Source organism: Babylonia areolata, chromosome 9, assembly GCF_041734735.1.
Source record: "Babylonia areolata isolate BAREFJ2019XMU chromosome 9, ASM4173473v1, whole genome shotgun sequence".
NCBI lineage: Eukaryota > Metazoa > Mollusca > Gastropoda > Neogastropoda > Buccinidae > Babylonia > Babylonia areolata.
Genome location: NC_134884.1, coordinates 14221783 through 14293871, shown reverse-complemented (window position 1 = coordinate 14293871; position 72089 = coordinate 14221783). Strand labels below are relative to the sequence as shown.

At 41.1% G+C, this 72089-nt stretch overlaps 4 protein-coding genes across 6 annotated transcripts; 2 read left to right on the top strand and 2 right to left on the bottom strand.

Annotated features, from left to right (window-relative positions):
• Positions 1-3990: 3990 nt before the first annotated feature.
• LOC143286077 (CCAAT/enhancer-binding protein gamma-like) lies at positions 3991-10158 on the bottom strand. Of its 3 annotated transcripts, none has more exons than XM_076593647.1 (3): positions 10020-10158; positions 9368-9441; positions 3991-6825 (listed from the first exon to the last, which is right to left on the bottom strand). In XM_076593647.1, exon 3 carries the CDS (start codon positions 6666-6668, stop codon positions 6327-6329), a length of 342 nt encoding a protein of 113 aa, XP_076449762.1. In that variant the 5' UTR covers positions 6669-6825; positions 9368-9441; positions 10020-10158; the 3' UTR covers positions 3991-6326. The 3 variants fall into 3 exon arrangements, with proteins under 3 accessions (XP_076449762.1, XP_076449761.1, XP_076449760.1); XM_076593646.1 differs by having other exon boundaries at positions 10005-10153; XM_076593645.1 differs by lacking the exon at positions 10020-10158 and having other exon boundaries at positions 9368-9782.
• Positions 10159-10632: 474 nt separating this feature from the next.
• On the top strand, positions 10633-13234 carry LOC143286076 (uncharacterized). The gene has a single exon (XM_076593644.1). It carries the CDS (start codon positions 10877-10879, stop codon positions 11894-11896), a length of 1020 nt encoding a protein of 339 aa, XP_076449759.1. The 5' UTR covers positions 10633-10876; the 3' UTR covers positions 11897-13234.
• Positions 13235-39705: 26471 nt separating this feature from the next.
• Positions 39706-49218, bottom strand: LOC143285731 (large ribosomal subunit protein mL38-like). The gene is made up of 8 exons (XM_076593139.1): positions 49026-49218; positions 48001-48150; positions 47233-47441; positions 44398-44516; positions 43814-43972; positions 42401-42537; positions 41575-41662; positions 39706-40224 (listed from the first exon to the last, which is right to left on the bottom strand). The coding sequence occupies exons 1-8, from the start codon at positions 49186-49188 to the stop codon at positions 40011-40013; spliced, it is 1239 nt and encodes a 412-aa protein (XP_076449254.1). The 5' UTR covers positions 49189-49218; the 3' UTR covers positions 39706-40010.
• Positions 49219-49482: 264 nt separating this feature from the next.
• Positions 49483-70580, top strand: LOC143286074 (FAST kinase domain-containing protein 1, mitochondrial-like). The gene is made up of 13 exons (XM_076593640.1): positions 49483-49531; positions 50144-51541; positions 53937-54113; positions 54694-54975; positions 55846-55935; positions 56575-56736; positions 58215-58346; positions 61383-61530; positions 62436-62576; positions 63927-64040; positions 66086-66173; positions 67508-67622; positions 69301-70580. Exons 2-13 carry the CDS (start codon positions 50318-50320, stop codon positions 69445-69447), a joined length of 2820 nt encoding a protein of 939 aa, XP_076449755.1. The 5' UTR covers positions 49483-49531; positions 50144-50317; the 3' UTR covers positions 69448-70580.
• Positions 70581-72089: the final 1509 nt, after the last annotated feature.

Genomic DNA, 72089 nt, shown 5'->3' with positions numbered 1-72089 from the left:
TGTCTTGTGTGTGCCATGGGGCGGAAGGTCTATCAGGGAGCATGCAGGTAGTGGGTGGTGCATGTTCATCCAGTAGTTGAGAGAGGACAGTGTTGTAATATGCAGAGACGTCGGTGCGGGAAGAAATTTTGGAAAGGCGTTCATCAGCTTAAGAACAAAAAGTGTTAATGTTGATGGATTTCAGGTTGCGACGAGTAACGGATTTTTTGGTTCTGGTAGGTTTTGAAATATTAACTGAGCAAGACTATGACAGCAGAATGGTCGGAAGAGTTCGTCAGTTACAGTCACTGACGCAATCATGGCATCAGAGTCACGTGTGATGAGCCAGTCCAACGTATGGCTAGATCTGTGTGTTGGTTCTGTAACGAGCTGGGAGAGAGAATCACTGGACAGAGATAGACATAGGCGTTTGACATCAGTGGAAGTTTGGTTGTCGAAATGAAAATTGAAGTCTCCGAGGATGATAAGTTTGCCAGAACGAAGGTTGTAGTAATCAAGTAATGTTCGGAACTCATCGTGAAACAGAGAAGACGTTAGGTTGTTCTTACGACGAGAAGGAGGACGATAGAGACTACAGAAGATGATTGAGTGGCCGGGAACATTGAGAGTGACTTCGAGCATTTCAAAAGTGTAATGTGGAAAGGCGTGGTTATGGGAGAAGGAAAGGGAAGACTCCAAGATGTCTCTATAGACCGAATGGCGATGCCACCTCGATCACGAGACAGTCGAAGAAGTGACTTGGTTTTGTATCCATGGGGGGTTCAGTTGTTTAAGTTTGGGTTCGTGACCTTGTAATTTTAACCAGGTGCGTGTGTATGTGTTGTTTTTAAACGTTCAGACTTCAGTTATAACTGACGAGAATGTACGATTTTATTTCACTTTTTTCTCCCCTTCCCGCACCCCCACCCCCTTTTCCATCCGAGTCCATTAACTGATTATTTTTCGCCGGGTTTGAAGGCTGTAACTACAGAAAGGAAATACGTTTCGTGAGTGCAGTATTGTAAGTTACCTCAGTACATGGGCCTACAAGCATTTACGCAGCTGGTTCGTTGTAAACAAGCTGCTACAATTAGACCGGGTCACACAAATGCCACAAACAAATGACGCACATATTACACACAACGGCCTCCTGTCACTAAAAGTGAAACAAGAAACGAACACAAGGCAGGCGCACGCGCGCGCGCACACACACACACACACACACACACACCGACACACACACACCGTGACACGCACACGCGCACACACTCACACTGGCACACACACGAGCGTGCCCGCGGCGCACGCACATGCACACACACACACTGAGTTGAGGAGGGAGATGGGTGGCAGTAGGAGCCAGTTTGTGTGTTTTTTTGTTTACTACAGCCAGTGATTTTTCAACTGATCATCAGGTCAAAAATTAGATGGGATAGCCATTGATAAAGAATCGTACGCTTGCGCATGGCAAACAAATAAACTTTTCATCTAATGTTTTCGTTCTTTTTTGTGTGTAGAATTAACGGACAAGAGCTCAATAATCATGATGATTAAAATAATCACAACATCATTTCATTTTTCAAAATGACATTTTGGAATTTCAAGGTGAAAGTTTATACAACGCCTTTTGCTGCGAGAATTCGAACATTCTTGTTGTTTGTAAGCTGGGTGTAGGTTTGTGTGGTGATGGTCACCGACTGGGCATTTGGATTGACCGACATTTTGCAGCTGACTTGACCTCTCGGTAACGAGAGGCGAGCACTACCAAACTGAATAACCCTAACCAGATAAAGTCAGTCTCCGGTCAGAAACAAGCACAAATATATGTTTTGATATTATTTGATAATCCAGCCTTTTTCTTGTTTAGTCCATTCATCAGTGAACATTCGTTACATTCAGACACACACACACGCGCGCGCGCGCGCGCGCACACACACACTGTTACCGGCACACAAAACCGTGGCACAACTTGACACCCACCCCACACAAGTATTCACACACCACATTCGCACGCGCACATCTCTTCATCTCACACACACACATGTACTATACAACACACCAGCGCGCGCGCGCGCGCGCGCGCACACACACACACACACACACACACACACACACACACAGCACCACACACAAAAGAACACTCAGTGGTTATTTATGTCTGTGGTGCCAACAAAGTCGACACCACTGGCAAAAGACATTTGCAACGTACACAACGTATAACTGATGAGTACAAATAATGCCGAGTCATATTCAGTGTGAGTGTACAATGTCACTGTCAAAGCTCTCTCTCACTAATGTAAGCAGTCACAAATATCAAGTTTTGTGAACCAAATCGGCAACGATCTGAGCCGTTTATCATAATAATGACAATATTACACAGAGAGAGAGAGAGAGAGAGAGAGAGAGAGAGAGAGGGAGATTTATAGGTACAACTGTACCTTTACATCTCTGTTTGGGTACACGGTACCCTGTAACTTGATCTTATCGATCGATGACGTCGGTGACACGAGCAAGGTCTCCCGCGGCTTGAAAGCCTCTTTTGTTGGCTCGGAAAGCTGTCCCAACCCAGACAGGGCCTCTTCTATGACTGAGAGTCACAAGATGAGTGACGTCAATGAAATTCCTGACTGCGTGCCAAGTTCTATTTTGGAGCTCAGGGGCACCCCTTCGGTTTGCATTGGATTTCGCTTGGTCGATTCGATTGACATGCGAGTATAGGATTTACGAGTTGCATTCATGCACAAACAATACACATTTTGCCGGTTGTACAGTTTTGAATCAGCGGGCAAGTGAATGAGATCCCGAAGAACTTCTATATGTAGGCCTGTGGTTTTGTTTGAGAACGAGTGAACTGAAGCTGTTCTCAGACTGGAAGGTCTTTGCCGAAGTTGAAAACGTGCCCCTTTGTGTGTTTTTTTAGGTCTTCAGCAAGGACACCCCATCCTCCATCCTCCGCTTTTTTTTTCTTCTCTCTCTCTCTCTTTATTTGGGGGAGGGGGTTGTGGGGGGCAAGGGGGATGGCGGCTTTAAGGAGCAGAAAACCAAATGTGGAGATTTACTGACTGAGCAGAGAACTGACCCCCCAAACATATGTCTTTGCTTCTTATTGAACTGAGACAGACTCAAAACTTTTTCTAACTTAAACGATTATGAATTTAGGCATGGCCTATTCTTCCAATCTGTCCTTGAAAGAGAGAGATGTGAAACACTGACTGATGGATGACCTTTTACGTCAAGAATAAGCATTATTAAACAAATTTGATGCTTTTGGAGAGCAAGTGGGTGTTTGCGAGAGAGGGAGGTAGTGGTGGTGGTGGTGTGTGTGTGCTTCTCCAGAATGTCCTGTGTGGATCTGGGTTCAATTCCCACTCTCGCCCTTTTTAACAATGTTGACTGGAGCATCAAACTGACTGAGAGTCTAGTCATTCGGATGAGATGATAAACTGAGATCCTACGTGCAGCATGTACTTGGCACACTTAAATAGGGCCCATGGCAACAAAACTGAGGTCCTCTGGCACAATTCTAAGAAAGAAAACCACTCTGTTAGGTACACAAATATAAATGCACGCATTCAAGGCCTGACTAATATGATAAATACTGTCAGGCAGCTGCCTTGCAGACGTGGTGTAGCATATACAGATTTGTCTGAATGCAGATGTTGCCTCCTTGAGAAAACTGAAACTCCTGAATGTTCCAATACATTCCATCAGCATTTAAAAAAAAGAAAGGAACGTGTTTAAAAAAAAAAAAAAATCTGTAATGGAAGAATGGACAAGTACATGGGTGTGTGTGACTGGGAGAGCTGGATGAAGGGAATTACACAATGTGTGTGTTGATCTGGGTGATGGGGATTATATGTGTGTGTGTGTGTGTGCAGGTGCATGTGCATATCAATGTGTGCTTGAATGTACATACGTGTATACATTTTGTGACACTGAAATCCAAACTGCATTTGCTGGAAGAATGTCACAGATTTCCATTTGAATCATCACATCCAGGACCACCCAAAATTAAAGAATTTCATGGCTCACATTTATTTAAAACAAATAAACAAATACAGTTTGAACTGCTGAGAGCAAAAACATTAGAATATAAATAATACAAACAGTTAATGTTTTTGTTTTTTTTAAATAATACACACCCTTATTCACTATCAAAGGTACTGGCTTTTCAAGACATCTAAACTATGTAACACCTTAATAGTGTTTCTGTACATTGTTATTTATGTTTACTGCAATTATATTTTTTGTTGGTATCAAACGATTCTGCTGACACTGAAGTCACAATCACTCCTTTAGAAATGACACAGAAGACAAACCAGGGACAATGGCACTGCCAACCATAAGCAGAATAAATAAGCAGAATTCTGCTTGTAAGTAGAAAGGAACAGGAAAACAGTACAGTCTATAACCCGACTGACTGAGCACAGACAGTAAACATCATGCCGTGTAACCCACAAAAAGTAGCACATTGACATTTTTTCAAACCACGAGTCAAGATCTTCACACACACACACACACACACACACAGCTGCACCACAGAATTCAAGAACAGTTTAGCTGCCTTAAAAACTGACAGTTTCAGTCATCAAAGAGAAAATTGAATAATTTACTGTCAAACACAAATAATCTTACATTTCACATTTACCACTACAGCCACTGTACTCTGCGTGCAGAGTTAGTGTTGCTACTCTCTTCATGTTATTGACAAACTGAGAATGTGAGATCAATGGTTTTTCATGCTGAAAATAAACTGTTAGAAAATGATGATGTACTTCTACAGCATAATTTCATGTGTAACAAAAAAATAAAATAATAAAATAAATAATTTTTAAAACCCTAATAAGAAAGTGATGGGTATTATTTTTCATAAGTGTAACTATAATGACAGGAAATTTTATATATTTATTTGACACCCATGAGACCAATAAAGATTGAAGAAGCAGTGCAATGAATGTCTCGCATTTCAAAAAGCGCCAAAACCTACAATGGAGGCTCAATATATACGGGGCTGCGATGCATGCTGGGAGGTCGGACACTCAATGACACAGGCTGGACATTGGTTACTTGGCCACCAGCACCGTGTGAGCAGCGATCCTCGCTCGTGGGCAGCCTATCGCAAAGTTTTCCCTTGTTATACAAAGCTCGACAGAAGAGAGAGTATTGCAAATACCCATATGGGTAAGCCATTGCACAATAGTGCAGAAATTATAATTTTATGTCGTTACACTTTAAAATTTTTCAATTATCAGAAACATGAAACATGTACGAAGATAATTAAGGCAACAACAAATCAGCTGAGGCTAACATCTCCCTAACAAAATGTAACAGATCATTAGCATTATTTGTTTTCATGAAGTAGTATTAAAGGCAATGATTATGTTTTCTTTTTACTTTTTGAACTAATTTGATATAGACAGTAATCCTATTATCAGTTTACATAAAGATTCAAATAACTGTCCTGACACTCATAATACTAACAGTTCTTATTTCATCTGGTCACCAATGTTATTTTGTGAAAATGATCCATGACATAATTTTCAATCAGATCTAAGTTCAATTCAATGAATAGCCTCTAACCCTGTATCCAGACATGTCATTCTGCATAAATCTGCAATATCATACATCAGTCCAACCATTAAAGAAATGGCAAATGGTGAAATATCTTCAGGATAGTTCATCAGTTTATGGCAGTTATAACTCCCCTGACTGGATATGAATTGTTGTATTCTGATTATATTATTGTGACTAGACCGAAAATGTTATCATGTGAAATGAAATGTATCTAATATGTAATGATATGGACAAAATTCTCTTATGTGCAGTGACAGCTAAAAAAAAAGAAAAAAGTCCAAAACTAAAATGCCAATGTGTTAGATGACAAAATCTTCAAAAAATGAATGACATCAACAGTCTGTTGGAATATCAAACAATTGCTGCACAAATCATCAAAACCAACCTTTTTCTCACTTCATCGTTTTCTTTATTTTTCATGTAGGAGACTGAATATTGAAATGATACAAGAGATGTGAGTGTGTGTATATGCATCAATGTGTGTGTGAGTGTGTGTGTGTGTGAGAGAGTGTGTGTGCATGAGTGAAGGAGAGAGAGTGCAAGGAGGAAGACGATACAGGTAGACTTTAGAACTTTCTCATAAAAAATATGCAATTTAAAATTTAATTTACAACTGAATCAGATGAACTTTCCTCCAACTTCTCAATTTTTATTCATTACATCCTCCTGCATACAGAATGACAATAATCTGATGCACTCCCACCAATAAGCACCACCACAAAATTTCCTTGTCAAGAGACAGCACTGTAGAAAAGTAACTGATGACTATTCTCTCAGGCAGTGTTGCTGTTCTGACCTTGACTGGTGGAGTCGGGGGTCGCAGAGGACAGAAAGAGATCTTTGAGCACGCTCAGCTCCTTGTGGAGCAACTGCACTCGATCCTCCAGCTGCCGGTTCTCATCACGCAACTCCTTCACTTTGTCGTCAATCAACTTCGTCTTCTGGCGACTCAGCTGACGACTTTTTCGCACAGCAATATTGTTGCGCTCCCTGCGTTTCTTGTAGGCCTCACTGTCCTTGGAGATGGCCCCCCCACCTCGCTTAGCATCGGAGTTGGAACGGCTCCTACCCTCCCTGGGGCTGTCTTTGGCATCGTTGGCCTTGTGTGGTGCCATGGTCTCAGTCACTCAAGCAGAACAGGGTTCAAGAGGTTGACGGTTCTTGGTTCTCAGTTCCTTTGAAGAAGGGCCATACAGCACCAGCACCAAATCCTTGGAGATGCTTGGTATTGCTGTCAGTACCCAAGAACTGTGATCTGGGGTCAGAGAACCACTGCAAAATTTAAAAAAATTGAAATTATTACATTTTTTACTATTCAAAATTCATGCAGCTGTATATATCAATTTATAATCACAATAAAGCTAAACAGCACATGACCATAATACAGTCAAGCTATTTTAAACATAGTAAGAAAATGATCAAACTAGACTAATGCATTGATAAAACCTTGACAAAGATCAAAAACTACAGCAGCTACTACCACCACAGCCCTTTTTCATTAACATCTCTCCTCTACCCCTTCTGTTCATCCCACCCTTCAGCTCTCTTAAATGATAAATAAAATCATATGAATCTGGGAAAATGAGTAGCAACAAGAGGAATAAGTACTATTACTCTTGAAAAGACAAAGGCACATCGTGTTCAGTTATTTTGTATTGTAATAATAGTGGTGACAATAATAGTAGTAATGCACATTTGTATGGTGTCTGATGGGCGCAGTAGTCGAGTGGTTGAAGCATTGGACTTTCAATCTGAGGGTCCTGGGTTTGAATCTCGGTGACGGTGCCTGGTGGGTAAAGGGTGGAGATTTTTCCGATCTCCCAGGTCAACATATGTGCAGACCTGCTTGTGCCTGAAACCCCTTCATGTGTATACGCAAGAAGAAGATCAAATATGCACATTAAAGATCCTGTAATCCAAGTCAGCGTTCAGTGGGTTATGGAAACAAGAACATACCCAGCATGCACATCCTGAAAACAGAATAAGGCTGCCTACGTGGTGGGGAAAAATTGGTCATACACATAAAAGCCCACTCGTGTACATACGAGTGAACGTGGGAGTTGCAGCCTATGAACAAAGAAGAATTATGGTGTCCTTTCTCTCTAGGAGCTCACATGAAAGAAAAAGTTACAATTTACATAAATCAGTTATGACCACTCTCTTCCCCAACTCTCTCCCCCTTTCTCATTTCTCATTCATGAGAAGTGAGTTGGGAGGCATGGGGCAGTGTTGGAAAAGCAGGAAACCAAGAGTGCTTACAGACAGGTTCTGAAAAGTTAAGTTTAATCAAAGTGAAGAGCAAAAGGCAAAGATGGATGGTGTCAGATGAATGGATCATGTGGAAGGTTGTTCCAGATATGAGGCACAGCAAAAAGGAACGCGCATTCACCATAGATTCTTGTATCGACAGAAGAAATTTTCAGAAGATAACAGTCAGAGGAAGAGTGGAGAATTCTGCGAGAAGAGAATTACAGGAGTCGATTCATGAAAGCACAAAAGCAGCAACAGAAAGGTACTGATGAACACTGTTAATCTGTTGAAATTCACAATTGACCATGCGTATCCCTGTCAGATTGACCACATGAGTGAGCATACTGTTTGAGTAAAGAATGACTCTGAGATTACATGCTGATTTAGAAAACTGAAATGTGGTACATGTATCACCAACCACAAGATAAGGAAAGAGGCAGATCTAGAGTTGAATGTCATCAGGGTGTTACATCAAAAGTGCAGTCTTGCACTGACTGAATGAGACTACATTTAGCTAGGTTCTGCAGACTTCTGTAGTTGAGTATCATCAGCAAAAGACCGATGACCAGGAATGACATCAGCAAGAGGAGTAGAGTACAGAACGAACTGAACAGGGCCTAGGACAGAGCCTTGTACCACACTGTAGGAAATCAGGGTTGGATCAGACTGAAAGTTAACAGACAATCTGAAAAACGTTTTTCAAGTACGAAGAAAACCAACTCAAAACTGTTGAATGAATCCTAAATTTGTAATATATATATTCAAGCTAGGAAAGAAGTATACTGTGGTCTGTTGTGTAAAACCCATCCAACAGATCAAGCGAGGTCAAGTTTGCTTTCATCAACGACAGATATCATGGAATCTTTTACCTACACTATGTGTATGCTGCACATGATGATGATACCTTGGTTTATCATCTCATCCAAATGAAATAATTCAAACCACTGTGTGTGTGCTACACATCAAATAGTATACTGGTAAATAAGTGGTACAGAGAAATAAATCCAGTAACATCCCCCCAATAGGAAACCCATGTCCATTCATCAAAAGCACTTCCTTTAATATGTACCAAAATGTGTAAAATCACCGTTTTTAGTAGAAGAGCATATTCCCCTCTGTGGATTCCGAGTTTTATTTATAAGGAAACTTTTTTTCAGAGTCAACAGTTCAACAATAACAGGGCTTCTCTCTCTCTCTCTAATATATATATATATATATATATATATATCTGTGTGTGTGTGTGTGTGTGTGTGTGTGTGTGTTTTCGTTTTCTTTTTAACGTTTACTGACTAAATCTGGTTAACATCCACCGACAATTATTTCAAGAAAAGCATTTGGAATGTTGTTCAAGTCAAAGTACATAAGAAAAACTGGGCTAAAATGAATAACCAGATAAAATGACTTCAATCATTATGGCAATCTAATAAAATGGTAAACACTATTCTTAAGTTAATGATAATCATAATGATGAATCAGATGATGATGACGTTCTTGTGAAAATTAATAAAAACAAAAACCAGAAAACGTACTGAAAATTCATTAAACTTTCGTCACTTCAACTCACCTGTGCTGGGGCAAACGGGCCCCCTTTGAGTTGAATGGGAAGTTTTAAGAAGTCCTCTCACTTCATGCCTTCAACTTTTGTCCGATGTCAATGAAATAAACAGCAAACACAACATGAACTCACACAATATACGGAAATGCAGCTGACGAAATCTTCTGCAAGCTTCCTATCTTAAGGTTACGTGAAATTTTGTAATCCAAACCATATTTGCGCTTTTGGTACGTTATTTTCTGATTTACTCACATAGAAGCGGGTATTATACAAGAATACACAAGTTTTTTAAAAACATACACTTCGTTTGTAACTGCATTCCATTTTATCAACAAAGTGTTGTATTTTCTTAAAAAAACAAAAACGCACAACCTGATCACATAATTTCACAAGTGACATTATCACGCGATGCAAGAAACAAGCATATCGTGCCATTAACGACAACACTCACAGGTTTTAGTATTCACGTACTAACAAATCCTAGATTTAAGGTGATTCTGAAGTCGAGAAAAAAAAATGTATTGAGAAGAATGTAAATACATAAAGTCATTTAAGTACGACATCGATCTTTTGAGGTCGGCGGGTTGTCCATCTAAAAATAGGTTAGCCTCGTGTACCCAAAAGGAATAATGCACCCTAACTGTACCCTTAGGAAGTTTACCGGCTCCAGCAAAATCATTTTTGCATCAGCGGTAAAAACTGTAGACTTGTTTCTAATTTATTGTTGATTTAAAACGAAATTAAACCGGTCGAATTTGACCAGTTTATTAATTAGATGTGGTGACGGTGCTGGTGGTAGTTGAAATGGTTTATCAGACTCTTGGTGCATTGATTCTTTGATGACCCAGCATTTACCTTGACTTCGGTAAATTTGCATTGACGTCACTAAGGAAACCTCCGCGGTTAACCTCTGCGTCAGTGTCTATTTTAAGACTTGGCTAAAAAATATCAACCAATCAAATTATTCGTAGGTTATGTCATTTTCTATTAATAGCTGTCTGAGCACAAGGATTCCCTGATGCATTCGCTAATACAATATAGTTCTAAAACATACGATTGCTTCTGAAATAAGGAAAAGGTTAAGAATAATCTAGTATGATGTCTTAAAGATATTTTAATGTATTTTATTAATGCAAACGCTTTTTTACTTTACGAAGAATACAGATTACTGCTGTTTGGGGAAAAAAAAAAAATCAGCGTAGTAATCTATGACGTCAATGAGCCAAACGCCGAATGGAATGGGCTTTGGATATAAGAGTTGCGCCGGCCTGACGAAATCTCAGTTCAGAAAATCCCTCCGTGGATAGCAGACGAACACGTAAAAGTAAAACAAGCTTTCTGTCACAGACAGGCGATACACTCTTTTGAAGAGTCGACTTTACGAAGACTTCGTAACCTACAACCGCCAAAATAGAGCCGATTACCGCAACTGAGCCTTTCTTCTCTCTTCTTAAGGCCGAAGATCTGACGCAAACGCTCGCATGCCACATCGGCATTGATTTGCTGGAAGCGGACCCCATGTATGACACATCCCCTCATTCTCCACTGAAAGGCGAGGTGCGCCAACTGTGGCCTGAGGACATAAGTACCAAAGAGCTGGAATCCTGGTTCGACTTGGACCCGGCTCTGGAAGAGTCCTTGGACTTCAGCGAGTTAGACTCCAACAACAATCCGGCCGAGGCCACGCCGGTGGTTCCCGACAGCGCAGCGGTGACACAAGTGCCGGCCGGTGGCTGCGTGGATCTGCTCACTCTGACAGCAGCGGTCACCACCGAGCACCTGGCGCAACTGGAGGGCCAGGTTCCCATCTTCACCGCTAACCACGGGGCTGCTGTTGCCACAGCGGCCAGCTCTGCCAGCCAGCCCCTGCAGACCTCCCCCGCCCCTTCTCTGACCGCTGGTGACGGGGTCGGCTCCGCTGCCATCAACCAGGACGTGCTGATGCCTGAGTACCCATCCCTGGTGGCCATGACCTCCCCCGCCAACACCGCCACCCCCAAGGAGGGTGGAGTGGATTGGGGACAAGCCCCTTACTTCTCCACCGTCAAGACGGAGGACCTCAGCACGCTGACTGCCTGCAGTCTGGAAGCCAGCCTGCCGGGCTTCACCCCCTCCACCACCACTGCTGTGTGCAAAATGGAGTCATTCACCCAGGACGACAGCTGTTCCCAGTTCATGAACCTTTCCCCTCGAAGCACCCGCAGCATGTCCGAGTCATCCACGGCAACCTCAACAGTGCCAGACTCCCCCCGCCCCAGTGGCAAAGGGCGATCCAAGAGGCGCCAGGTACCCAAAGACAGTAATGAGTACAAGGAGAAACGGGCACGGAATAACATAGCTGTGCGCAAAAGCCGTGCGAAGGCCAAGGAGAAGCAGCGCATGACTGAGGATCGTGTGAAAGAACTGATGGAAGTGAACGAGAACCTGCAGAAGAGGCTGGAAATGCTGACGAAAGAAGTTACTGTGCTCAAAGGACTTTTCATCAACGTGGGTGCCAGCTTGCCTGATGACTTTTCCAAACTCATGGAGGCCTCCTGATCAACAGTGACTGTCAGAATGTGTGGACTTTTTTTTTCTGTTCTCAGGGCATTGCAGTAATGAACAGTGACTCTCAGCCCATTTTCAAGGGATTGCAGCTCTTTTGTAAATGTTGGATTGTATTGTTTTAGATTCAATCCACAGCAGTGCTTTATCAGTGCTGCCACTAGCATGTACCATCACGACAACAAAGGCATTAGTGCCCCATGTAAGCGTTTATTTTACATGGCATTATTAGCAGGGAGTGGGAGGAGCTAGAGAGAATGTGCATGTGCTCAAAATTGTCATATAGTTTTTGCAATGTATTTTAGCATGAAATCAATGTTTGTTTCTGCATTAGCTAAAATTTTTTTGTTCTCTTTAGTTTAATGGCATTGACATATTTTGGTTTCACAGCGATGGTTTATATATATTCTATTTCAAGTTACAAAATTTGTTAAAGGTTTTATTCATGAATTTTAATTTGTTGAAGAATATGTTTCTCTTGTTATTTATCTATTGTAAATTTTATGTATACAAAATTTTGTTTGTGTGTGTGTGTGTGTATATATATATATATGTGTGTGTGTGTGTGTGTGTGTGTGTGTGTGTGTGTGTGCTTTTGATTTTAACTTTTATAAATTTTTAGTACTAAGTTGTTTTTTTCGAAGTGAAATGTGATATGCAAAAGAAATCATAAAGTATTTGTTTTGATACATCTGACCCTGGCGAGTTTACAGACAAAACGAGAAATGATTTGTGACCCAAGACAGTTTGGAATCATCATACTCATAGCTCCCTCTAGATTGTGGGGCCATGTCTGTCAGTTAGAATGGCCTTCTATGGAGTGTCTATCATTCTTCACCATCTTTCTTTTTCACCAGTTTGTTATGAAAGCTGATTGTCACATGTGAGAGATAAGTATGAATAATTGAATGTTTTCTGAGTCTGAAAGTGTAAAAGAAATTATTATTAAGTCCTCTGATGTTAGTTGTGTCTGAGAGAGCAGAAATAGAGTAACACTCAGTAAGACTTTTTGTACTTTTAGGAGTTTGTTATTTTATCATGTTTAATTTTCATTTATCCCTTTAAATATCTTTTTTGTATAATATTTTAATATTTGATATTTTCAATATGGATAGTGTTTGCATGGATGAAAGAAGTATCAAAGATTTTGAATATATGTATTGTGTACAAGAATGGATTGAAAACTTGAAATTTTGCAAAAGCACAAGAATTGTTGAACCTGTTGCAGCATGAACAAAGCATAATATAAGTTATTGGGTGAATGATGACCAGTCATTGTGACAAATCATTATGTCCTACATGTAAAACAAAAATAAGAAAGATTGAAACTGATTTTTCTGGCTTTGTTTTCATTGTGTGTGTGAGAGAGAGGGAGATAATGAGAGAGTGTCTGAGTGAGTGTGTGTACGTTTGTGTGTTTGTATACATGTGTGCACATTATTCTTTCTCTGATTTTGTTTTCTTGCTCTTGCATGATTTTTACTTTTTTCCTCGCCCTCCCTCCCTCCCTCTCTCTCTCTCTCTCTCTCTCTCTCCTAATATCTGTCTTCCTCCCTTGTGTGTGAAGCCTGTCCACAAAAGTATCTGTCACACAGAACAAATTGTGCAAGAAATTATATTCAAGAGAATCTGCTCATGCACATTGACAATACCCACACAGACACACCCTTGCATGTGCACACACACAGATACACACACACATACTTGCACAGGCTTGTACACACACACACACACACAAATACACACTCATGCACACACTTGCACTTTTACTCACATGCACACACTCGCACTCTTTTACACTCATGCACACATACGCATACACACACATTATCTAAATTCACTTCCAGGAAACTGAAGATACGGTAAAACTGAAGAACACACTCTTGCACAAACATGCATCACATTTTTATGCAGGCTCTCTCTCATCCATGCACACACACACACGCACACACACACACACACACACACATACATACATTTTGACTTGTATGTCTACATAACACCACACATTCAAACGCACACAAGCTGTCACCACCAGCAAAAATATCACCACAGCACAGCACACTGAACAGAATTTTAAAAATCTACATCAACGGTGGCTTGCATCACCCCGATCAGTGCGTGACCACTCACAAGTCTGAAATTATCATCATTACTATCTGAATACCCATAAATGCTGGAGATAAACCTGGCATCATCATCATCATCCTCTGAATTCCTATGTACACCTACTCACGCCAGCCAGTGTTAACAATGGCAATAACTGGTGTCCCAGTTAGAACAATCTCCTTCATGACCCTGAAATTTAACTATACTCAAACTGACTGCACAGATATCAAAAGCCAAAGGGAACATAGACAAAGAAAGAGAGTGATATGGAAGTGGAGCAGGAGATGTGATAATCAAATTATGGAAAATGTGGACTTAGTCCATTTGATCAGAGTTCAAACAGATAGGAGTCAGTTTGCAGTCAGTCTTTTTTCCATCCCCCCACCCTGCCCCACTTCCCCATGCACATACTCCACTGAACTGCACACACAAACACACATTCTGATGCAGGCATATATATATATATGTGTTTGCTAACACACACACACACACACACACACACACATCTGCATGATGTATGCCTACCTGCATGCACACACATACATTCGAATACAGATGTGTATCTATCCATCCATCCATACACACACACACACACACACACACACACTATATATATATATATATATATATATATATATATATATATATATATACATGCATACATACATATATAAATGCTGAAGACTAATCTGGCACCATCATCATTATCTTCTGAATTCTATGTACACCAGCTCACGCCAGCCAGTGTGAGCAATAGCATAAACAGATGTCCTATTTAGAACAATCTCCTTCGTGATTCTATAAACTAACTATACTCAAAACTGACTGCGCACATATCAAAACATACACACATACAAACATACATACACAGAAATTAATCCTGTAATTCCCTTTATACTAAAGTGTCTGGACATCTTGATTAAAAAAAAAAAAAATCAAACACGAGGACATCACAATAGAAAACTAAACAGTTATGTGAGGCTGTGACAGGAACACGAACATAACTAAAATCTACTCAGTTTCCACGGCCATACGAGACCACAACTGGCGACAAACCAATGAACCCATTTACTTTTCTCGTGCTTGTGGTCATCAGTATGGCTTCCATGACAGTCAAACTAGTCTGGGCTTTAATATTGTAGTCGGAGAACAAAAGAGACTCGGTGACAAGCAATAAACCTGTTGAAAAAGGTTTATCACTGTGCGACACGTAGTACACGCACAGACTGATAATAAAAAACAAAATGAGTCAATGAAAGGGGTGAGAGAAAGGAGATGTGGCCACTGGTCTAAAAATAGCGGCCGAAGTCAGATCAGTGAACGAGTTATGTACCCTAGCTTGACTTCGCTGCACACGGCAAGAATCATGACTGATCTTTTGGCCCTTGTCGGGGCATGGAGGATAGACAACAGCAACATTACTTGCTTAAAACCTATTAACTGGATTACTTTAGTTGTAGAACACACACACACACACACACACATACACACACACACACACACACATCGTGGCACACACATATCAGCGTTAACACTTGATACTCATACACACACTACTAAGAACACATGCGAACGAGTAGTCGGTGCGGTTTTTTGTTGTTGTTGTTTGTTTGTTTTTTGTAAACACACGCACACGCACTGATCTTCGGTTGGTGTTCAATGAGATCTAAACGCACTGCTGATCTTCAAAAAGATCAGTTGGTTTGGCGGTTTGGCTGACACATGTGGTTAACCCGAAACTGTCTGAACCAAATCATTTCAGTCATAATGTCCCCTGTAATTTTCCCCTCTTGTCTGAATGACCATAGAAAAGTGTACGAGTTCGTTGTTCTTCTACGCCGTTGTCAGTTTCTTCTTCTTCTTCTCCTACCTCCCCATCTCAACTTACCCGGCACCCAACTCTTCCTGATGCAATCCCTGTTCTAAAAATAGAATGACCTATTTTTAGATCAGTTGATGCACTGCTTTGGCTCCCGTCCATTGCCACTGGTTTTTGTTCTCCCCCCACTTCCCCACGGCTCCGCCCTTCCCATTTCCGTAACCCCACCCCCACCCCCCAACAAACTGAGATTTGATTATCGCCGTTATGCCGTGGAAGACGAGAAAACGGTGGGGGAGGGGCAGAGGGTACGTGGGACAGGAAACGAGGGAACATGTGCATGGATTTGGAGAAAGTCATCGCACGCAGGAATGAACTTGCACTGATGAGCGTGCGCCTGCACCCTAGCCATGCAGTGTACGACAAAGACTGACGGTATACTCGCACGTCTGGCACCAACTCACTGCTCAGGGGCGGACCCGCTCCAACCCCCCACCCCCAACCCCAGGGTCCCCCACCCCCATCCCCCTCCAACTGTATCATTTGATGCACTTTCCCCACTCCCCTTCCTGGTCCTGGTTCTGCCGGGTTCTGAAAAACAATATCTTTTACAATGATGGTTCGAACCGAAACTCGGCCGGAACGACTGATATCAGTTTCTGTTTCCGGCGACTGAAGCACGAACACTGAAAGCAACATCCGCAAGCTGTAGGCCCTACATTTATTTGGACTGAATCAGTCATGAACCGGTTGTAGTAATCATGTGTTCACGTTATTCATAGTTATTGGTTAAAATGTGTACTTAACTGAGGCAGTAAACTGGACTGAGTAAATCCCAGGCAGTCACGGCCTACTTTTACATGCACTGCATCATGAGATACTCCATAACTTCACACACACACACACACACACATACACTGACACACACACATTCACACACATATACACACCGGGCACACCCGGCACACACACACACACACACACACACACACACACACACACACACCAATCGCACAGTGTCTCTTTAATTCCCGCTTGCCCAGCAGAAAGACATTAACCGAAACGGTCTTTTGAACCGCCTAATCTAACCTTAACTGCCCTCCAAACATCCTCACACCAACTGTCAATGCATTGAAGATTTGTGTCATTTCATGTTGATCTGTCCTCGATATGCTGCTCTTCGTAAACAGTTCTTACCCCTTTGCTCTTATCGATTTCCATCAGATTTTAAAGTACAGTTGCTGTGTACCAAACCTGTCAGCTAAACTGACATTTAAAGTAGGAGTATACATTAATGAATGTTTGAAAATTAGCCTCGGAAAGTGAAAGTAAACCGGCTTACACTACGACTACTGTAAAATATACTTATGTGTTGTCATATGGAATTAAGTGTGTCTTTTGACGTGCACGTGATTCAGTTTAACAGTAAAAACCCACTTTATATCTTTCAGTTGCTATCTTCAAGCATTTCTCCTGTTCATATGGGCCAAATGGCCTGCAAAAACTGAATAAACCATTATTGTTATTGTTACACACAATCGTATCTCTTTAATTCCCACTTGCCCAGCAGAAAGACAGTAACCGAAAATCTTTTGAACACTACTGATCAAACCTGACTGCCATCCAAATATCCACACACCAACGGCATACCCCTCCCTCCCTATCGGGTCAGCTTGACCTGCTCACGTGTCATGTCAGTTATGATATCAAATGGGAAAAAGAAGGGAAAAAAATGGGGGGGGGGGGGAGAGGGAATTTGGAGGGGTGGGGTGACGGGTGGAAATGTATGGTGGAGATACGCTGAATGTCGAATTGGAGGGGCCGCGACAGAATGCCCCCCCCCCCCCCGGCCCCCGCCCCCCCCCCCCACGCCCCCCCCACACACACACCCAATCCCCTTCTCAACCTGTCACCCCTGTCTCTCTGTCTCTGTCTGTGTGTGTGTGTGTCTCTCTCTCTAACAAACACACACAATCACGCATGCACACACGACACACACACACACACACACACACACACGCACACGCGCGCAGAGACACAGACAGACAGACAGACAGACAGACAGACAGACACACACACACACACACACACACACACACACACACACACACACACACAATGTGACCCACTAAATAAATTTCAAGTTGTGCCCTGCCTTGAAAGCAAATATCTAAATTTACTTCAGTTTTCTTGTCCGGCGGAACCTCCTCATGCCTCCCCCCCTCCACCCCCCCCGCACCCCACTCTCGCTCCCCCCTACCCCCCCCCCCCCCATCTCCCATTTCCCTCCCCACTATCCCCGATCCCCCCTCAACCCCCCTCACCACACTTTTCCAGCCCGCTTTTATTTCATTCCTATCGTTTTTGTTTTTTTGTTTGTTGTTGTTATTGTTGTTTTTGTTTTTGTTTGTTTGTTTGTTTGTTTTGGGGGTGGGGGGAGGGGCTAGTGGGGGGGAGGGTATGCTTATTTATTCATTCATTTATTGTTATCGTTGTTTCTGTGGTATATTAGAAACTACACCACTGTGTGTGTGTGTGTGTGTGTGTGTCTGTCTGTCTGTCTGTCTGTGTCTGTGCATCTGTGTCTGTGTCTGTGCGTGTGTGCGCGCACCCAGTCTACTCCAATGTCTGCCGGCGTGTCTATGCGCATGTGTGCATGTGTGTGTGTGTGTGTGTGTGTGTGTGTGTGTGTGTGTGTGCGTGTGTGTTTGTGTGTGTGTGTGTGTGTGTGTGTGCTTTGCAGTGTGTGCGCGTGTGCCTTTGTATTTTTTGTGTGCAGCATGCGTGCCTGAGTGTCAGTGCGCTCGCGTGTGCGTCTGTGTGTCGCAGGCACGGGAGGGGGAAGGAGAGTGGGTGGAGCTGGGGTGCAGGCTGGGTGCATGTGCACCCTGACGACGAGACTGAGGAAGAACTGACCAATCACAGGCGACGTACCGAGTTTTTACACTGAAGTGTGCATTCACGCAGGCCTTTATTCGCTTTCCTTTCAAGACAGTATTTACACAGGGTTCGTTGACACTGACCTGAAAGGGGTGATGCATGCCTGCACTGAGGTTCCCGTTCAAAACTGCTTGCCCTTGCCCCTCAGTCTCCAATGCCGGGCGTACCTCCACCCCTATCCATTTCTCCGGCGCGCGCGCCGTTGTGTGTGTGTGTGTGTGTGTGTGTGTGTGTGTGTTCAGGTTCTTTCTCACCTTTCCCAAATAGTTCTCGGGTAATAAAGTGTGACTGACGAAGGAGGATGAAGTTTTATGTGTTTCAACGCGCCTTCATCATGATTTTCTTGTGTGCTTTAATGTCAGAATTCAGAATTTACCTGTCTGCCAAGTCAGTAACTTACGGTACTAAATGCAGGGATAGGGTAAATGTAGGCTATTTTTCCTTCTTTGGGCCCTATAAATAACTTCAGTTTGGGGGCGTATGTGCTTGCCAATGAAACGGCACTATATACCCATATTTCAGTCATCACACAGTTTATTTCAATCTTTATGTCTACAGAAATAAATTAGAATAAGCTATTCCATGAATGATATTAAAATTGGATCAGTGCCGTAATCAGTAGCTTGCCACGTGATCAAATACTTCCGGTGTACTGAAAATGCTCAAACGCCAGCGACCTGATTACTGGATGAAGGATTTCTTTATCAACCTGACCGGACGGAGGTAACTGCTGGCATAATTAGGCACTATATTAGAATCCATTCGTGTATTACTATGCAGTATTGCATTTAATCAGTCTAATTTACATGGCTTCTGTTCAAGCCGACTGCAGAGGCCACAATGTAAAATGAAGCGGGGTGTTTTCTTCTTTTTCTTTTTCCAATGCATTTTCATGAAAGAAATCACACTGTTTCAATCTTACAGGGTGTTAGTTGTGCTTTGAATGCAGGGGGAGTATATGTTTTGCAGCTCCAAATCGCCGGAGTGAGCTATTATACTCAGACACACACAGACCGAACCATTTCAAGTACTTTTGTTCCTTCTGCATAAATTGAGAGGATAGAAGGTTGGAAGAAGCAGCCCTCACTCTCCGCTTTCTCATTCAGAGTTACAGAGAAACTCAAGTGAGTCATTGCCCGGCAGCAATTGCGTCTTTTTTTTTCTTCTTTTCTTTTTTTCTTCTTCTTCTTTTTTATTATCTTTTTTTTTCACATAACATCAAAAGGCTCCTGGTTCTGCAAAGGACTTTATGGAACGTATTCCAAGTGGAAAGAAAAATGCCCCAGAAAAAGAAATACAGATTCGCTGCCTGTTTCGCAAGACACGTATTATGCTTTCACAAGTGGAAAGTGGAAATGCCAAAACAACCAGCCGCCGTGGCGAAGTGGTTAGCGTCGCGGACTGATGGCTGGGAGGACGCGGGTTCGGATCCCAGCGGAGGTGGGTTTTTCGGCCCGTGGCCGGCCGGCTCCTACCCAGAGTTGAGTGTGCTGTGGGCTTAAATGGGGAGACTGGGACCACACAGTCGAGTGTCATCCACTTCAAGGATGCGTCTTTGGGTGTGTTGCTCTTATTACCTGACCAACACTACAAGTGTTTGTATCTCTCGGGCCTGGTTAACGCCGGGATATCATTATGACAGGAAGCGTAGAGTACAGCCTTGTCACGCAGTCCCAAACCAAAATGGACCTCCATAGCAACATCGTCATCATCATCGTCATCCTCCTCCTCCTTCATCGTCATCAATATAAACAAAATAGTCTCAAAGTCTGTGGCCTTTCATGCCCTGCTCTCATGGTGACCTCAGTTTCGATACCCCTCCACTTCCGTGCTTGGGGTGAGTCCTGTCAATGTCGTCAGTGTCGGCAGATTCATGGAGGGCTGTTGTTTGAGGGGCGTGGTGGCGGTCTCCACTCTGGGAGTGACATTCACTCATTCTGGCTCCGCGACCAAGCCATTATTGTCGTTAGTAGGGGGCTCAGTAGGTGGTGTCCAAAGTACGTTAAAACAGAACAGGCACCACTGAACACCACCGAAGTGACTCAGCAGCAGTTCAGGGTCTTCTCTGGTGTGTGGCCTCCTGGCGACCTAACATCGATGGTTCCCTGTGGACTGTCGACGCTGGAACTGCGACGGACGAACCCGGGTGTGGCCGTGTATGGGGGAATCTAAATGAGCGGCGTGGGAGTAATGCCACAGAAACGGTGCAGATGATGGAGCAGAAAAAAAAATGGAAATGCCAAAATACATCGTTCTGGGCACTGCAATCCGCCATCTAACAGGAAGCGCTAAACTTGTCAGCATACATATTTTGAATCACTTTGGCCACTGCATGCCTCACAGTTGTGTCCTTAAACTTGAAAGTGCAGTCTGCTACAATGGACTTCACTGGACAACTTGCTGCCAGAAACCATCTCTCCCGATCGCGTGATTCCTCATGCGGAGACAATAGTGATTCACATGAGGATTAGGATCTGGCAAAGACATCCAATATATGGAATGCCCAGTCAAAACGTAGCAAGAAACTCCGAAAACCAGGCCCAGACACCGGTACTCAGTGACGCTAATCCTTCATCGACCCACCCACCTAGCCTTCAGTATTTGCCCCCAGCCCCCACTTTTACAAACGATAAGGTAGAGCGAGCTCAAAATAGTTGACACTCATGTCCCCCATTCAACTCACTACAGCTGGTGCAACTATGTCCAGATTCATGCAGATTCTGACCAGATACACGTCTTCTTTGAGAAGACCATTACAGCTTGCCATGTTGGTTGTCACTCCCTAGAACGTATCTGAGCAATGTGCTGGAGCAGTCATCAGTTGACTGTGTGCAGCCTGTTCTTCATCCTGTCACCGACAGTGTAACAGTGCAACACGTTCTGCAGGTGTCACTGAACGCAACAAGACAACTGGGTCAAGAGTATGCCTTTATCATGTTTGACTTCGCAGTTGCAAAGAAAGCACTGATGATCATTTGGCAAAATAAACGTATATCTTGGTGTATTTTACCAAACTTGTTCTCTTGGTACTCTGGGAAAACTAATGAGAGGATCAGGTTTTAGAGACATCATCGTTCAGCTGGAAATCTGAGCCAGGGCCTCCACTGAAGCCTTTGTAGCCGGGAAATACAACGACCATGCCATCAGAGCCCACCTCAGTGCTGGAACCGGTCATCTGGGACATTTTCTCAAAGACTCACCAAGTGCAACGGAACTCTCCGAGGAGGCAAATGGGCATCTTAAAGTCATCCAAAATGGAGAGAGAAAAAACCTTCAAAAGTATGCCATTGATATATGCGAAGTAGAAGAAAGAGGTTCTTGTGGCAAGAAATGAAAGACGGCACAGTTTGGTAGTGCACACGAACAACTCAGTATTATTTTCTGTAGTTCGAAAGGAATGATTGGAGTTAGTTTTGCAATGAACTCTAAACTGTCTGATATTTGTGTTGGCCACACTTTTCTCAGCTGCCAAAAAGGGAGTTGGTGGGGTTCTTTTTTATTTTCTTCTTCTTCCTTTTTTTTTTTCTTCTAAACATTGTCTGGATTCTTAAACCGCAACTGACGTTATGTGACACAGGTAATTATAGACTGGTAATTGTGAACAGAAAAACTTACCAAACTGTAAAGCAGATATTGTGAAAAATCTCCCTACTGCTGTAAGTGAGATGTGTAGACGCATAAACCTTTAATGATGATGTTTTGTTTACTAAAGAAACGTTGTAAATTGCGGCGACGCGATACTTGAAATTGCGGAGTTTGGGTCAATAATGGAACGTCTGTAACGCTCGGATACAGTTTAGCAGGACATTCTTGATAATAGAAGGCTGAATGATGTAATATGAAGCTATAAAAACCTAATCCTAGTCAGTAAAATTTGACACTTCACTAATAACAACATACCATTTTTGTTGATCACACACTTTCGCGACAATACAAAAACAGTGCCTTCTTTAACCATACCCTAGTATATTCATACCGTAATTCAGTTTTGGCAGACAGGCATATTTGGATGGCAAATTGATCAAATTTTCAGGAAATCATAATGACCCCACCCCCTCTCCAGTCTGGTTAAGAGGGGGTTATGGTCACCTGAAGGTCTATGTCAGAACCTTGACATATATTATCCGCGTCCTGCAGACAACCCGGGCATTGATGCTTTAACTATCCCAAATTGTGGACTTTTCTTCATTACGGTGGAGAGTGGGGATTGGTCCAAGCACTGTGACAAGCATGGATTCACAGTCGTGCCTTATCTGCATTCCAAGGACAAGCGCTGGTGTTGCATGGTCTTGAACGGGTTGTCCTTCATACTTCCCACGATCTGTCTTGCTCCCCGGATGTTATGTCCTTTCTGATCAATCTTCTCAAGACTTGTTTTATCCGAGACAAACTTTTGAGTCCTAACCATACTGAAAATCACTGACTGTTTTCTGAGGCTTGTCTTGAGGACGGGGTGGCGTTATACAGTGCCATTTGCTGATTGGCACGACTCGCACAAACCTCCAATAGGTTTTTAGAGCGTTGCCTTGATTATCTCTTCCGCGTGTGTGTGTGTCATTGCGTGTGTGTGTGTGTGTGTGTGTGTGTGTGTGTGTGTGTGTGTGTGTTCTTAGGGTCTATGTGTGTAATATTCTTTACTATTCTTTCTGCGTTAATTGGCACTGACTAAGAGCAGGTTGTTATGTTTATGGCCGTTTTTACCCCGCCATATAACTGAACTGAGCAGTCACTGATGCTCCATTGATTTTCGCGGGGAGTGTGTGTTGTGTCTGTTCAGTGTTTCCATAACCTCGGCACCGAACACTGACATATTGATGTGGATCACAGGATAATTAATCTGAATATTTGATCTTCTGATTGTGCAGACGGACACACAAAGCGGACTGGGGCGTCAGCAGGTCTGTGTATGTGCTGGCCTGTGAGATAATAAGAGAAAGAGAGAGAGATTCCAGATTCCAGATTGTTTATTCATGTATAGGCCTAGGCCCCTTATGAAGGGGTATGTGAACAATATTCTTTTATATATAGACAAACATCACGTTGCAATGCCTGATAACGTCCAAATATTCAATTAAACAAACATATAGGTAAAGCAGTGTTACGGTTCAGTATGTAGAACATTAGAATGCTGTCATGAAGTTACAATTTCTCTGAATTTGAAAGCTTTATATAAAAATAGAGAAAATTTTCGAACAGTTTCAGGAGATGTTGATGACATTAGTATGTTCAATTTAAACAATGTAGGTTGTCTATAATATTTAGGTGGAATGAATTCTTCTCGAATGTTCGTAAGAGATGGACAACAAAGAAAAAAAATGTATCTCATTGTCTTGTGAGTCTTTACATAATGGACAAATTAAATTACTATCATTACACGTTCTGTACCTGTAATGATGGACCGCTAATTCCGAAATACCTAATAAAAATCTGGTCCTTATATATTTTAAATGTCTATCCATATTTAACACCAACCAAGGTTTCAGATCAGACATGTTGAGAAAAAAAAAAATCATAAAAACTCAGTAAACCGTTCACTGTTGTTTTTTTGTTTTTTTTATGATCAGACCATTTCTGCCATCTACAATCTATCAATCGTTGGCGAAAACTGAACTGAGACAAACGCCTGAGAGAGAGAGAGAGAGAGAGAGAGAGAGTTGTACGTGTGTTCTGTTTTGTGTGCTTGTGCGTGCGCACGAGTTCAACCACTGGTCGTCAGTGTATAGCAAGTAACCCAGAAATCAAGACCACAACATCCATGTAAGAGATAAGGTGACCCTGACCTTCAGTGATCGACCGACTTTTTACCGTCAATTCCCGTCCCATTGAATACGAATCATATATATTGCTCCTTTATTATTGTACACTCGTCTGCACGGTCGCGCGATCGCTGACAGCGTTACGCTTAATGCTCAGGTTGTCAATGCCTGGTTAAAATATTCATGGTTAAATATTTTCTCTCCACTCGGCCTGGGAGCAAGGCTGGCTTTGACTTGTATCAGTTTCAGTGACTCCTTGCTGACCTCACGGAGAGCAAACTACGTACAGTAGTCCTGTGTGGCCGATACCATGTGATGTGGAGGGGGGCGGGGGGAGGTGAGAGTGGTTTTGAAACGGTGGAAGATCTTCATGCATGCGTGATGACGTTTTTGACGTCACTATGGGAAATGATAAGTGTCAAAAAACACCAACAACAGCACTGAACAACAAAACAAAAAACAACAATTAATGAATAAAACCTCTAGAGGTCTGTCTGTCTGTCTCATTCAGTCTCCCTCATTTCGTCCCCGGCCTCTCTTTCTTTGTCTCCTTCTCTCTGTCCCTCATTCAGTCTGTCACACACACACACACACACACACACACATACACACACACACACAGAGGCAAACCGTCACACAAGTTACGAAGACAAGGCAGTCACACTGTACTGAGATACCAAAAACAACACTCAACTACAATAATAATAGCAATAACAGTACAGTAACGATGACAACGATAACGACAACTGACAAGTCATCAGCGTCTCATTCGTAAATGATCTGATAACACCCCCCCCCCCCCCCCTCTCCCACCGTCCCCAAAATGAAATTAATAACATCAGACTCGCTCCAGACTTTCTGAAAAGCCTGAATAGGAGACATGATAATTATATATATATTGGATGTTACTGTGCCAGTGTGACACTACACTACAATCGGCTTGTATCAGAGACTGGCAAAAGCTTACACTGAGTTGCCAACGGGGCCAACAGCAAAGTGAGAACTGTATGATCCATGGTTTTTGTGACTGCAGTGGATCAGAATTTATTTACAGCCGGCTCAGTCTCAGTTTGTGAAACTGGAGTATGACTCTCAAACTAGGCGGCAAGATTGCACTGGCTCTTAGTGCTGCAGCCTTGGGGGCTAGTTGTCCTTTGGGGACCCTCCCGCCGACTGTCCCTCGTGGCCGAGAGTCAGACTGTAACTTGGGCAAGGCATTCTCTCCACTGTAATCAGATCTCAGAAAGCCGGGACTGCAGTCGCCTCCGCTGCTGTACCGATGGTCATGATCCGGCGCCGATTCGGAATATCATACACTATAGACATAATATATATATATATATATATATATATATATATATATATATCAGTGTCATACACACATGTAGAAACTATGCAAAAACGAAATATTTCCCAATAATAGGAGCTAGTCTGGTTCCCTGGAGAAAGAATTCCTGCACACAGTTGACTTCACTTCCAAGGCTTGCGGCGAGGGGTTACCTAACTTGCTCTCTGGCTTTCCAGCGGAGGTGTTCGATCCATCATAATACATAGCGTCAACACACTAATGCGGTAAAAAAAACAAAAACAAAAAAAAACAAAAAAAAAACGTAGTGAACAATTAAGCGTCCACCATAAATGTGTTACATAGTGTGGCACTAATAAAGGAGAAAATCAGGGAGGAAGAAGTATAAGGAGGGAAGGAGAGACGGGGAGGGGGGGGGGGCGGGCAATGGGTGGCCGGAAGGGGGAGGGGGAGAGGAGACAGAGGGGAGATAAGAGGGAGAAAGACTGAGGAGGGGACAAGCATATACAGCCAAATACGGACAGAAACAGAAACATTCAGGGACAGACAGATAGACATCAACACAGATCCGAGAGAGGCCGGTATTTTTCAGTGGGGTGTGTGAATAGAATAGAATAGAATACTTCTTATTGTCATAAAACCTTAAAGTTTTTAGGCACAATGAAACATATACATGAGCATATTAAGAAGAGAAACATTCGTGAACAAATTTCGCCAGCATTGGCTGTAATTCTGTTAGAAGGATCAATTCACTAGGCTTTGCATTTGGACGACATAATATCGATTAGGAATCTGTGTCTGTAAGTATTGTACTTTACACAATTGTCTAAAAGGTGAATCTCATCTTCTAAACTGTTACAAGTATCACACAGTCTTTGTTCTTTCGGTGTATCTTTATATCTTCCCTGTTCGATTTGTAAGTCATGGGCGCTGATTCGTAACATGGTCAGTGCCTTCCTGTGTTGTGCATTTGCTGTATTCTTTAAATACGGTTCAATTTTATAATTTGTCACAGCGTTCTTGTAAAATTCTAATTCAGATGAACTGTTATGTTTCTGTTTCCAAAATTTTACATATTCATTTTCAAGCTTCTTGGATATAGCATAATTTAATCTTTTAACTCTGAAAGTGAACTGATTTTTCCAAACATGATCTAATCCAGTGCTAGTTATTTCTCATTTATGAAAAGTAGCCACTGAACATTTTTACTATTTGTTTGACGATACATACATTTATATGTTGTGTACACAAGTGAATTTTGAGGAAGCTCTAATATGTGTACCCAATAGCCAATAACTTGACATGTTATTTTTAGGCTAATAGGGAGTCTTCCTAATTCTCCTAAAACGGGGAGAATCATTGCTCTTATATGTACACCAAGTAATTGTTTACAAAACTTGACATGAAGTCTTTCGTGTGGAAATTTGTTGAAAAGACAATTACTGAACAATTCGAATAAATTAAACGATACATCTCCTGCAACATCATATGGAATAATAAATTCTCTGCTGAAATGATCAGTCTTGTGATTTTGCGTATATTTTAGCGTTCGTATACATATTTTTTATGGTATTAAAACATTTACCTTTTATTCCTATTCGGTGTAGCTTCAGCATCATTGCATCATGCCAATCACTGTCGAAAATCTACAAAACCATATAGTCGACTGTTTTTTCTTCTTATTATCTCATCTACCAGCTCTTTTAAAACAAAGATTTGATCAGTGGTTCTGTAGTTTTTTGTTTGTTTGGGTTTGTTTTTTTGTTGTTGGTTTTTTCGAAATCCGGCTTGTTCTTTGATCAAAACGTCGTTAGTGTCCAGATATTCATTCATTCTTGTATTCAGGATCGTGCAGAATACTTTACCTAATGTACTGATCAGTGTAATCCACCGATAGATATTTGGGTCCATTGGGTTGCCGCTTTTCTATAAAGGGATACTGATACCAGTTCTCCAGTTGTCTGGATACACACCTGTTGTATATATTATATTATATAGTTTTTGCATAACATGTAACAGAACCGGAAGACTGCTTTTGATCATCTCATTTGTTATTGCGTCCCTTCCTGGAGATTTTTTTTTTTTTTTTTTTTTATTTTTTTTTTAGGCATGCCTTTCGTATTTCTTCTTCAGTAATTTCTTTATTGAAACTTAATGTATCAACCATCATCTAACATTTCAGTGTTTTCAAGTTCATCTTGAACTTTTGTTTTTTGCTCGTCCTTTATTTCCACGTCTTTTCCAATTAAAATTTCTAAATGATAAATCCATTTTGAAACATTTAATTGATGTTTACATTCGTTCTGTTCTCCCAGTGTCTGTAAAGTTTTAATTGTTTTCCATGCTGACTTTGGATCTTTATTGAGCGCCTCGTTTAATTCTTTCACTGAGAGATTTTTATATGAACGTTTCTTTTGTTTTACCAGTCTGTTGTATATCTTGCGTTTAGCAAAATATTTTTGACGCAGAGACTGATATTGTGTGTGTGTGTGTGTGTGTGTGTGTGTGAGATAAGGAGTGTGAGAAAGAGAGAGAGGGACAGACAGACAGAGACGGACACGGACAGGAAAAAGGGATTGTGCATTATGTATGGGACAGTTGTGCGGGTGAGTAATTGAAATGTAGGCTATGTGCATGCGCGCGCGCGTGTTGTGTGTGCCAGCATGTGTGTGTGTGTGTGTGTGTGTGTGTGTGTGTGTGTGTGTGTGTGACGTGTTCATGCGCGCGTGCGTTGCGTGTGCCAGTGTGTGTGTGTGTGTGTGTGTGTGTGTGTGTGTGTGTGTGCGCGCGCGCGCGCGCGCGCGTGCTACAAGAAGCACGGATCAGTTCGCCCAAAATCGATGATTGAAAACCAGTCGAGGGACTTGAGTACTGAGATGTGGTGAGAGAGCAAGTTAGGCATTTTCTCTTCTGCATTCTCACTGGGTTGATATCATTCATGTTCAGTTACAGAAAATCTACCTGTCCGTTTAATATGTAGTTATATAATATGTTAATATTGTTAAAAAAAAATTAAAAAGAAGAAGAAAAAAAAAGAAATTAAGAAATAAAATAAAATAAAATAAAACAAAAAATTGTTATACCTGCAGTTAAATAGAATTAATATGAAAGAATCTCTCTCGTCTCTCTCTCTCTCTCTCTCTCTCTCTCTCTCCCTCTCTCTCTCTCTCTCTCTCCCTCCCTCCCTCTCTCTCTCTCTCATTCATACTCTGTCACACACATGCGCGCGCGCGCGCACACACACACACACACACACACACACACACACACACATTACAATATCAAAGGAAATAGACCAGGTACGAGTGCACTGCCAGCGGGTATCGGGTGGCAGGGACGTATTCTGTGTCCTGGTTGTTGGTGTCTGTGTTTGCCTTTGTCGTTGGGTGGGGAGGGTGGGGTGAGGGGGGGAAGGGGGGGGGGACCCGAGCGTCTTTTTTTTTCTTTCTTTTTTTAAATACAAATAAGCAGATTTTTAAAAAAAATTCACTTTCAAGGTTTTGTTAAATGCATCATTTTATTTTGCTAAACCGTGCATGAATGCATGTATACAACCCCGATGTTGGACGTAATATTGGTATCAGGCCTATTTGAAACATGATATACGCTTTATTCTATTTGGGTGTTGAATTTTAACGGGTATCTAAATTTGTATATGCATATATCATTGCTGGGTTCTAAGAGAGCTATCTGTTTGGGGCCTTGTAAGGGATCCAGCAGCACTGAACATTATTTCTAAGTAGGTCGAGACTGTGTTCCCTTACTCGGTCTGTTTGAGAAACGTGCTGAACCTCAAATGAACGTTTTCCTTGCGCCCATGGCCCGCTGTTTGTATAGCCATTAAGAGCTGCGTCAAACTCGTCCCACACCACCATGCAGTCTCACGGTCTCTCCCCCTCCTCCTCCCTCAAACCCTCACCCCCTCCACACACACACACGTAGTTGATTCAACTCACTGGTCTTCTCCGCTGCTCACCCACACACTGAGTAATTTTAAGTATTGGTGCGGAGTCGGAGGGCGGCTTTGATCTGGTACCTGATAAAAGCCGTGTTACACAAATTGACCCCGGCATACGGGTCACAAAGTTACTGGGAGGTCGGGGGCGGTGTTAGGTAACACCGAGGTAGGTATAATCTCCAGTCTGCAGTGGACTGATCTTTTTTAAGCCAGCCCAACTGGCTCAGTGTTGTGGGACAGCGTTGTATATGGGCTTGGAGATTGTGCTTTGCACAGAGTCGATACTGACGTTAACTGCATGAGAAGGAAAACTACAGAGGGAAGAAAACTACTGACAAATGCCCTGAGGTCAGAAATCTCTTGTTGGACGGACTGGTGAAAGGTTAACACTGGGAGACCAATTATGGTCCACCCTCAGCAAAGTACGCCAGTCCTAGGTGAGCCCTTTTGTGCTCAGGAAACTCTTGGACCTTCCAAGAAATCGAATCTGCCTGGAAACTGAGGTTGCTTTCAGTGTGTCCAGCCACGAGGGTGAATCCCCGTGTGTGGTATCAACATAGGAGAGCCTTAGCTAGCTCAGAGGGGGAGGTTTGAAGACCATGTCATTCCGCCCCCAAACCACTTCTTGTTCACGTTTAAGATACTCAAGGTATTGTCTGTGAACAGCCGTAAATGACTTTGCCCAAAATTTAAGGCTGAATTGATGGAGGGACTCCTATGGCACCCACTCCAGACTCGATACGTCCATCTGAAGGAGTGGTTGATGATGTGGGAAGGAGATCAATCTTTTTCGTGGTGCAAGGAGTGTTGCGCAGTCTAGACACTTCTGTAGCCAGCACTGAAGAACCGCCGTGCCTGAGCCTTTCAGAATGGTGCTGACATCCCGCAAGAATGGCCTCTGCCAGTCATCAGGAGGTTTTGAGGGCACGCTGGAAAGGAGAGGATGATTCAGTTGGCCTTCAGTTTGTATCTCAGAGGATTAATGGAGGCCATTTGAAGAAAGTGCCGGCCGATTTTCATGGCTGGTTGGACAGAACCACTTTTCGCAGAATATATGAGGCAGTGAACCCTCTTCCCATAGGTATAGGCTCTAATGATAACATTTTGAGGTAGTTCAGGGTTTAATTAGTTCAGTATAGATCGTTGAGTTTATTCTGGTGTCTTCGGTTTTTTTTTTGTTTTTTTGTTTGTTTTTTTTTGTTTTGTTTCTTTTTTTTTTTCTTTTTTTTTTGTTGTTGTTGTTTTTTGTTCTGTTTACTACTGAAGGTTCCGGTTTTGTTTTGGTGTTCCCTTTTCACACACAAACACACATGCACTCGCACACGCATAGGGCCTACATACATAGCATGCATACACACAGACACAGACACAGACACACACACACACACACACACACACACACACGATGCACGCACATATATATACATTCACAAACTGTTTTTACCATGTTCTTCTGATTTCTTAGTCACTTCCAATCAAAGCATTAAACCGAATGAACACACACACACACACACACACACACACACACACACACACACACACACACACATGCGCGCAGTACTTTTTGTTTGTTTTGAAAAAAATACATTCTCTCTCTCTCTCTCTCTCTCTCTCTCTCTCTCTACACACACACACACACACACACACACACACACACATATATATATATATATATATATATATATATATACTAATCACGATCAATATATCATTACCAGGCTGCATTGTACGCGTTGCTAAGGCCAAAACAACGATCAAGTTCAGGCTAGCTCAAGCCATTAATTATTGACTTCTGACTATGCTAAGCATATCATTTTGCAGCCCTGTCCGCCTCTTGTCCTTTTGTCTGAGAGAGGTCTTGTCAGGGATCCAACAGCCCTGGACAACAGCTGGGAGTCAGTGGACTGTCTGCTCAACCCGAAACGAACGAGCTTTTTCCTAACCCCACCAAACCCCGCCGTTTCAGTGAACAGCCACTGAGGGCTGCGTCAAACTGGTCCCGTTGTGTTGTAGTTTCCCGGCTACACATGAAATAGTTAACTCTGGTCCTCTCCTGTGTTCACTCAGACACGGAGGATTTGATCTGAACCTGGGAAAACTGCCATGTTATACTGAGAAACTAACCCTGTTACACGGGTCATAAAGTTGTTGAGAGGTCGGGGGCGGCATTTAAACTATCAGGTAAGCAAGTCTACATGGACTAAACCAAACTGGCTCAGTCTCAACAGCACTGTAGTTAGACTGAACGTATGTATGATTTTATATCATGCAGTGTTTACGTTGCCCTGCTAAAAAGCCAACAGCGTGAAAATCGTAAACCTCTCTCTCTCTCTCTCTCTCTCTCTCTCTCTCTCTCTCACACACACACACACACACACACACACACACACACTGACAAACACACATGGTCGGGGCAGTGTACAAGCGCATGTGCGCACACACACTGGGCACACTGGTCACACACTCCCACTCCAAAGATACACACGACTCATACAGACGAGCCCTCCTCCACCACAAAAACACACTGATTCTTTTCCACTCACAAACATGCACGCGCGCGTACGCACACTGCTCACACTTGGCTATTAATAATAATAACAATAATAATAATAATGATAATAATAATAATGGATATTTATACAGCACACTATCCAGAAATCTGCTCTAGGTGCTTTACAAAAACGCTTTTGTTAACATAAAACATTACATCAGTGTTACATACACACACCAAAATGTGACTACACACACAGACACAGACACACACACAGACATACACACAGACACACACGCACGCACAATGCATACATACATTTTAACATACATGTGTATCGAACAGCTACCCTGACACATACGCACACATAGGCAGGCACAAACTTACATAAACACACGCACACACAATACACATTCATATACATGCATGTAGTTAGGTACACATACATATCTATACACACATAGTCAAGCACACCTAACGCAAAGGAAGTGGACCTGCCACAATTGAACTTATTGCTGAGGGAAAGGTGAGTTCTGAGACGAGATTTAAAAGATGCGAGGAAATCAGAATGACGGAGGTTATCAGGGAGCTTGTTCCACGTCTGGAGATTAAAAAGAAAACGATCTGTGTCCATAGGTCTTTCTTCTGACGTGAGGTATCCTGAGAAGTCGAGTATCAGAGGACGAACGGAGCTGGCGAGACGGGGTATAGATATGGAGGAGTTCAGAAAGATACTTGGGGCCAGATCCGTTGACTGCAGAAAAGGTCAGAATGGATAGCTTATGGTCTATTCGATCGGAAACAGGCAACCAGTGGAGAGACTGAAGGAGAGGAGATCGAGAAACATGGTCAAATTTAGAAGCTCTGCAAAGAGTCCGGCAGCGTTATTCTGAATTCGTTGGAGTCTGTCTAACAGATACTTGGGAAGGCCGGCCAAAGAGTTGCAGTAATCCAATCTTGAGAGAACCAGAGAGCATACAAGTGTCTTGGTTGCATCGGTTGAGAGATAGTGGCGGACAGAGCTGATTCTACACAGCCAGTTCCAAATAGGCGACTTTACAGATATTCGAAATGTGCTGTTGGAAGGAAAGAGACTGGTCTAGGATTACACCAAGACTGCGAACAGAAGGAGAAAGTGAAACAGGTGTGCTATTGATCAAACAGAGTCAGGAAAGGAAGGATGTTGACGAAACTTCTTTGGACAGGTTATCATAAATTCAGTCTTATCATCATTTAGTTGCAGCTTGCTGAGATTCATAGAGTCCTTTAGGCCAGCAATGCACTCCTGTGTTTGAGTCACCAGTGCATCAAATTCAGCTATGGAAGCCGACTGATAAAGTTGTGTGTCATCAGCAAAGCTCTCATGCGACATCGCATGATGACTGATGACATCCGACACAGGAGCCGCATACAGCACGAAAAGAACAGGACCTAGGACGGACCCCTGTGGGACACCATATTTTAAGGCAGATACTCTAGAGTATGTACCATTTACACACACTTTCTGTGTACGATCTGACAGGTAAGACGTGATCCATGCTAGTGCAGTGTCACGAATACCAAAAGAAGTTTTACGTCTGTTCAAGAGGATAGAGTGGTCGATAGTGTCAAAAGCTGCTGACAAATCTAAGAGAGCGAGAACAGATATCTTATCCTCATCAAATCACGAAAGCAAATCAATCACTATTTTAATTAAGAAGGGCCGTTTCGCAACTATGACCACGTCTATAAGCTGACTGGTGGGAATTAAGTAAACCATTTTGTTCCAGATGAGCTAAGAGCTGAGAATATGATCTTTTCTAGCAGTTTTGATAAAAATGACAGATTAGAGACAGGTCGATAATTTTTCAAACAATTATGATACAAAGATGGTTTCTTGATGAGTGGACGTACAACAGCAGATTGGAAGCTTTCAGGGAAACAACCAGACAGTAAGGAAGAATTGATAACATGAGTAATATGTGGCAGTAGAACATCAATACATTCAACCAAAAAAGAAGACGGGGCAGGATCAAGCTCTCAGGATTTCGGACAAGCCCTCAGACACACTTTCTTCACAAAATCGTCAGTAACCGTTTGGAAACAATGTAACACAGGACCACTGTTACACTGACGCACGTACGCATGCGTTTTCACACACACACACACACACACGCGTCACACACACACACACACACACACACACACACTCGTCACACACATCCACACCAAAGTCACTCACACACGCACACATACACACGCGCGCGCGCGCGCTCGTCACACATCCACACCAAAGTCACACACACACACACACACACACACACACACACACACGTGACACTCGTCACACACATCCACACCAAAGTCACACACACACACACACACTGACAGAGAGAGAGAGGGAGGGGGGGGGGGGGAATTCCCCTCCAATGCTGCACTACATTCATTTCCACACACACATACACAAACACACACACGCAACGCACGCACGCATATACACGCACACAGAGTGGAACGTTTCTTTCGGCTCCACAACACCAAATTCTCTCTTCCCCCCCCCCCCCCCCCCCCCCCCAGCCACACACACAGTTCAACCGCAAATTCACCAAAAAGCGCACAGTCACACACACACACACAGAGAAACCACACGGGTCTTTTGAGCTCTGCTCAACCAAGCCCAACGACCTCACGGGGACTGGGAAAATCCCTTGGGCCAACCCTGCACACCTGAGTGGTGGTATGGCTAGCCAGCTATGCGAGGACCCACGCATCGCGCTCAATTGGACTGGGTCCCCGTCGTGTTGAAGTGAAGTGCGACGGTCGCATTGTTGGCGTCAGATTCTCTCTCGGGCGTACGTGCGTTCTCGGTCGTGTTTCTTTTCATGGGGTGGATGACACAGCAAAAAGTAAAGGGAAGGGTTTGGTCGTTGAAGGCGCGCGAGGAAAGCTATTAAAACTTGTGTGTGTGTGTGTGTGTGTGTGCGTGCGTGCGTGTGTGTGTGATCGATTTGGTATGTATGTGTCCGATTTGGTATGTGTGTGTGTGTGTGTGTGTGTGTGCACGCCTGTGTGCACTGGCACGCATGTCTGCGTGCTGGTATATAAACCGGGCAAAGAGAGAGAGAGAACAAACTTTTTATGCAAGCATTGACAGTATAAGCTGAAGCGAAGTCTTTTGAAGTGGTCATTTATTATTTTTCAAAAGATTATATGAAAATTTTAAAAAAACGAAGAAACCGTAAAAAAAGAAAACGAAAAAGAAAAAAAGACAGGCACATTTTTTGCACAGGTATCATGTATGTTGTGGCAAAGTACTTGTGATAGAAAGCTACTACCATCCTTTAAACTAATCCATATAATTCTTGTCAGCATTTTTGTCCTGTTTGTTTGGTGTGTTTTTTTAAGATTAAAAAAAAAGAAAAAAAGTTTGATGCATTCGTATCAACTATCCAACTTCAGCCACCCTGGCAGAATCCGGGTCAGATGGACTTCTAATCCAGTGTTCACCAGTAGTCAGGGTTCGAGGCCCTGTTTCGGCATGGTGTTATGTACCAGGGAAAGGCATTATATGTCATGTCCCTGGGAGAGGCATTATGTTATGTCATGTCCTTGGGAAAGGCATTATGTTATCCCCCAGGGAAAGGCATTACATTATGTGCATGGGAAAAGCATTATGTTATGTCAATGGTAAAGGCATTATGTTATGTCATGTCCCTGGGAAAGGCATTGTTATGTCCATGTGAAAGGCATTGTTATGTCATGTCCCTGCGAAAGGCATTATGTTATGTCCCTGTGAAAGGCATTATGTTATATCCTTGAGAAAGGCATTACTGGTCATGTCCCTGGGAAAGGCATCATGTTATGTCCATGGGAAAGGTGTTATGTTATGTCCCTGGGAAAGGCATTATATTATGTCTGTGGGAAAGGCATTATATGTCATGTCCCTGGGAAAGTCATGTTATATCCATTGGAAAGGTGTTATGTCCATGGGAAAGGCATTATGTTACGTGAAAGGCATTATGTTATGTCTCTGGGAAAGGCATTGTTATGTGAAAGGCATTATGTTATGTCTGGGAAAGGCATCATGTTATGTCAATGGTAAAGACATGTTATGTCCCTGGGAAAAGCATTGTTATGTTCCTGGGAAAGGCATTTTAATCTTCTCCCATGTGTGAATGGGTACCCAGCTTTCGGTGGAGAATGTTTAAAACAGCGGAAGGAGAGGATTTATTTGTGTCCCACCTTCCTATGCCGAGCCCCAGACAAGTGGACAATATGAATTGACATGAATATGAGAGGACCTGAAATCTCAATCTTTTAGCATATTTCATGGGGTAGGGGAGTGGGGGGGGGGGGGGGGGGGGGGGGGGGGGGGGGGGGGGGGGGAATACAGAAAAATTGAAAACAAGCATTTTTTTCTGTTTCACCCCACTCAGGATACCTTCAATTTCGATGTCTGAAGTTGCAACAACTTATAGTTTGTGTTTCTTGCATGTTAGATGTCTTTGCAACAGTGGATATGTGTTGACTGGTGATTGATTTAATGTCTTAATTATTTTATCAGATTGATTTTGGAAGGGGAAATGTGTGTGTGTGTGTGTTTGGATCTTCTTTTCGATCAGCATTGAACTCTGTTCCAACTGCAAAGTTGTTTCATTTGCACACGCACAGACATCTTGACACACTAAATATGAGAGTGCAGACATGGCTAACTTAATGCATGTAGGGCAATGTACAGACATGGTCACACACAAAAATACTGGAGGTGGGGATTTCCTCATTTTATGGGTCTCTTTGTATAACATTTAGTTCAAGTGTCCCATTCACCGCTCCTCAACACAGTTAACATTGAGACAAGCATTGTTGACTTGGGTGTTTTAACGGCAGTACAATACTGCATTATCAGCACTGACTGATTTTACAATCACTCTCTTTAATTGAATACTTTTAACATCTATCATTTCCAAAGCAATTCTCCTGCTCCCTAGGAAAGTGATTGTAGTTTCTTTTCCTTTTCTTTTTTTTTGGGGGGGGGAGGGGGAGAGGGGTGGGGGGTTGGGGGGGGGGGGGTGATCGTGGCATGAAGGTTTATTATTTGTTCATTTTCATCTTACATTACCCTCGGACATTCAGTGATGTGTCCTGTGGTTTGGCTGTCAAAAGAAAAAGCAGCAAACCAATGGTTTGTACTTCGTGAAATGTGAGAATGGCACTGAAGATTGGCTGTTTGGTTGAACAAGCAGGCAAAGTAGGACATTAAAAAACAAAGAAGATAAGGAAAAAACACATCAAGCAGATTCTGATACACTACTACTTCTCACCAGCTGTCTGTAGTTCTATTAATGAGTCTTCTTCGGCGCAAAAGTGGAATGCTAGAAAGGAAAATAGTGTGTGTGTGTGTGTAAAAAACCTCTGTGTGTGTGTGTGTGTGTGTATATATATATATAGATATATGGGGTTTTTTGGGGTTTTTTTTTTCAAGGCCTGACTAAGCGCGATGGGTTACGCTGCTGGTCAGGCATCTGTTTGGCAGATGTGGTATAGCGTATATGGATTTGTCCGAACGCAGTGACGCCTCCTTGAGCTACTGAAACTGAAACTATATATATATATATATATATATATATATATACACACACACATATATATATATATATATATAACCCTTCATCCTTTTTCAACTGTATCTTTGTATAGTCATCTTTTAATTACAGAAAAGTTTACCTCACTTGTTTCTCTCCACTGTCTTGTTCTCTGTCAACTCTATCTATATAGATAAATAGATAGATATCAATTATTCAAATTGAAAAAAAGGTTCAAATTGAAGGGGTTTTTTTTTGTTTGTTTTTTTCATCTTTCCCTTTTTTTCTTTTTTTTGATAAAAGAGGATTCAGTTTCTGGCTTCTTTTATGATTTTTCTATTTCTTTATAGACTGCAAATAATTGAAAAAAAAAAGAAGAAGAAAGGTTAAAAGTTTTAATGTTAATCTTTTCGCCTTTATTCCTTGATCTCAGTAAGCTGAAAAGATAATAATATATATACGAATGTAATAATTACAATGAGTTTGTAAGGAAAAAAGATTTCTTTCCCTGTGCAGTTGCAGACAAGCCTCACACAGACCACAGACAAGGCAAGGGAGGCAATCACAAAACTGTAGGATTCTTAAAACGAAATAAGCAGTCACTACAGACAATAAATTTGGTTAGTGCTGTTAACAGTTAATGATTTATTGGGACTGTAGCCCATTTGGTGACCGATACACAAAAGCATTTAGCTGAGGAAGCCCACAGGCTGTTATCACTAGTTCACTGAATAAAGGTATTCCTTATTAAAAGTTTGTAATGAAAATTTGGAGGACATCCAACTTTTAATTCACAGAAGGGGGCTCACTGCTTGCATAGCATTTTCTTTCTTCTTTCTTGTTTGTTTTAGTTACATGTACACTTTTAATCCCTTGTAAAGGTAAAGCTTCTCGAAGATGTCTGCTTCACTGCTGTGGTCTCTTTTATCTTTGCAAAAGCTAGCCATACATGCTATCTTCATTGCCATGTAATCTCTTGTTTTTTTGTTTTATTTTTATTTTTTAAAGAAGAGTTTACTGAATATCTAATTCAAGTTGAAATGTTTTCAAGGCAAGCTCAAGATACACCTGCATATAAAAATATCAACATATATATTTACATATATATATATATATATATTTGGAATTATAAACTGGTTTTCTATATGTTTTTTATGTTTTTTTTCCATTTCCGCTAGTGCCTGAACCCACTTTGCATGCATACACACGCAGAAGATCAAATACGTGCGCTAAAGATCCTGTAATCTGTCTCAGTGTTTCGGGGGTTATTGAAACAAGAACATAACCTGCATGCACACCCCCGAAAACGGAGTATGGCTGCCTACATGGCAGGGTAAAGAAACAAAATGGTCATACAATTAAAATATTACATGTCTGTCTTAGTCAAGTTAGTGCGTATGTATGCATGACTGAAACCTGATTGAAAGACACAAAAAGTGCATGATAAACGCCCTAGGGCAGCTGTCAGTCGCCTCTACCCATGTAGGCAGCCTGTTGTGCAAATGACCCTGTATTTGTAAAGTGCTTAGAGCTTCGTCTCCAACTGAGGATAGGCGCTACATAAGTATCCTTATCATTTTGTTTGTTTTTTTGTGTGTTTTGATTATCTTTTTTTTTTTTTGCATGTGTTCAGCAAGGTGTCTTCTGTGATCTTTTGAAACCCATGTAGACTTTTATTTCAATGAATACACACACACACCAACACTGAGCAAGAGAGACAGAGGTCCAAAGTGAAAGAAAGCAAGACAGACAGACAGACAGAGCAAGACATACAATGATAAAAATAAATTCAAAGGAAGACAGACAGACAGAGACAGAGAGTGAAACATACAATGATAAAAAATAAACTCAAAGGCTAAAATCTTCCAAATACACAAAACTATAATCAAAAAGGCAATACTTAAAAAAAATGAAAAGAAGATGACTTTCAATAAAAACAACACTCATAATATATATCATACACATACCTCTTACACATAGTCAAGCATTTACGCACATTCACACATGCAACCCCCCCCCCCCCCCCCCGCCCCCCAACTCCCAAAAGACTCATACACATGGATTGCCACCCATGTTGGAACAACAACACACCTCTCTCACTAGTACTAGCCCTAATCATCCAAACCCACTATCCCCACCCCCCACCCCTCCCCCCAAAAAAAGCCTGGTCAAGGCTGAGGGTTCAAATCTTTCCACTGGTGCTTGCCCAGCCGCATGTGCCTCATCTTCAGCTTCAGCCAGGATGGCACAGTGCCGGGGAGGGGGTGGAGGTTGGGGAACTGGGGCTCAGGGGACGGGGGGCTCAGAGGGTCCACCCGTTTCAAGCGCACCTTCAGCACCTCCTCCTGGATGTCTTTGACGTCACGGTAACGGTCCAGGTACCTGCACACAGGTAGGCGCCTGTCGTTACATTCCTGAAGATATGTATGTGTTCATCTCAAGTTATACGTGCATCTTGAAATAATATTAGAAATTTTGTGTGTGTGTGTGCTATGCTGATAAAAAATGGTCAAACAATATGTATACATTCTCTAAATATGCACAAATCTTGAAACAATACTTTCAATTATTTGGTTCTATCCTGAAAAAAAAGAAGAAAACAAGCAATATGGATACATCTCTGGAAATGCACACATCCTAAAATGATATCTAAAAAAAAAAAAAAAAAAAAAAATCTATCCTGACAAAGATATACAAAATGTATGTACATATCTCTGGATATGCAAACATCTTGAAATGACGCTACTTTTTTTCTATCCTGAAAAATAAAAACCTAAACCAAGTGATATTTACACATCTCTGGATATGCACACATCTGAAAATATTGCAAATTATTTTTTCAAATTTTCCTATCTCCCAAAAAAGAAGAAGAATACAATCTAACATGCAAACAGATGAACCAAGCAAACTCCATATAAGTCAGTGTATTTCAAATACAGAAGATGTATTTTATGTCTTGAGTTTAAGATGTGAAAAAAAGGATATGGGTGACTACCCTGCATGATCAATTTGGCTGGATTTATACAGTTAAAAAGCTACACTATTTATCTCTTTGACCCATTTCATTAACCCTCTGTGAGCCCCAATACGGAAATTTATACCCCCTTCAAGTGTGCTAAAAAAAAAAAAAAAAAAAAAAAAAAAAAAAAAAGCCTCAGGACAGAAATTTCCATCTATGTCATTGTAGGAATTTTCATACTGCAAAATCATTAAATTCACATGAATTTGTTATAATTGGATAATGTTCATTATCATTTCACAAAAGCATAGCTTTTATATATTTTCTTCCAGTAGTTTACAAGCTCGATTAAAAAAAATGTTATCATTATTGTTCTCTGCAACCAAAAATCCTTTTGCAAATAGTTGTCACTGAGCATAAAAAAGGCTTGGCAGTGAAAGGTTAAAAGTCATTTTTGCAGTTGTCACTTTCAGTAAGTGTCACGTGACAGAACCATATTTTTCCATTTTGCATATTAATTTAAAGTTGTCTCTGGAATACCCTGAATTACAGAATTTGGTTTTCTTAGCTTTTTGCATAGGAAATGTTTTGTAAATTAATCATGATCATTTTTTCACTTCTTGTGTTCATGGTGGCCACTCCCATGACCAGAAATTGGAGCAAACACACACATGCACATGCCCACACACACACATACACCCACATGTGCGCACATGCACACACACAAACACATTCTCAGATATTTCCATGAAATCAACACACTGGTCACGTACAGGTTAAAAGGCTGTTTATGCGGGTAGCGCTTCTGCTGAGGATGATAGTTGGGAACCTGGATGAACTCATACGACGGCTCTGGCATTCCTGCACAGCACAGCACAGCATACCACATATAGGAGGAAACCATTTAAGCCTTTCACTGATCCAAATGATATCATAATTACCATTTAACACTAATCTATTACATATGATTATGAACGCCACTTAACAAGATTTATCATGTAATATGAGTTTCTCCTGAAGGAATTATGCTTTACAAAGGCCATTCATCATCATCATTATCATAATTACACAAACCTGTAGACAGAAAGATGACAAAATTAAGGTGGTCAAGCAATACATCTACACCCTCACTAAGGTAGTGATATGCAGATGAACCCATGATGTCTCTAATCACTGGAAAAGCAATTTCAAATAAATCACACAGTAATAATAATAACCCAAAAAAAAGATGAAAAGTAAGATGTTCAACAAACATTCACCATTATTCTCATTATTACTACACAAAGCAAAAACACTTCCTTTTTTGATTACGTGGACCACTGTTAACATGATGCATGGGTAGGACTGACTGATTTTGTAATACTACAAACTTTGCTGGTGGGGTTCAGGACACAGATCTAAAAATAGGTGGCTAGGAACCACTGAACCGAAATGCACGTCTGAATACTGAAAAAAAAACAGTAAAAGAAAGGAGGGTTTTTTTTTAAGTACACGAAAATCGCCAAAGTACCCGTGCAGAAATCCATCTAATACAGAAACACTCCCACCCATGCATGGCGCAAATTATCATGCAACCACTGCGACACTGTCACTACTCACCTAACACATCATGAAAGACACTGCGCACAGACTCATCCCACTGGCTCTGGAAGAAGGAAACACAGGCAGGAGTGATGTCCTCCTGATGCTGGCGATAGAACTCCAATGTGCTGAAAGTCCGGTCTGCCAGAGAACGACTGCAAGAAAACAAACACTGTTCTGCATGTTCCTACAGACGGCAGCAAACATTTTCTGCTGCACTGCCAAGACAGAGAAATGGCAAGGGTTAAGGGGACTCTTCAGGCCCTGATGGGAAGTACAGTTAATTCTGAGAAAGGAGTGTCTCCTTCCAGAAACTGTTGAAAATTAGGATATCTGGAGCTCTCCCCCCCCCCCTTTTTTTTTTTAATTCTCTAAGTCTAAGCTCAATGCAAGTGCAGCTAATCTGCCCTAATTGTATTTTGGAAGCAGTACAAGAAGATGACAGAGGTTGCAAGATAAAAAAAAACTACTTGAAATAGGAAAAAAGAAAGAAAAAATAGTTTTAAAATGTATAAAAAGAAAAAAGAAAAAAAAGAGGGTGAACATAACAGCCATCAAGTATACTCATTTATTCTGAGTTTTGTTGAATCACTTGTTTGGTTGTTTGCCTGACTGCTATTTTTCTAGAAAATATCTTATCTTTTTTTTTCAATAATTTTTTTTTTTTTAAATCTGCCATACCAAATTCAGCATAATGAAAGGCTCTCTTATAAATTCATTTGTTAGCAAAGAGAACTACTTCAGTGAGCTGCATACTGTTCTGCACATCCCTTGCAGATTCTTGAGACCATGTGCAACTGAAACTAGTGAAAGGGACAATCAGTCCTTTGTACTGAATACATTCACTGAACAACAGCAGTACCATAGGTTTTCAACAACAACAAAAAAAAAGAAAGAAGAAAAAAGAACGGCAATGCAAATACTTGCACTAGGTCAGATGTGAATTCACATTATTCAGCAAACCAACGAGTGTGTTGTATAGACATGAAAAAGGTGACCTACAGGTTCTACTTCAACAAGGGAAAGAAGGCAACAAGGTAAAAATACAGCATTATGAAAGTGGACTGTGCAATGACAGTATAAACAAATGATTCAATGGAGCATTAGTGTCAGAGGGTCAATAAATGAAATAGATAAGGCGTTACAGTTACTGAAAGTGAAAGAAATGGTATTTATCAAAGTCTTACGTTTAATGGCTCCATGACTGCTGACTGAACATAAACTTACTGACTTACTGCCCATTATACCCTCTGGCATGTATAGCTGCAAGTCAGATTGGACAGAAAGGTAAAGAGGAATAACAATCACAGCAATCCAACACCACATAAAAACATGTAGGTACTTGCGTGCACACACAGACACACACATGCACACAATAGTATCTGTTCACCATGAAGAGAATTCTAGCTATAAATCCACACACAACTTTACCAGTCAGGGGAACGTTTTAAGCTGCTGAAATCAACACGTTTGTTCTGCTGATAGAGCACGAAGACATAGCGCAGATACCCCACTCCTTTGACTGGGAAGGGCTGGAGGTAGTTACACAATGTTTCTCCATTCTGAAGATCTGACCCTGGGATGTTAGCTCTGGACAGAAAACACAGAAAAGTGCAAGGTTTGGATTCTGTAAACAGTATGTGAACACAAACTATTGCACTATTCAAACACATACTGATATACATACTGTCAAAAATAACAGTAATACATGGACCATTACACGAATAACATTGATTTTTACAGACTACTTTTTCTCTCTGCTCAAAGAGCAACTAATGGACCTGACAGACGTTCATATGATTCACACACCTTCACCAACTAGGTGTCAAATCTTTGTTTTATTTTATTTTTTTATTATATTATAACATATTATTGTCTAGGAAATGAAACATTTGCTCAGCCTAAAAATTTTCAACATTTATCAACAGCTTAATTTTTTGTTTCCATGTTGTGAGAACAGTACTACACAACATGGTCTGACAGCTCACATGATTCAAAATGAGAACTCAACTCACATCATCCAGTGGAGACACTCCTTGTTGTTACGCTGTAGATCACCATCAGGGGAAGTCATCACCAATGTCCACAGACAGTCCTTGTCACTTGGGTAACTGACAAGGGGAGGCATAGCTGCCTGTCGACATCAAACACAGAGATGATCAATGTTGCTATGCAATCAGCTCCACCATCAATAATTCATTTCCACAATATGTACTGGAAAACTCTATTCATCATCTGTTTCAACGGTTCCAGAAATGAGTGCTGGACTCCTGAAATAAAAAGCAGACTTTGACAGTTCTACAGAAGGGTAAATGGAAAAAGGAATGCAGTGAACAATGAAATTCACCTCTCTAAATCTATTCATTTTTTTTTTCTCATTCATAATTCCAGCATGTCATCAACAAGTGCTACACCTTTTTTTCAAAATGTAAAACCAAATCAGTATGTACTACAAATAATATAATCTATTCTACAGCACACTTGATTGGTGGATGACATGGACACATTTTTAGGAGTATTATCTACATAATACTAAACAATTCTACATATTATGACAGTGTACAGCTCAGTTCCTGAGATCAATCATGACAGGTGCAACAGCCAAGTGGTTAAAGTGTTGGACTTTCAATCTGAGGGTCTCCGGTTTGAATCCCGGTGACGGCACCTAGTGGGTAAAGGGTGGAGATTTTTCCAATCTCCCAGGTCAACATGTGCAGATCTGCTAGTGCCTGAGCCCTCTTCGTGTGTATACGCAAGCAGAAGATCAAATGCGCACGTTAAAGATCCTGCAATGCATGTCAGCATTCGGTGGGTTATGGAAACAAGAACATACCCAGCATGCACACCCCCGAAAGCAAAGTATGGCTGCCTACATGGCGGGGTAAAAACAGTCATACATGTAAAAAGCTCACTTGTGTACATACAAGTGAATGTGGGAGTTGCAGCCCACAAACACAGAAGATGAAGGAGAGATCAATCAGATATTAAAACCATCAGATCAGCTTCTTTTTTCCACAATTCTAAACTGAACTTTAAAAGCCTGGTTGTGTCTCATCCCTGTGGTGTGCACTTCCAAAAGCCTGATCTGTTTTTAATATCTATTAGATTTTATGTAAATAATCATTTAATTATTATCTGAAGTCCATCTCCCCACCCTCATCCACCCATCACTTTAATTGTTTTTTTGGTCTACTTCTTGTTTTGCGAGTATATTGCTTTTACTGATTGTGTTTTGGTCTTTGGTAATATGCAGTGGTGTGCAAGGATGAGTAAATGAATAACACTATGACAATTTCCTAAGTATTGGAATACTGGTGCAACTTTTTTTTTCTTTTGTCTGTTTAACTTTTTTTTCAAACACAATCATAAAACAAGAGAGGCAAGGCCTTCAAGACTCACTTGTGATACACTTAAAAAAAAAAAAAAAAAATCTAATCGTTAAAATGTGTTTTGTATTTGTTATTATAAAGCTTTGGGTTAAAAGAAAAAGAAAAAAAAAAGTCCTAACGGCAGATTCGAACTCCTCGTGTTCTGGTGAGAAGAAATTGTCTTACCCATTACACTATCATGGCTCCTTAACTGACGTTCAAAAATATAATATTTAAACATGCTTTTTTAAAGGGCGATAAATCGATTGTGGTATTCACGGTAAGAACGCTGTTTAAATCATATTATTCTGGTGTATCTTGGGCATTAAAAAAATCTTTAAGGGCAATTAAAAATTCTTTTTAAGTCCGTGGTAAAGGAGACGTGGCTATCGCCGCAATCACACTGCAACATTTAGCCATTTTCTCTGGATCTAGATAGATGTACAAGTTTCAGTTAGTTACACCCGGTTGACACTGTCGATTCAATTTCTCTTTTATGTTCATTCTAGTTTTATAGTTTTAAAGTTGATATGAAAATTGAGAATTTTGTTTAACTAATAACATGTAGAGCCAAGTACAAGTACTTCTAAATGTCTTATGAAGTGAAAAAGACTTCATTTTCAGAAAAGTCAAGACTGGAAATTTTTACATTTCATCAATTCAAGGGTATTAACTCACATGGTTTATTATCTTTAACTGTGAATTCTGACTGATTCTGTGGATATTTTTATGGCAGTTTGGGGCATAATCCAGTAAGTGATGAGGCGTTCACAAATCTTTCTCTGAATAAATATTTAACGGAAATGTTTTGGTGCAGATAGTAAAGGGAAATTACTCTGTAATTAATGCTATGGGACTTAATTTGCTTTAAACTGATCTTTCTCATCTTAAACATTACATTTTGAAATTATACTCAATACATAAAAAACTTGTTTTGTTTTTGACTCACAAGTGTATCACAAATGAGTCTTGAAGGCCTTGCCTCTCTTGTTACTTCTGCACCAAAACGTTTGCAAAATAAATATAACTTCCATGCTTAGCAAAAGAAGTTCCTGTTTGAACAAAAAATGATAATAATGACTGCTCTTGCTGTTGTGTCAGAATATCAGATCAAAATGCCAAGTTTAGAGAATAAAAAAAATAGAAATATAACAGTAAATGCAGTTTGCATATAATTTGGCTTCTTTTTTTATTTTTTTGTGCCCATCCCAGAGGTGCAGTATTGTTTTAAACAAGATGACTGCAAAGAACTGAATTTTTCCTATTTTTATGCCAAATTTGGTGTCAACTGACAAAGTATTTGCAGAGAAAATGGCAATGTTAAAGTTTACCATGGACACACAGACACACACACATACACAAACGGACACCGGGTTAAAACATAGACTCACTTTGTTTACACAAGTGAGTCAAAAACTGTTTCTTTCTCCTCATCCTACAATAACAACTTTGAACTTTCTAAAGAGACAAGGGGCATCTTACCTCAGAAGGAGGGATATGGTTCCCATGATAGACAGGGGTGACAAACTCCTCGTCATACTCATAGCACACCGACAAGGGCGTGGTGTTGTAGAAGAAGGCGGTGCCAAACAGATCACCATACACACCGTAATGGTCAGTGATTTGCCGGACATGAAGGGGGCCCTGCTCTTCTTGCCACTTCTCTTTCACCTCTGCAAGGTCCAGTTTCACTAAAACACAAACAAAAATAAACTTGGCTGACATGTGTGAACAATCTGAAAACAAATGAACCTAAAAACAAATCTGCAAGGAAGACTGATGAACGAATAAAAAATAGAAACTTGCATTTTAATTCCCTAAACGTCAAACGATCATCGCAGTTTGAATACTCAAAGAAATCTCTGTATGTGTATAATTTAGAGTCAATTCAGTGACAGGAAAAACAAAATCAAAATGTGGACCACTAGTTGGCACATCTGTTGTACAAATGAAACTGATAATCGAAAACCGAAGCAATTACATTCTTAATCACAAAAAAGGTAACAATAAACATTGACTGATTGAGAAAAATGTGCATTTGTACATCATGTATGATATGAAAGGAATGAAAAAATCAAAGCAAATACATAAAAAAAAATATATAAAAAAGTATGGGGAGAGGGACAGGAGGAGCATAGTGATTAAATTTAGTTATCAGATTCCACCCTTGTAAATCTCTCCTTTACTTAAAGATAATGAACACAAATATTATTCATAATGTTCTGTATTTCTGGCACATGTAGAACTTACACTGTTTGTGTCTTGCTGCAGACTCTACTGTCTCTCTGGCCTTCAGCCACAGTCGATGCCTATTTTCATATTCCCCAGTCCTTTCTGGATCTCTCAGAGGAAAACCAATGTTGACAACATGATCCAGTTCTGGGTCTTTGGCACTGAATTCTGAAAATGCACATGTACAGAAACAAAAAAGGAGATGACAACTGCTATACCAGTATTCATTGTCCAATTTGTCAGCAATATGTTGGGTTCTGTTACAAATTTCATTACCAAATGATAAGTAAACATAAATTCAAGAAATCCATTGCAAAGCATTATGAGGTGTCCCATGACATTATAGATCTATATGAATAAAATAATCATAAAATGATTAAATTCATCTTAAATCACATATCAAAAGCATAAAGTAGCTTTTCCTGATTAAAAGCAGTCTGTGCAGCAAGTACCTTCCTTTGTAAGCTTGTTTGTTTCATCTGTTTGTTTTGTTTGTTGATATCTTCACTTTCAGCAGATATGTACAACTTTGCGAGGTGATAATAAAATAAATGTATCATATGTGTGCCACACTGAGCACACATGTACAAGTGTGGGTATATGAGTGCACACGCATGCATGTGTGAATGTGTGTGTGTGTGGATGTGTGTGTGTGTGTGTCTGTGTGGACACATCCATTCCAGTTTCTGCCAGTTATGAGTACTGGATCTCAAAATGTTCCGATAGTTTAACTTACCTACGGAAGAAGTCAGAACATTTGTTGAAGTTGAACTGCTGCTGTTGTAGTTCCGAGTTCTATTGGATTCACAGACACAGACAGAGAGAGAGAGAGAGAGAGAGAGAGAGAGAGAGACGGAGGGAGAGGAATAGACAAAAATTCGGGCAGACAGACAGACAGAGACAGAGATAAACAATCTGTGGATCACTGGACCTGACTTGCGTTATATACAAAATCAAAGTAATCTGTTAAAGTGTTATTGAAATGCTCGATTTGATTCGATTGACCGACCATCATGCGATCTTGAAAGTGCACATTTCCATACCATCAAGGCGTTGCTGAAATGTTTTCGCATCTTCATGTCTTTTCCCTCGACGAACACCTTTGTATCTGGTTCTGTTTGGTTGCACAGCGAGAACACCACGGCACTGGAGGAACGTTTGCCTCACCGCAAGGTTTGCTGCCGTAGCGGTCAACCTGCCGGCCATTTTGACTGAAGATCTGTAACTATACGTGTAGAACATGTGATGGTCGCCGCCAATAATTATGCACACACAAACCCTTCACACACAGAAAAACAAACAAACCAGAAGTACTAGGGATATTGGCATTCACACATAAAAATGTGCATTGACAGGCTAAATTCTTTCTTCTCTCTCCGTTTCACTGAATCACGTTGGGTGCATTACGTTTCATATTTAATCGTGTCATGTTCATCGACAGTATCAAAGTGCACACAAGAAATGTGGCATCTTCGTTGGATATAGCCAATTCCAGTTTGTGTTGAAAGTGAAGTCCCTTGGAGGGCACGTTTCGTGGATCAGCACCAAGGTTAGAGAGCATGGCAGGGGCACGTGTGTGTGTGTGTGTGTGTGTGTGTGTGTGTGTGTGTGTGAGCGCGCGCGTTCGTGATTGTTTTTATAAACAATGAGGCAAAGTCAAATCGATTCTTTGTGTTTGTCTTTAAAGCACATTAAACGAACAGCCTCTCTCTCTCTCTCTCTCTCTCTCTCTCTCTCCCACACACACACTCTCACTCTTACACTAGTCTTAGTTATGTTTATTGTGACACACATGATTAGAATGTACATGTGTATACGATATATCTTTAGTCTTCTCAGCAGAAATACGTACATCACTCAATGAATAGTAGTTTTGCATAGTTCCAGCAGTTCCATCTAGATGTGTGTAAAATTTGGTCAGTTCTTCTTGCAAGCATGTGTGAGTGTGCATGTGCTGCAGACTGCAATACTCATGTATAAGTTGAATGCAATGAAAAGCAAACATGAACTTTCATAGATAATGAACATATTCAGTTATTGTTGCATTGTGATTATCATCATCTTTTTCTTCACCTCCTTTCCTTTTTCAGTATCTTCTTTCAGCCTCTCATGTTTACTTTGGCACAGATAATAATTTTTTTCATTTCCATCTGCCGTGCAGGTTCCTGAAGTGAAGAGACAATACTGGACTCAACTTCTGGAAGAGAAATACTTTATTAAAGATGAAACAAACCACAAAGACATGAAATGTGGCAATGATGGTCAAACAGATAGCAAGTAGAGGGACTAGCTTTTCTTCTTACTGATCCCACATTGATTTGTCTTTGTCATCATCATGAGTATGAACCTTCGGTATTTGTTCAGGCAGCATGTGACTCTAACCAGCGTCTTATCTTATGGCCACCTTGGCTCTAGCAGTAGACATGTAGGTCAGACCCTGTATTCCACCTTAGTGAGGAGGAGCCTTGTGTCCAGAGGACATCCAGGCCTCACATTTTGTCAATGGCGATACTTGAGACTTCACTTTGGTGCAAGGACCGGTGTGATTCAGTTTGTAAATAGTCATCAATGGAGTACAGGCAAGGCAAAGTGCACCCAGTCTGAGCATTCTGAGAGTGTGGCAGATGTATTGGAACGGTACCATACATTGCTAGATAGAAACAGCTTTCATCCTGAGTGTGTCACACAGTTTACCACTGCTCTGCGCTCCGCTGTCTACTCTAACCTTCACAGCTTGCCGTGGTTACACAATGACAATCACGTCATTGCTTTCATGCAAATTTTGATGAATGGTAAAATCGAGGACCTGCTCAGGAAGCCTTTGTATGACCAAGAACATTTTCACAGCATCTGTCAACAGATCGAGCAGCTAAGTGACCTCATACCTGGTCATGATTGTCCATCAGTTTTGTTGTCTTTGCTCTATAGTGGTGTGGACAGAACTGAACCAGTTGTGCACAAACTATTGGCCAGGTGCCATGATGCTGCTCCCGATTTGAGTGTCCATCAACTCAGAGATCTAACTCACATCCTGCAAACTTTGGGTGGAAGAGACTTCCATCTGGCAGAGAAAATTCTGTCCCGGCTAGACGAGCTTCTGAGCAGGGATATCAAAGAGGTGGAATTTGAAGTCCGAGATGTGTGTGTGTCCAATCCTATCTTGGCTGTGTACATGAGTCAAGACTTGTTAGAGAAAATGGCTCATGCAGTGCTAGCAAAGCTGCATCAGCAAAGTCCTCATATCGATGCATTCACTGTTGGGTGCATTTTTCGTTATGCCCGAAAAATGAAGTTCAGAGTGAGCAGTGAAACTCTGGCAAAGATCAGGTCAGTTGGGAAGGCATCCCTGGAGAATTTGGATGACTGCAGTCATCTCCAGAGCTACCACATTGCTGAGATCTGTCACAATGCAAAAAACCTGGGCTGCTTCTCAGGGGAGATTGTGCAGAAAGTTCAGGCTCGAAGCTTAGAGCTGTTGAGATCAAAAGATCTCCATATCCGTGACGTCACCAACCTCTTGTTTGCCTTCTCAAAGACTACTGATGCATCAATGAAGGAGGCAAGTATTTGATTTTAATGATAGTTTTTGATGTGGTACTTTTTGAGGCATTAGCAGGATGACCCAGTCATCAAATATTACTTTCATTATTTTGTTTTCTTTCTAATTCTGCATTTGTGGGACACAACTTCCATGTTCACACATTTATAAAAATCTGTCAAAGAGTAGGGTTTTATGTGTATGATCATTTGAATCCAGCCCCATAGGCAGCCCTGCTCCATTTTCAGGAGTGTGCATGTTGGGTATGTTCTTGATACCATTACTCACCGAGCACTGATTATGTGGATTATGTGCTCTTTAACCAGCATATTTTATCTGAACGTAGCACACAAATGGAGCTAGGTAACGCGTCTGCCTAGGAACCGAGAGAATCTGAGCACGCTGGTTCGAATCATGGCTCAGCTGCCGATATTTTCTCCCCCTCCACTAGACCTTGAGTGGTGGTCTGGACGCTAGTCATTCGGATGAGACGATAAACCGAGGTCCCGTGTGCAGCATGCTTCAGTTTCAGTTTCAGTTTCACTTTCTCAAGGAGGCGTCACTGCGTTCGGACAAATCCATACACGCTACACCACATCTGTTGAGCAGATGCCTGACCAGCAGCATAACCCAACGCGCTTAGTCAGGCCTTGAGTGCATGCTTACATATTTGTGTACCTATGAAAGTGGATTTCATTTTACGTAATTTCGCCAGAGGACAACACTCTCGTTGCCATGGGTTCTTTTTCAGTGCGCCAAGTGCGTGCTGCACACGGGACCTCGGTTTATCGTCTCATCCGAAAGACTAGACGCTCAGTTTGATTTTCCAGTCAAACTTAGGAGAAAGGGCGAGAGCGGGATTCGAACCCACACCCTCACGGACTCTCTGTATTGGCAGCTGAGCGTCTTAACCATTCTGCCACCTTCCTCCAGCATGCACTTAGCGCATGTAAAAGAACCCACAGCAACAAAAGGGGTGTTCCTGGCAAAATTCTGCAGAAAAATCCACTTCGATAGGAAAAACAAATAAAACTGCACGCAGGAAAAAATACAAAAAATATGGGTGGCGCTGTAGTGTAGCGATGCGCTCTCCCTGGGGAGAGCAGCCCGAATTTCACACAGAGAAATCTGTTGTGATAAAAAGAAATACAAATACAAATATGTGTGTATACACGCAGTGAGAATTAAGGAACTAGCATGTCTGCACTTGTGTTGACCTGGGAGATCAGAAAAATCTCAACCCTTAACCCATGAGATGTTGAGACACCAATGGCTGCATGGTACTTAGGATCTTAAGCCAGATAGTCCAGTATTATCCATTCAGAGATTGCACAGTTCTTTCCATATTTTGTTGTCATTGAGATGATTTGGGTCATAGGTCAGTTCTAAATCAATAGAACTGCAATTGTTTGATCTAAATATGAGGGAATTACTTGACCGATGGAATCTTACCTGTGCTGGTCATTGATAGTGTTTCGTAAGAAAGGTTTCCTAAATATACAATAGCAAGCAGATGAGTATTGAGCAGTATGATAGTCTTTAATTGTCATTTCTCTACACAATTTTCAGTGTGTGTGATTTTGTCTGTCTGTATCTGTGTGCACAATTAACATGTGTGCTTGCTGTGCAAAGTGCATGGGTGGGTGTGTGTGATTTATTCTAAATTTTTACTGGAAACTTTTTTTTCTTTGTTGTTTGTTTAGTTTATTGAAAGACAGTATCAAAAGAGTGCAGTGAATCTGATGATGTGTGAAATTAAAAGAAGTAAAACTACAATGTTTCAGGTCAAACGTTTTTTGTTTTTTTTTCATGTACCTTTTTGTGGTGAAGAGAAGTCTCACAAGAATGATTTTGAATATTTAGTCGTTATCCAGTACATTTGTGTCCATTGAGGTTTTATGATTATGTAAACTTACATGTTTAAAACTAGAGATGATAATGGAACGTGGGCAAGGTTGAGGGGTTGGTTGTAGAATCTAAGTCTCTGGGGACCAGCCAGTCTGTTTTGTTTTCTTCTTCTGTGTCCATTGGCTAGCAACTCCCACATTCACTCTTGTTGCTTTTTTGAGTATGGACTATGGTCATTTTTACCTCACCATACAGGCAGCCATACTTGATTTTTGGGGATGCCCATGCTGGGTGTATATTGATGTTTCCACTGAATGCTGACATGGATTACAGGCTGTGTATTTGATCTTCCACATGATATATAGAGATGAATACAATTAAGGCACTTGCAGGCACTGCAGATCTGTTGACCTGTGAGATTGGAAGAATCTCCACCCTTAATCCACCAGGTACAGTTAATGGGATTCAAACCCAGGGCCCTTAGATTGAAAGTCCAATGCATTAACCACTTGGCTGTTGCGTCATCGTCTGTTCTGTTTAAGTTGTTTAAGCAGTTACTGTGTTGCAGGAGGCGAGCCAGCTTCTGATGGATCATCTTGATGATGCTGATGTTTTGACCTTGTCCAACATCGCTGACAACATTCTTGACCTTGACCTTTATGACCCTGACCTCATCTCCGTCTTCCAGTCCAAAGTCATGCAGAACATTCACAACATCTCCCAGTATATTACTCGACTTGTGAAGGTATGGTCCTGTATGAAGACTGTGGTCGTTTTGCTTGTATGAATGGCACAGGGTGCAATGAATCTTGTTTGCAATGGCGTTAATTTGTTCTCAATAAGCAAAAGGAATTAAATTAAGTTCTGTGTGTGTGTGTGTGTGTGTGTGTGCGTGCATGCGCGCACTTCTCAAAATTAAAATAAGAATTGAGAGTAGATTCTTCTTCTTCTTCTCCTACGAGTTATATTCAGGTTCTTCTTCTTCTTCTTCTTCTTATCATCATCATCATATCTTATCATTATAATCATCAAAAGCTGTCATCATCTCAATTTTTGTGTGTGTTTTTGGTGCAAAATAAAGAAGAAAAAAGGGAAGACTTAAAAAACAACAACAACAACAACAACAAATCCACTTTGTATAACACCCCCACCCACCTTTCAAGATTTTCCAGTAAATTGGTCAGCAACATTGTTTTAGTCAACCTTGTAACATTATTTTGTGTTGTATTCAACTAGTTTTTAAGTACTGACAGGTATTCGGCCCTGTGTTTTGCAGTTGGCTGGGTTATAGCAGTATAAGCAGTGCAATTTGATTTAATGTCCAGATTTTGCGCCTGCTGCGTGAGAGGCGCGACTGTAACCAGCGCTTCAACCAGAAGCTATGCAGCTTCCTGCTGAAGAACCTGACCAGTCACCATGGCTACGACCCAACCTTGGTGGTGGTGGTGGCTCAGTTTTTGCTGCCCAGCGTGCGAACTATCGTGCCTGCAGTCCTGATGGAGTCACTGCTGTACGCCATCCCACGATGCAACCTGTCGCTGATGCTCATGGTCCTCCAAAGCCTGGACAAGATTGGCAGCCCAAGGTCAAGGTCGCTGCACAACCAGGTCAGCAAGGCTGTTGGGGGAATGGGTGGGTGGAGGGAGGGAGGGAGGGAGAAAGCATGGTTTGAATGGTATTGTTGACCATTTTGAAAGGGGGTATGGGGGGGATTTTGCTGCCTCTTCTACTTCTTCTGCATTGTGGACTGGAACTCCCACATTCACTTGTGTCTGATGAGTGGGCTTATATGTGCATGACTGCTTTTACCCTGCAGTGTAGAAACCACACTCTGTTTTCCAGGGTGTTCATGCCGGGTATGTTTTTGTTTCCATAACCTACTGGGCACTGATTTAGATTATGTAATCTTTAATGTGCACATTTGATTCTTCATATACGTGAAAGGGGTTTAGGCACTGGCAGGTCTGACATCTACTGACCTTGTAAAAATCTTCTGCCTCAACCAAGCAGGTGTTGTGACCAGGAATGGAACCCAGGATCCTTCGATTGAAAGTCCTGTGCTTTAACTGCCCGTCTCGTTGCTGCCTTGATTTCTGCACTAATTCAGTAGCAATACCATCACACTGGAGAGAGACAAAGAAGGAAGAGAGAGAGAGAGTGTGTGTGTGTGTGTGTGTTAATGCATGGATATGAGAACACACTTTCACTGCTGTGGTTCTAGATTATAATCAATGACTTTTCACACAGTTAAGTGGGAAGAAGAGACTGTTTAATGCTCGCTTTTGCAATCAAGAGTTTACAGGGCTTAGATAAACTGGAAATGCAGCTTGCTGTATAGATATGCATATAAGTATGAGTATGATCATTTTTATAGGTGATATGTTGTTATCACTAACTGCCCATAGATATAAGCCCAGAGAGGGCCTATGCACTCAACTAGGCAGTAAACAAGATGAACTGTACTGAATTGCCTGCAGATGCTGGAGCTAAGGTTGTGTATCCAGCAGAACATTGGACGTCAGATCTACAGCGCCACTCGTGCTGGTCAGCTGGCTGACCTTGTCAAGGTCAGTTGGAAGAGGAAGGGGAGACGGTTTAGGTTTTACACATAATTTGCACATTGTTATGTGGCGAAGTTCATATTGCAGTGTTTGCTGATAACTCGTTCAGATGCAAGGTTTTTGTTGCTAGGTTTATGTGTAGTGTAATCATGGTATTTTCATGCAGAAAGTAAGCTGACCAGACATAATTTATGTTGCAAGGTTTACTCATGACTGACATGTTGATAGGAGAAATGATTTATTTTGCACAATTTACACTTGTTATTTAGAGACATGGTTTAATTTTTTCATCATTTAGACATGACTCTCTTAGTATTAAGAGACATAAACATGGTTCACATTGCAGAGTTAACACATTACTTGCCTAATGTTAAAAAGTGACACACTTCATATTCCATGGTTTGCAAAAAAATATCTTTTTTTTTATTCATAAACATGGTTTATATTACAAGTTTTACCCATGACTAACTTATTGTTAAGAGTATGCTTATAACTCTTCTTTATTTATATATACATGTTTCACATTTCAAGGTATACACATGATCTGTTCAAAAACTGAATCATTCAGAGACATGTTCTATGTGGCAGGTGTTACATGCAACTCATTCAGAATCTGACTCACTCAAAGAATGTTTTATGTTTCAGGCTTTACACATCAAGTCCCGGAACAGAGACTTTGCACTGCTAGACCACATCATGGACCACTACCCTTCCCTCACCCCCTCCATGAGTCGCCCCGACTACCACAGGACTCTGTTTGTCTTCCGGCGCATGCCCCACCCCTACTACCACCCCCAGGTGTTTGAGGTCAGTGGATGTACACAGTCTGTGATCTCCGCTGTCTTCCAGTTAATAAATCTATTTTCAAAAAAGGAAATGCTTCTATGGCTGAATGTGAAAGTTTTGCTTTACAGGGCTTTGCTCTGTGAATGTTCTTTGAAGATTTGCTCTGCAGCGAAGTGTCTATTCATTTTTCTCTACAACAGGCATGTTAGCCGAGTGGTTAGAGCATTAGACTTTCAGTTGTAGGAATCTTTATTCAAACCCCATTTGGGTTAAGGGTGGAGATTTTTCTGATCTCCTGGGTCAACTGATGTGCAGACCTGCAAGTGCCCAAACCACTCTATGCGTATATGTTTGCAGGAGATAAAATACAGATGCTAAATATCCCAAATTCTATGTTTTCATTTGGTGGGTTATGGAAGTAAGAATGTACTCAGTATGCACACCTTTGAAAATGGATTATGGCTGTCTACTTGGTGGGGTAAAAATGGTCATGCGCATAAAAGCCCACTCATTCATACAAGAGAATATGGGAGTTACAGACCATGAAATTTAATGATAAACGCAGATAAAGAAAAAGAAGAAAATTTCTGTATGATTTATTTACCTGTAAGCAAGCTGATCTGAAGTACCAAGCAGCAGTGACTATTCTGGCAACACAGAGTTGTCTGCTTTTCCCTTTCGAAGAGCAACAGTCATTGTTCGTGTTTGTTTGATATTATTTCTTCTCTCTCAGCCTCATAATGATTTCCACTGATAGAATCATATCAGTCATGTCAAGATCATTGTGCCGTTTAGTTTCATTTGTCTGTTCTAAGAGTATGATTGAGAACAAAACAAATTGTCCAGACTTCAGTAGATGCTATTTGAGTTTACGCATTTCTTCTTGAAATTTGCACATGTCAGCAGAAGAGTATTTTTTATAGGGACTTGGAGATATTTTTCCATACCTCCTATTTACCTGTATAAAAGCTGATTGAACACGAAGCTGCAATGGGTTGAACTTGAAGTTGTGTCCTTTTGTCTGAGATAAGTTGCAGTTATTTTGCTCTTTGTTGGTGAAACAACCCCCCCCTGTCAAATGCTCAGGGCCTTCATTAACATTGATGTTCTACTAGGTTTTTGTTTGTTGTTTTTTTGCTGAGGAAAATCAGACATTTTATTTGTTCAACAGACAAAAAGTTCTTCCTGTTAGTTTGATGTTCAGTATCCATGATGTCACTGTAATTACATGCATGTTTGAAGTCAAGGGCATGTGCCGTTACAGAAAAAAAAGAGATACACAAATCTATAATGAGACAAATGATTTTGATAAGTGACAGAAGATGACAGTCCTTTTCACTGTGTTTTCACAAAGGATTACATCATGTTTTGAAATTTGAAACTTTCACCAGATATCGATAAAGGATGACATTTGAATTGGAAAATTAATACTTTGATACAACCGCCAGTGTGTGTGATGGGACACTAAACACTTCCTTCCTTCCTTCCTTGCCCTAAAGGATTTGATAGCCTTCACCATGGACAACTACTCTCAGCTGAATTGCACTGCTGTCCTTGACCTTGTAACTATTCTTGCCAACGCTGGCTACCGGCCCAAACACTTTGAGGACTTCTCCAACTTTACAACTCAGGTATGGGTTGATGGTATTACTTTACCTCCCAGATACAGGTTAGTGGCGTACTTGACCAGCTCTGTGTTTAATTGTTGGTCGTGGGTTTTTTTCATTGTCAGTGTTTTTGTCTTGTGTTGTTTTATTTCCACATACCAGAGTGAGAAATCAAAAAAGTTCATCTAAACTGCGTGAAAAATTGAAGAATGGTTCTGCATCCCAAAATATGTTTCTGCTTTATTTAAAAATAAAAAAAAGAAGAAGAAGAAGAAGAAGAAAAAAAGAAGACACCATAAAGAGGATCACTTGTTTGAATCACAATTTTCTGTTCTTTCTGTTAAAGTATATGCCTTCACTATAGGTGTGTGTAAATGTGTTTAATCATGCACTTGATTTTGTGCGTTTTCTTGTATGGCATGAGACCACTTCAGACGTGTGCATGTGTGTGTGTGTGTGTGCGCGCGCACGTGTGTATGTGTGCATTGTGTTAGTGTATATATCTCTCTGTATGTGTGTGTGTGTGTGTTTGTGAAATTTATGTAAGATAGTTTAAAAGAAAAGTGTGTGTGCACAATTTATGCGAATTGATGTCTGTCATTATTACATCCATTGTGTTTCTTATATTCGGTTGCATTCATCACACTGAACTGTAATTAGCTTTATAGACATGCATCATTTGTATGTGTTTCATAATTGTTGTTTTTATGGGTTTTTTTTCTTTTTATGATCATTATTTTCTTTATTACCGTCATCATCATCATCATCGTCTTCTTTGCTGATTGTTCACTGTGTTCTTGTGATGGATGTTGATACCACCTGTTTACCTGGTGTTTTATATCACACGTGTTAGAAATGATGGATTTTGGTACTGCCTGTTCACCTGGTGCTGTTTGTCACAGGTGTTAGAAGTGATGGATGTTGATACCACCTGTTTACCTGGTGATTCATGTCACACGTGTTAGAAATGATCAATGTTGGTACTGCCTGTTTACCTTGTGCTGTTTGTCACAGGTGTTAGAAGTGACATGCTTGTAATACCTGTTTACCTGATGCTGTTTGTCACAGGTGTTAGAAGTGACGGATGTTGGTACGGCCTGTTTACCTGATGCTGTTTGTCACAGGTGTTAGAAGTGACATGCTTGTAATACCTGTTTACCTGATGCTGTTTGTCACAGGTGTTAGAAGTGACGGATGTTGGTACAGCCTGTTTACCTGATGCAGTTTGTCACGGGTGTTAGAAATGACATGCTTGTAATACCTGTTTACCTGATGCTGTTTGTCACAGGTGTTAGAAGTGACGGATGTTGGTACAGCCTGTTTACCTGATGCAGTTTGTCACAGGTGTTAGAAGTGACATGCTTGTAATACCTGTTTACCTGATGCTGTTTGTCACAGGTATTAGAAGTGACATGCTTGTAATACCTGTTTACCTGATGCTGTTTGTCACATGTGTTAGAAGTGATGGATGTTGGTACGGCCTGTTTACCTGATGCTGTTTGTCACAGGTGTTAGAAGTGACGGATGTTGGTACGGCCTGTTTACCTGATGCTGTTTGTCACAGGTGTTAGAAGTGACATGCTTGTAATACCTGTTTACCTGATGCTGTTTGTCACAGGTGTTAGAAGTGACGGATGTTGGTACAGCCTGTTTACCTGATGCAGTTTGTCACAGGTGTTAGAAGTGACATGCTTGTAATACCTGTTTACCTGATGCTGTTTGTCACAGGTGTTAGAAGTGACGGATGTTGGTACGGCCTGTTTACCTGATGCAGTTTGTCACAGGTGTTAGAAGTGACATGCTTGTAATACCTGTTTACCTGATGCTGTTTGTCACAGGTGTTAGAAGTGACATGCTTGTAATACCTGTTTACCTGATGCTGTTTGTCACAGGTGTTAGAAGTGACGGATGTTGGTACGGCCTGTTTACCTGATGCTGTTTGTCACAGGTGTTAGAAGTGACGGATGTTGGTACGGCCTGTTTACCTGATGCTGTTTGTCACAGGTGTTAGAAGTGACGGATGTTGGTACGGCCTGTTTACCTGATGCTGTTTGTCACAGGTGTTAGAAGTGACGGATGTTGGTACGGCCTGTGTACCTGATGCAGTTTGTCACAGGTGTTATAAGTGACGAATGTTGGTACGGCCTGTTTACCTGATGCTGTTTGTCACAGGTGTTAGAAGTGACATGCTTGTAATACCTGTTTACCTGATGCTGTTTGTCACAGGTGTTAGAAGTGACGGATGTTGGTACAGCCTGTTTACCTGATGCAGTTTGTCACAGGTGTTAGAAGTGACATGCTTGTAATACCTGTTTACCTGATGCTGTTTGTCACAGGTGTTAGAAGTGATGGATGTTGGTACGGCCTATTTACCTGATGCAGTTTGTCACAGGTGTTAGAAGTGACATGCTTGTAATACCTGTTTACCTGATGCTGTTTGTCACAGGTGTTAGAAGTGACGGATGTTGGTACGGCCTGTTTACCTGATGCTGTTTGTCACAGGTGTTAGAAGTGACGGATGTTGGTACGGCCTGTTTACCTGATGCTGTTTGTCACAGGTGTTAGAAGTGACGGATGTTGGTACGGCCTGTTTACCTGATGCTGTTTGTCACAGGTGTTAGAAGTGACGGATGTTGGTACGGCCTGTTTATCTGATGCAGTTTGTCACAGGTGTTATAAGTGACGGATGTTGGTACGGCCTGTTTACCTGATGCTGTTTGTCACAGGTGTTAGAAGTGATGGATGTTGGTATAGCCTGTTTACCTGATGCTGTTTGTCACAGGTGTTAGAAGTGACGGATGTTGGTACGGCCTGTTTACCTGATGCTGTTTGTCACAGGTGTTAGAAGTGACGGATGTTGGTACAGCCTGTTTACCTGATGCTGTTTGTCACAGGTGTTAGAAGTGACATGCTTGTAATACCTGTTTACCTGATGCTGTTTGTCACAGGTGTTAGAAGTGATGGATGTTGGTACGGCCTGTTTACCTGATGCTGTTTGTCACAGGTGTTAGAAGTGACGGATGTTGGTACGGCCTGTTTACCTGATGCTGTTTGTCACAGGTGTTAAAAGAAGTGATGAGCACAAAGGACTACCTCAGCCAGATCAGCTTGGCCCACAACCTCAGTGTAATGGGCATCTTCCCATATCAGATTCTGGGTCAGATTTTCACCTTTGACTACCTGGAGAAAGTGGACAGTAGTATAGAAGGTGGGCAGACTTGTGGTGATCATCGTTGTTAGCTCTGCGTGATAAACAGAAGGACATAGTAGTGTCCATGTGAGCTGATTGATACACACAATGGTTAGATAACGCTGAGTCCAGCACTCAGCAGGAGAATAGAGCTCTGTGAGAATGATTGATCTAGTATTATCAGTATCATTGTTATCATTGTGAATATCATTATTATCATTGTCATCAGTATTAATATTGCTGTTATTATCATCATCATCATCACCATCATTTTTATTATAACAATACCCCTGAAAACGAAGTATGGCTGCCTACATGGCGGGGTAAAAACAGTCATACATGTAAAAGCCCACTCGTGTACATATGAGTGAACTTGTGTTGTAGCCGACGAATGAAGAAGAAGAAGAAAAAGAAGAAGATTATAACAATAATAAAAATAATCATAGTAGTAGTAGTATCATAATTGTTATTATAATTATTGTCATTATTATTAATATTATCATCATCATCATCTTTATTATTGTCATCTGCCAACCACCCATACAAGATTTTTAATACTTTCTTCCATCCTGTTAAAAATAGAATGAAATAAAATAAAATAAAGGAAAGATCAGCAGTTTTTTTTCTCAACTTGATAAACAAAATCATATTGTAGTTGTAGTAGTAGTAGCATAATTGTTATTATTAGTAGTAGTAGTATCATCATCATCATCATTGTCATCATCATCTTTATTATTGTCATCTGCCAACCACCCAGACAAGATTTTTCATACTTTCTTCCATCATGTTAAAAATAGAATAAGATAAAATGAAATAAAAGGAAAGATCAACAGGTTTTTTTTTCTCAACTTGATAAACAATATAATACATGTTTTTTGGGTGTTTTTTTTTCTAACCTTGCGTAAATGCTGGCGACGAAACAGAGGAGGAAGCGGGCAGGAATTTGGTGCGGAACTTGATGATGCAGTTGAACCGCAGTGTGATTCTGGAGTGCCCCCATCTGGACGTTCCCTGGTTCCACCAGCATTACTGCCAGGAGATGGTCAAGACATCTGCTGCCAGAGGTGAACCCCTCTTTTCTTTTTCCGTTTTTAGATTGCTGTTTTACATGTATATTTTTACGGTGAAGTACATAAATAATAATGCTTTCAATGGAAGGAAATCAATGGAATTATCCATTTTGTTCCAGTTATGTGAGTAATCTATTGGGTTCCAATTACACAGTCCAAGTATATGAAAAATCCATTGATTTCCAGTTGCAAGAATAATCCATTGGATTCCAGTGACATGAAGAATTGGTTGAATTCCGATTACATGATGCATTGATGGTGAATTAAATTCCATGGATCGTTGCTCTCTTTTCTTTGTCTTTTTGCTGGGTCATTTCAGGGAAAGAAATGGAATGATTCATTCAATTCCAGTTACATGATGGTGATTCAAATCATTTAGTGGATTATTACTGTTTTCTTTGTTTTTATCTGTCTTTCTGTCTGTTTCATTCTGTTTAATCTGTCTTTCGGTCCTGTCTTTTGTCCTCTTTTGGTCTGTTGGTTTGTTATTTCTTCAGTTGATTTATCCATCCCACCCATTACCTCATTTTCTATGTTAAAAATTTTTTTTTTGTTAAGTTCAGTGTATTATGAAGTAGGAAAATTTATGCATGATACACCCATCCATGCACACATACTGACACACACAGACACACATCACAAACACACACACACACACACATACACACACTCATCCCATTCACATATACATACACACCTGTAAACCCACCCACCCACACACACATCCACTGGTACACCCCCCCCCTCCCCCAAAACACACACACACATAAAATAGTTGCATTGGCTCCTCAGTGAACTGACTGTGCAATCCTTGATATTTGATATGGATACTTATATTTCACCTATCCTCGGTCAGAGACCAAGCTCTGGGCTCATTACAAACTTGTGGTCATTTGCACAACAGGCTGCCTACTTGAGTAGAGCCGACTGACAGCTGCCATTGGGCTCTCATCATTTGTTTCCTGTGTCATTCAGTCAGATTTCAGGCATGCACAGATGCACACTTTTTACATGTATGACCATTTTGTTTATTTACCCCGCCATGTAGGCAGCCATACTCCATTTTCGGGTGTGTGCATGTGGGGTATGTTCATGTCTCTATAACCCACTAAAACACTGACATGGATTACAGGATCTTTAACGTGCATTGTTTGATCTTCTGTGTGTGTATACACACGAAAAGGGTCAGGCACTAGCAGGTTTGCACATATGTTGACCCAGGAGATTGGAAAAAATCCACCCTTGGCTTTACCTACCAGGTACCAATACCGAGGTTTGAATCAGGGACCCTCAGATTGAAAGTCCAGTGCTTTAACCACTCAGCTATTGTGCCTTGACTTGCAGACTTCCAGAAGAACCTGGTGATGATAGAGGAGGTGGAGGGGGCCCTGCTGGAGGCGTTGTCAGGACGGGAGGGTGTGGCCCGCCGTGTCTACAGCCCCTACTTCCACCCCATCGGTACTGCCCTTTGTCTGACCCCTCTTCTTCATCCTCCTGCATTTTTTTCCTCTCTTTTTTTTTTTTTTTTTTTAATTTCTTTATCTCTTTCTTTTGTGGCCTCAGTTGCATGCAGTTTCACAGAGCACATCATTATCATTGTTTTCTTTTTCTTTCTTCCCCCCCCCCCCCCCCCCCTTTTTTTTTTTTTTTTTTTTTTAGTGCTCTTCATGTGGCTTTCTTCATTGTCCCCTGCCCCAGAAAAAATTTACCATAAGACAAAAAAACCCCACCCACATTCATTCATTTTATCTGTGTACTTTTCGAGTGATGGACAATTGCTGTGAACTTAAGTGTTGGACACATGTGTACACATGTCTGGGATTTTATTTGCACTCGTGTATGTTGTATATTGTACTGTATGACCCATTTACACACTTCTGCTGCTTCTTCTGCATTCATGGTCTGCGTCCTCCTCCTTGCTAGGGCTGTGGGAGAGGGGAAGGGGGATGGGGAATGGAGAAGGTGCAGCTCAAATGGTATTGTTGACTGTTGTGAAGGAAGGAGGGATTTTGCTGCCTCTTCATAATCTTCTTCGTTCATGGTCTGCAACTCCCTCCTTGCTAAGGCTGTGGAGGAAGGGGTTGAGAATGGAGAAGGTTTAGCTCCAATGGTTTTGTAGATTAATGTGAAGGAAGGAGGGATTTGTCCCCCTCTTCTTGTGCATTCATGGTCTCCATCTCCCTTGTTTACTCGTATGTAGGAGTGGGCTTTTACGTGTATAATCATCTTTACCCCCCACCATGTAGGCAGCCATATTCCTTTTTTGGGGGTGTGTATGCTGTGCATATTCTTATTTCCATAACCCTCTGAACGCTGACATTAATTACGGGTGCTTTATTGCGTATTTTATCTTCTGCGTATGTAAACACTTGAAGGAAGCTCCAGCACTAGCAGGTCTGCACATATGTTGACTTGTGAGATCGAAAAACTTGCAGCCTTGACCCCATCAAGTGTAAAAACGCTGGGGATTGAACTGTGGGAAACTGAGGCAAGATTCCAGAGCTCTAGCCATTCAGCCTTGACACCCATCTCACCTTCATTTGTATTTTGATTTGATTATGATTATTGATTTTTCAAGGTATTCCATCCCATAGGTACGGTACCTGTGTGCCTTCTGATCTGTCATGTTTGATTTGATTGATTTTAAGTTTATTTACTGTCAGTGATGTTCCACTCTCCTGTATGCTCAGACCTTCATTCATGTTTGATTTGATTTGATTGACTTTAGGTCAGTTCACTGTCAATGATATTCCACTCTCATATATGCTCATACCTTCATTCATGTTTGATTTTGATTGAATTGATTTCAATTCCATTCACTACAAGTGATATTCCACCCCATAGTGATTTAATCAATACTTCCTACAGCTGATAACATAGGGTTAACCAGGAGTTATGAAACTGCTTGACACTCAGCTCATATCAGATGTTGACACGAATCTACAATTGGGCCAAACAGCAAAGGGGCTAGTTGGCAATCCCAGAACCAGTTATCCTAAAGCCCTTTGGCTGAGATTATAGGGGATGTAACTTGGGCAAGACACTCTCCACCATGATCTAATTCTAGCCCAGATAGTCAGGACAGCAGTTGCCTTCTCTGCTGTTCTGATGATCAAAGCTGGACACAATTGCCATACATGTTTAGAATGTATACAGCAGAGCACTAGAACATTAAAAATCCAGACAAATGTATACAGTCATTGAACACACTTGAAATGCTTGCATCAAGACACACTGAGGCAATTGCTGCACCAGACGATAGGGGAAAAAATGTAAGAAAGTGATTAGTTAAGATGGGTGTGGGCAAAAGTTGGCATATGAAAGGTAAATATGAAACTGAGGTAGGAGAAGGGGAAAGATATGTGAAAAAACAGGAGGATGGAGGCCCCACCAAAAAGAAAAAAAAGTAAGAAAAAAGAGAAGAGGCCCTCTCCCCCCCCCCTCCCCCACATACATACACAAAAAGTCAGACACAATTGACCATCAGTTGACATGTGTTGCAGACTTTGAGGTTGTACTGGATGCCTCAGGTCAGCCTGTGTCCAGTGCAGCTGTGAAGTTACTCCAGCCAGAGGAATTGGGCTACCAGAGGTTGGTTCTAGCTCCTCCTCTTATCTTTGGAATTTATTGTTTAGTTAGTTATTGCTGCCTCATCCTCTTCCTCAAGTGTAGATCCACTGTTGACTGTCGTTGCGTCCACCAGATGGTTTTCCTCACACCATTGTGTCATCCAACTGTAACAGTTTGGCTATGTGTGTGCTGGGTATTTCAGTTACAGAAATTGTTACAGAAATGTCAGTTCATTCCAGTTTTAGTCACCACAATTCTATCATGAAAGTATTTATTGTATTTATTGTTTTGTGTTTTGTCACAACAGTTTATTTCGTGTTAAATTCAGACTGTTTCCCCAAGGAGAGCATGTCTCCACAGTGCAGCCCTACGTTCTTTTTTTTTCTATCTGCAGGTGAATTTATTTTACTGTGAAAATTTCCACTGGTAAGTGCTAGGGACAACAGTTTTGTCTTATGTGTGCTACATGCATGCTGCACGCCGGATCTCAGTGTATCATGTCATCCGAAAGACCAGCACACAGATCACCACTCAAAGTTTGTGGTGGCAGGGGAGGGGTGTGTGTGTGGGGGGGGGGGGGGGGGGCAGTGTGAAGAAATGAAAAATGGCTTTTTTTGTCTTCATTATGTGTGTGTAAAGAACGAAAAAAAAGTTGGAAAAACTCTTTTCTGGAGTCCAGTGTTTGCAATGGTGCTTGGCCCAAAAGTTTTCAAAATTCTGCATAAGCAATGTGTCTTGAATATTTCAGTTAATGCTCTATTACTTATGAACCTATTCTCCCAACAAATATGGTGAAGCATGTGTGAATTTGCATTGCGTGAACTGTAGATTTTTTTTCTAACTTTTTTTTTATTCTTTACACACACAAAATAAAGATAAAATGCCATTTTTCATCAAGAACATTCATCAGCTGTTTCAGCATGTGATAATTGTAAAAAAAAAAAAGAAACTATGGTTTCTTAATGGTGCCATTCAGTATTGAAGATTATGTGGTTGTTTCAGATTTAAACTGTCCCACATTACGGTAATCTTGATATCAGATATGTTAACATAACCTGTGGAGTAAATTAACACTTCCGCTTCACGAGTCTGTGGAGGTTTGTGTTGTGCATGTGTGTGTGCCATAGAACAAGTTGAGTGCATGTGTACGTGCAGAAGTGTGTGGTGTGTATATATGTGGGTGTGTTTAAACTCACGGAAGGAAAGATTATGTTTCTGTCAGGCTTGCTTTGATTTGGTAATGTGTAGGCTTTTCTGGTTGGTTTTGCTGTTTTGCTTGTAATCTGTATGTATCTCAAACTTAACCACACTTTAATGAAGTGATTCTGATTCTGATTGGTGTCACATCCGTGTAGGGTGGCACTGATGCTCCTTAGCAACCAGCAGCTGTGCACAAACAGTGTGCAGCGCCGAGGCCAGTATCTGCGAGACCGGCGCCATCTGGAGATCTTGGGCTACAGGGTGGAGGAGGTGGGTGTGTGGGTGTTTGGTGTCATTAATTTGTATTTTGTATTTGTATTTGTATTTCTTTTTATCACAACAGATTTCTCTGTGTGAAATTCGGGCTGCTCTCCCCAGGAGAGCGCGTCGCTATACTAGTGGATTTTCCTTCAGAATTTTTCCAGGAACAACCCTTTTGTTGCCTGGGTTCTTTTACATGCGCTAAGTGCATGCTGCACACAGGACCTCGGTTTACTTGAATGACTAGCGCCCAGACCACCACTCAAGGCCTAGTGGAGGGGGAGAAAATATCGGCAGCTGAGCCGTGATTCAAAGCAGCGTGCTCGGATTCTCTCGCTTCCTAGGCGGACGCGTTACCTCAAGGCCATCACTCCACTTGAGTGATGATACTACTACTAATGATAATACTAATGATACTAATGATACTGTACATTTGAATAGCACTTACCCTGCAGCTCAAAGCGCCTTTAACAATACACCTTTTATAAACAAGAAACAGGAATATGATATTAATGATTAGAATGATACAACTCGCTTTCCATTTAAAAACAGTGTAATATCACTCACGACTCACACAGCTCTCTCAAGTCACTCCTTTAGTAAAATGTTAGTATACAAAACACACTAAAATCATGACTCACACAACTCTTTCACCTCACCCACATGATAAAATATCAAGATACAAACTCGCTAAAATTGATATTAAGAAGTGTAACGACACTTATGACTCACACACACCTCCCACCTCACTCCAGCATCCAACTCTCACATAAACACATCAACACACACACACCCATTCACATAAACACATCAACACACACACACATAGACGGTTTGGAGCTTCTGTGACCGTCTTCTTGTAATTGTTATGAATATTGAAGGGTGAGTTGAGCCTGCAGCCCGTGTGATTGAGGTGTTGTTTTTATTTGAATTGTTACCATCATCATCATGATCTTTAGTATTACTGCTATACTACAGTTATTTTTGTATTGTATTGCATTGTATTGTATTGTATCATTCTTTTTGTCACAACAGATTTATCTGTGTGAAATTTGGGCTGCTCTCCCCATGGAGGGCATGTTGTTACGCTGAGAGCGCCACCCATTTTAAAGTGTTTTTTCTGTGTACAATTTTATTTGTTTTCCTAAGAGGATTTTTTTTACAGAATTTTGCCAGGGACAACACTTTGGTTGCTGTGGGTTCTTTTACATGCACTAAATGCTTGCTGCATACGGGACCTCAGTTTATTGTCTTATCTGAATGACTACTATCCAGACCACCACTCAAGGTCTAGTGGAGAGGGAGAAAACATTGGCAACTCAGGGATTCGAACCAGTGTGCACAGATTCTCTCAGTTCCTAGGTGGACGTGTTACCACTAGGCCAACTTTTCACGTGTTATTATCAATGTCATGGTGTTATTGTCATAATTTTTATTATGTAATGTTATTATCATCTTTATTATTATGATTGTTACTCCTGTTGTTGTTGTTGTGGTAGTGGTAATTCAACTTACTGTCATCATTATTTCAAGCTTTTTACATAGCCAAAGTATTGGAACACATATACACAAAAGCTCACATACAAGCACACACGCACGTGTGTGTATGTGTGTGTGTGTTTGTGTGTGTGTGCATGTGTGTGTGTGTGTGTGTGTAATTGAAAGAAAATTCATACATGTGTTTAAGATTTCCCGGCATGACTGGAATTCCATGGCGCTTCGAGAGTGGGGAGCCAGGGTTGAATTTGTGCGGAACAAGATCTTCCACGACAACAGCAGCAACAAAGGCCACCTCATTGGATCTGCCTCAGAAATGACGTCGCAACATTCTTGACAGACAGACATTGCTAGTGACTGAAAAACACCTGTGTTGTCATTACAGTTGACTAAAAAAACCCACCTGTCTTCTTACATGCTGAATCAAAAACTTACCTGTTTTGTCTTAAATGCTTACTAAAAAAAACAACAAAAAAAACACCTGCCTTGTCATAACAGATAACTTGTAAAGACCTGTGTTGTCATTATTACTGACTCAGAAACGCCTGTGTTGTCTTAATTATTGACAGAAAAACACCAGAGCTGTCTAGCGTTGACTAAAAAAAACCACCTGAGATGTCATTATGTTGATTGGAAACACTTGTGTTGTCATTAGGCTTGACTGAAGACAACATGTGTTCTTACACACTGACTGGAAAACATTTGTGTTGTCTTCAGTGTTAACTGAAAAACACCTTGGATGTAATTATGGTTGACTGGGAAACACCTGTGTTGTCTTAAATGTTGACTGTTCAAAAAACAACTGTTTTTGTTTCATTACAATTGACTGGAAAATAGGTGTGTGGTTATGAATAAAATTGAAAAAATCTATCTCCTCATCATTCATGGTTGACTTAGCACCGCTGCTGGCCAGGGCTCACTGGTGATGAATTCTGCAGAGTACCATCAGTTGAATGCCTTGAAAAGTTGTCCAGACATTGACATTCAGATGCAGTTTTGAGCAGGAGGAATGGAACTTTATTATAAGTTGTGAGCTTTGATGCATTTCAAACATTCCCAATTTATTTGGGGTGGCTATGTGTCTTTTCATTATGAGGTATAATTGTCCATGTTATGGTGTATGTCACTGTATTAAATGTTGTGGATGTGAATGAAATGAACAACTCTTTTATCAGTCCAAGTGATGATGATGTATATGAAATGGGTTGGAAGTTTTAAGAAGCCTTGTACAATAGAAATGTAGGGTTTTGTTGTTGTTTTTGTTCTGTGTATTTTCCCCAAGAGGGCATTAGGTAATAATAGAATCCCACATGACCTCATATGCCGTTGGTGATTCATGTCTGAAGCCTCAGGACGTTGTTGAAAGCTTAGGCAGCATGGAGAGATGTGACACAAGTTAATAAAGAAAATCATACATATTGTTTTCTGACTGCACACATTAAAAAGAGAAGATGAGGATGAAATACACAAACCAAGCAACAAAAAAACCAACAACAAACAAACAATAGCAACAGAACAAACAAAACAACCCAAAATCCCAGATTTGCTATGAAAGTGTGTTCCAATTTTCTGACCAAACATCTAGGATAATCTTTCAGTCCACAACAACTACTGGCAATGACAAATGACAATGAGTTAATTCCCATTAACTCACTTGAGTCACAGAGAAACAGTGTAACAAGACAATATTCAGATGACACATAAACATGAAAATGAACTCATGAAGGGGAATGATTTACACAATATTTAGAATGTCCTTCCTCACATACTTCAGCTGACTGAGTTATGACGATTTTCGATAAACCCATCTTTGAGAAATATATAATAATCAGTGTTAGTGGGCATCAGTTTCCAGTACAAAAGACACAGCACAATATAATACTGATTTTCTTCAACAAGTTAATCACCTAAATATAAGCTGCACACAATTTTTGTTTTGTTTTGTTTTTTGTTACACCTTGAACATATAATATCCACACATGCCCATGCACTGCTTGTCTGTGTGGAATTCTAGGTAGTTGAATGATACCACCAACATTGGTGAATGGCAGGGACAACAATTCCATGGTCTGTTGCCTGAAGTGTGTGCGTAAGTGCATTCTTCTGTGGTCGTGGGCTGCAACTCCATAATTATGTACCTGCCGAATGTGCAAGCAGGCTTTAACATGTATGACTATTTTTACCCTGCCATGTAGCAGCTATATTTGTTTTTTGGGGGAGGAGGAGGGGGTTGCATGCTAAGTATGTTTTTTTTTCTATAGCCCACTGAACACTGACATGGATTATGGGATTTAATGTGTGCATTTCGTCTTCTCCATGGATATACACAGCAAGGGAGTTAGGCACTATCAGTATATTATCAGGTCTGCACATGTGTTGATTTGGGAGATCAGAAGAATCTCCACCCATAACACAAGAAGTGCCCTGACCAGAATTCAAACCCAGAAAGTAAGTGTTTTCATGATGTAAGACTGAAGCGAAGTGGAAGCAGGGAGCTGTCATGGGCGATCACAGGCAGAGACTTGGAGAGAAAGTGAGAGGTGTTCGCTAGATAACAAGTGCCTTCCTGCGGCAGGCAGTAGCTGACACCAAGATGGTGACCATCTTCCCCTCCTTATATATTACCATGGTTGCCACTCCTTCCTATTCAGCTCCTTTCCCAATAAGCATGTCAGTATTTATAAACACTCACTGAAGGCCCAGAGCACTGCGGGTGAGAAAACTCGCGCACTGTTCACTGGCCAGCTCAGTGAACCACCTCATATCATGCATCAGTCACACACACCTGAAATAACAAGTAAAAAGTATACTCACACACCATATACTTTGTACCATTATTTTCCAGCTTACACTACATGTACATTAAGCAACATTAGTCAAATAGTCAAAAATATCTAGACTCTTCAAACTTGATGTCAAATATTATTATATATGTCAGTATCGCTCTGCAACTCTTTTAATGTCTCTCTCCCTCTCCTT

Excerpts from the sequence above, each read along its gene's own strand:
- LOC143286077 (XM_076593647.1), bottom strand. The coding sequence starts at position 6,668 with ATGGCACCACACAAGGCCAACGATGCCAAAGACAGCCCCAGGGAGGGT.
- LOC143286074 (XM_076593640.1), top strand. The coding sequence starts at position 50,318 with ATGAGTATGAACCTTCGGTATTTGTTCAGGCAGCATGTGACTCTAACC. Across the intron at positions 54,976-55,845 it reads CAAGGTCGCTGCACAACCAG|ATGCTGGAGCTAAGGTTGTG; the intron begins GTCAGCAAGGCT and ends AATTGCCTGCAG. Across the intron at positions 55,936-56,574 it reads AGCTGGCTGACCTTGTCAAG|GCTTTACACATCAAGTCCCG; the intron begins GTCAGTTGGAAG and ends TTTATGTTTCAG.
- LOC143285731 (XM_076593139.1), bottom strand. The coding sequence starts at position 49,188 with ATGGCCGGCAGGTTGACCGCTACGGCAGCAAACCTTGCGGTGAGGCAA. Across the intron at positions 43,973-44,397 it reads GAGTGTCTCCACTGGATGAT|AGCTAACATCCCAGGGTCAG; the intron begins GTGAGTTGAGTT and ends TTTTCTGTCCAG. Across the intron at positions 41,663-42,400 it reads TGTCTTTCATGATGTGTTAG|GAATGCCAGAGCCGTCGTAT; the intron begins GTGAGTAGTGAC and ends TGTGCTGTGCAG.
- LOC143286076 (XM_076593644.1), top strand. The coding sequence starts at position 10,877 with ATGTATGACACATCCCCTCATTCTCCACTGAAAGGCGAGGTGCGCCAA.